The sequence below is a fragment of the Rattus norvegicus genome, chromosome X, assembly GCF_021556685.1.
Source record: "Rattus norvegicus strain SHRSP/BbbUtx chromosome X, alternate assembly SHRSP_T2T, whole genome shotgun sequence".
NCBI lineage: Eukaryota > Metazoa > Chordata > Mammalia > Rodentia > Muridae > Rattus > Rattus norvegicus.
Genome location: NC_141554.1, coordinates 162,108,361 through 162,178,518, shown reverse-complemented (window position 1 = coordinate 162,178,518; position 70,158 = coordinate 162,108,361). Strand labels below are relative to the sequence as shown.

Sequence of the window (70,158 nt, the reverse complement as noted above, 5' to 3'; positions counted from 1 at the left end):
AATGTATGCCGTAAATTTAGAAGATATTGTAATATATAATAACATATATATATATACATATATATATGTATATATATATATATATATATAAAATATCAGGGGGTTGGGGATTTAGCTCAGTGGTTAGAGCGCTGGCCTAGCAAGCGCAAGGCCCTGGGTTCGGTCCCCAGCTCCGAAAAAAAAAAAAGAAAAGAAAAAAAAATATAAATAAAATACCAGAGTATAGTGAGAAATAGAATAAAGCACCGTAACATATAGCACTATCTTAGCATATTGAATAACAATGTATGATAAATGCATACAGTGTGTAATTTATATACTATATAATGATGTACATATACATGGACACCGTAGCGTACAATGGTATGGATGATAAAACACAACAATGTGTAACGAGAAGAAACCGTGATATAGGATCAGGTACAGATTAACAATACCACAGTATGTGGTAATGTATATGTATAAAATACCGTAAAGTATGATGCATGTAGATACCATAGCAGATAATAAAAGAATGATGTGTAGTAACGTATGCGAGAAACCGTAATAGATACCATATATATTTTAGAAAATGCCGTGACATATAGCGTATATGTACATAAAATGCCATAAAGTATAACAGTATATACAATGAAGAATGATACAATATAGCAATGTATATACATACATACATATAGGATTTTTTCTCAATGTATCATAACCAGAAACTGCAACGTATAGTTACATATATATAAAAAAACATCATAATGTATAATAAATATATACGTAATAAGGTACTGTAATATATATATGTGTGTAAAGACGACAGTATATAATAGTATTTATAACAAAGTAAAATAATACGTAGTAATGTATAATGAGAAGCCGTAATACATACCATAAATACAGAAAATACTATAACATGTAATAATGTATTTATATAAAATACTGCAAAACATAATGACATACAATAAAGCACTGTAATATGTAATAATGTAAATAGTAATATGTATGAGAAGCCGTAATATATACCATAATTATAATAAATACTATAACATGTAAAAATGTATGTATTTAAAATACTGCAAAATATATTAACATATATAATAGAGCCCTGTAACATATAGCAATGTACACATGATTTTTTCTCCCTACCATGCCATAACAAGAAGCTGTGATGTCTAATTACGCGCAGAGTAAAACAAAATAGTATACAATAATGTATATGTAATAAAATACAGTAATACATACAATAATGTGTATAATAAGAAGGCATAATCTATACCTCCATATATGTATAAAGAAACCATAATACATATTGAATATATATGTAATAAGGCTCTATACTATACATCAAGTATGTAAGAACCATAGTGTATAATAGCATTTACGGTAAAGGAAAATAATGTGTAACAATGTATATAGTAATATATATAATGAGAATCCGTAGTATATACCTCCATATATATAAAAAAACCAGAACATGATGAACATATATGTGATAAGGTTCTGTAATATACATTACATATGTAAGAGCCACAGTATATAATAGTATTTATGAGAAAGCACAATAAGACGTAATAATGCATATAGTAATATATATAATGAGAAGCCGTAATATATGCCCTAACTATAGAAAATACTATAACATGTACTAATGTATGTGTTTAAAATACCGCAAAACATAAGGACACATACAATAGAGCCCTGTAATATGTAGCAATGTATATATATATATATATGATTTTTTCTCCATAACATGCCATAACAAGAAGCCGTGATGTCTAATGACATGCAGAATAAAACAAAATAGTGTATAACAATGTATATGTAATAAGATACAGTGTGTAATACATGTAGTAATGTGTATAAGAAGGCATAATCTATACCTCCGTATATATATAAAGAAACCATAATACATATTGAATATATATGTAATAAGGTTCTGTAATATACATTACATATGTAAGAACCATAGTGTATAATAGTATTTATGGTAAAGGAAAATAATGTGTAACAATGTATATAGTAATATATATAATGAGAATCCGTAGTATATACCTCCATATATATAAAAAAAACATAACATAATGAACATATATGTGATAAGGTTCTGTAATATACATTACATATGTAAGAACCATAGTGTATAATAGCATTTATGGTAAAGGAAAATAATGTGTAATAATGTATATAGTAATATATATTATGAGAAACCATAACATAGTGAACATATATGTGATAAAGTTCCGTAATATACATTACATATGTAAGAGCCACAGTCTATAATAGTATTTATGAGAAAGCACAGCGATATGGAGTAATGTATACAGTAATATATATAATGGGAAGCCGTAATATATACCATAAGTATATAAAATACTGTAAAATAGGACACATACAATAGAGCCCTGTAACATATAGCAACATATATATATATATGAGTTTATATATACATATATAAATCGCTGAGGATCGTGGGTAAATCATGTTATTTGCAAAGCATCCTGGGTAACCCCGCCCCTCTCTCTCTCTCTCTCTCTCCCCGCCCTCCCCCGCAGGTCCATCACGCGCGCCTACTACCGGAACTCGGTGGGCGGGCTCCTCCTCTTCGACGTCACCAACCGCCGCTCCTTCCTGAACGTGAGGGCGTGGCTGGCGGAGGCGGAGGCTGCATCCGGGCCGGAGCGGGCGTCGCTGGTGCTCGTGGGTCACAAGTGCGACGTGGGGTCGGGGTCGGGGTCAGAGGGGGAGGAGGGGGAGGAGGGGGAGGGGGCGGGGCGTCGCCCCCGCCGCCGAGTGACGCGGGCGGAGGCCGAGGCGGAGGCCGCCGCCCACGGGCTGCGCTACGTCGAGACGTCGGCGCGCGATGACGTCAACGTGGAGGCCGCCTTCGCCGCCCTCGCGCGGGACATCTACGACCGCGTGCGCCGCGGCGAAATCCGGGAGCGCGAGGGCTGGGAGGGCGTGCGCGGAGGGCCCGTCCCCGGGATTGTGACGTCCTCCGAGGAGGCCCCGCGGCCCACACGGGGGTGCCCGTGCTAGCCACGCCCATTCGGGACCTATAGGATCCATACATTTGACTGGGACGCGTGGGATCCACGCAGTGACCGGAGGGAGCCCTCTGCGCCCCGCCACTCGGACTCATACGTCATCGACATACGGAATCCATATATCGACCTGGACATATGGGGCCCATGCAGTGACTGGAACGTATGGGATCCATGCAACCGGCCACTTGGGACGTAAAACGGGGCCAACGCATGGGATCCATATATGGACCGGTGACGTATAGAATCCATGTGTTGACTGGAGGGAGCCCACCACGCCCTGCCACTCGGACCTAAAATTCCAGCAACGTATAGGATCCATACATTTGACTGGGGCGTGCGGGATCCCTGCATGGACCGGAGGGGCTCTCTGCACGCACGGTCACTCGGACCTAAAAGTCATCCATGTAAACCATCCATACATGACCAGGACGTATGGAGTCCATATGTGACCAAAGAGCCCAGCCCAAGGATGAGACGTGCGCGTGTCTATCTCACCCTCCGGCCACTCGGAGTCACAGTCATCAACGTATAGGATCCATACACTGGACTGGGAGGGGACGTATGGATTTCATACGCGACCGGAAAGAATTCAACCTTCCCGTGAGAAAAACACGCCCGAGTCACGGAGCCCGGGTGACGCCAGACTCTGCAATGGCCGCCGTGGGCGTGGCCGGATGTATGGATCGCAGCCCCTATGGATTGTGTTGTCATTGTTGCCATGGTTATGGAGCCGCGCTGAGGATACCGGGTAAAGTGGGCGGAGCTGTGCATCAGGCCCTAGGCCTTTGACGCTAGGACATTTGCATATTAATGAATTATTCATGTCAATCGTTTGAATGTTCTGCATAGTAATTAAGTGTCCACGTTATAGTTCTGCATATTATGTTAATCGTTGCTAATTATTTGAGAAATCTGCATATGAATTAGTTGTATCATTCCTCCATATTTAAATATTCTGCATATTAATCTCTGTTATTAATTTATATCATTTATGGCTGATTACTTGAACATTCTACGTATTAATTTTTATTATTAGTTGATATTTATGGCTGATTATTTGAATGTTCTGCATATTAATTAATCTCTATCAATTTATATTAAGGCTGATTATTTGAATATTCTGTGTATTTTATTATTATTTATATTATTCATAGCTGATTACTTGAATATTCTGCGTATTAGATTATCGACGATGCGCGATGGTTATTACTCATTATCTGCATAATTTCTTATCCCATTGCTTATTATTTATTCACCTTAATGTATATCCTCTAATTTATGTCGCGTGTTCGATCCCCGTGGGATTACTGTTACTCGATGTTTTATTTATTACTTTTATTACTCATTTTATTATTATTTATAATTTTTATTAATACTTTACCGTTTATTATTTATTACTATTTATTACTATTTATCGTTTAACTTATTTACTATTTATAATTTTTAATACTTTACCATTCATTATTTATTATTATTTAACTTGTTCACTTACGTATGTCATTGCTGCTCATCGTTATTTCTATTTTTGCTATCACTTTATTATTATTTATTACCCTTATTTGTTATCATTAAATGTTTACTGTTCACAAGAATCAGCGGTTCGTTTGCTTTATTAATATTAATATTCATTAATTTCTCTGCTGTTCACGTCCCATATTATTTATTTAATGCTTAGTATCTCGTTTATTTATCTAAATTTATTTTACTGTTTTTTATCATCCCACTTTTTACTTAATACTTATTTTATTTAATATTCATTATATTGTTTTATTACCTATTTTGTTACATTGCAATATTTATATTATCTTTATTTATTTAATGCTCATATTATTTTGTTTATTGTATTTATGTCTTATTATTTTTAATATTTTCTATTTTCTCATTTGTTACTTTACTTAATATTTATGTTATCCTTTTAACATTTATTATTTTATTATTACATTATACTCGTTATTATTTAATATAACATATATAGTACATATCATTACTATTACTATTTTAATTATAGTTATTACGTATTATTTAACATAACATATACAGTACATATAGTACATATTATTATCATTATTACATATTATTTAGCATAACATATATAGTACATATAGCATATATTATTATTATATATTTTTATTTCATTTTCTTCCTACAAACCGGCCACGCTTTACATCCAATTCCAATCCCTCCGGCGCATCACAGCCCAGGCCGAAAAAAATAGAAAAATAAAATCCATACATCCTGGTCCCGTGCGGATGGTTCCTGTCCTCAGCTCCAATGAACCAAAAAAATAAAAATGAAATAAAAAACAACATAAAATATACGTCTGCCATCTTTTTCTCAACGGAGACGCCTTCTATACATTGCTGCACCCGGCTCTGTGACGCGGGTTTCGAGGCGCCCGGCGAAGTTGGTGCAATGGGGGTGGTGACTGGGATGTATGGAATCCATACGTGACCACGACGTGTGGGACCCGTGAGTCAGACCTATAGAATGCATGCATGGGTGGGATGTATATGAATCCACACATTGGCCGGGACATATAGGATCCACGCGTGACTCGGATGTATAGAATTCACACGAATGGGATGTATGGAATCCACAGTGACCAGGACCTGGATGTATGGAATCCATACAGTGTCCAGGACGTGTGGGACCCGTATGAGCGGGATGTTTAGAATGCACGTGTGGCTGTGACGTATGGGATTCATTAGGAGTGGGATGCATAGAATCCATAGTGACCAGGGCCCGGATGTATAGAATACATTCAATGTCCATACGAGTGGGACGCATAGAATCCACATGTGACCAGGACGTATGGCATCCATACACTGACAGGAGGGAGCTCTCTAGGGTCCAACGCTCGGGCTCAAATGCCACAGACGCACCGAGAACATATGGAATCCACACTTGGGTGGGACATATGGAATCCATAAAATGAGCGGGACGTGTGGGACGTCCCATATGAGTGGGACGTATAGAATCCACACTTGGTTGGGACGTATGGAGTCCAATTGGCCAGGACGTATAGAATCCACGTGTGGCTTGGACATATGAAATCCATACAGTGGCCAGGACGTATGAGATCCACGCATGGCCGGAATGTATAGAATCCACACGTGGGTGGGACGTATAGAATCCACCCACGTCCGTGTGGGACGTCCTGTATGAGCGGGACGTATATAATGCACGTGTGACTTGGACGTATGGAATCCACACAGTGGCCAGGACGTATGCGATCCACTCGTCGCCGGGACGCACGGAACAACGAGGACCAAGCAGGTGAGCAGGGAAGTGAATCGCGCCCCGGAAGCCATGTTGCTCAATGTATGGCGTCGGGCGGAGACGAAGAGGAAATGAAATCGGGACCCGGGGCCGAGCGTCAGGGCTTCAAGGACGCGGGGCGAGGGCGCTAACCACTGCACGGCGGGCGGTCATCGTTACGTACGTTAATGTAGCATGTTTACGTTTATTTAAATTTATTTCTACTTATTCATAATGCAGCTTTAAGTTTATGTTAATTTATGGTAATGTGGACTTATGTTTACGTCCATTTACGTTAATAATGCTGTTTAAATTAATATTTATTTACATTAACACGGATTATTTACATTTATTCCTATTCATTAATGCAGTTTTACATTTATGTTAATTTATGCTAATGCGGACTTGTGTCTATGTTCATTTACCTTAACAATGCTGATTTACATTAATATATTTATGTTAATAATACAGATTATTTACATTTATTTCCATTCATTAATAACGTGGGTTTACATTTATGTTAATTTGTGCTAATGCAGACTTGTTTACATTAATAACAGATTTGCATTCGAATTTATTTTCATTAATGATACAAACTTAGTTATTTACGTTAATGATGAGGATTATTTACATTTATTTCTAGCTAATAATGCAGTTTTCCATTTATGTTAATTAATGCTAATGTGGACTTATGTCCATGTTCATTTATGCAAATAACGCTGATTTATATTAATATTTACATTAATAATGCACTTATTTACTTTAACAATGCAGATTATTTACATTTATTTCTATTTCTTAATGAAGCAGTTTTAAGTTTATGTTAATTTATGCTAATGTGACTTATGTGTACACTAATTTACGTTAATAACACAAACTTATATTCGTATTTGTTTACATTAATAATGCAGATTATATTTGTTTCTATTCCTTAATGATTAAGATGAATATTTGTGTTAATTTTTGCGAGTGCGGATCTACATTTATGTTCAGTTATGTTAATAATGCAGACTTAATTTTAATTTACATTAATAATGCACTTACTTATTTACAATAATGCAGATTATTTACATATATTTCTATTTGCTAATAGTCAACATTAATATTTATGTTAACTTATGATAATGTGAACTTATTTGTACGCTCACTTTTGTTAACACACATTCACATTCACATTTATTTACATTAACAATGCAGATTTATACTTATTTTTATCTACGTTAATGATGCGGGTTATTTACATTTATTTCTAACAATGCAGTTTTACATTTATGTTAGTTAATGCTAATGCAGGCTTACGTCTATGTTCATTTATGTTAATGACGCTGATTTACATTAACATTTATTTACAATAATGATGCATTTATATTTATGCTCATTTACATAAATAGTGGAGATTTATATTTATTTTTATTTATTTTAATGATGCAGATTATATTCATTTCTATTCTTTAATGATTAAGATTAATATTTATGTTAACTTTTGCAGTGCAGATCTACATTTATGTTCATTTACATTAATGCAAATTATTTACATTTACTTCTCTTTATTAATAACGCAGCTTTACGCTTATGTTAATTTATGCTCATGTGGACTTAAGTGTACGCTCATTTATGTTAAGAACACAGATTTACATTCATAATTATTTACATGAATATTGCAGATTTGTATTTATGGACATTTACATAAATAATGGAGATTTATATTTAATTTATGTTAACGATGCAGAACACATTGATTTCTAGTCCTTAATGATTAAGATTAATATTTATATTAATTTTTGCAATTGCGGATCTACTTTTATGTTTACTTATGTTAATAATGCAGATTTACATTCATAATTTTTTACATTAATAACGCAGACTTAGTTATTTGTTAATAATGCAGATTATTTATATTTATCTCTACTTGTTAATGCAGATTTACGTTTATTTCTATTTGTCAAGATTAATATTTGTGTTCATTTATGCTAATGCGGACTTATGTCTACGTTCATTTATGTTAATAGTGCTGATTTACATTAACATTTATTAACATTAATAATGTAGACTTAGTTATTTACGTTAATGCAGATTACATTTATTTCTATTTATTAATAATGAAGTTTTACAGTTATGTTAATTTATCCTAATGCGGACTTATGTGTTTGCTCATTTACATTAACACAGACTTGCATTCATATTTATTAACATTAATAATGCAGGCTTATTTACATTAATAATTCAGATTATTTACATTTCTTTCTATTCATTAATAATATGGGCTTATATTTCTGTAAATTTGTTAATGTGGACCTACTTGTACGCTCATTTACGTTAATAACAGACTTACATTCGTATTTATTTACATTAATGATGCAGATTATATTTATTTCTATTCCTTAATGATAAAGATTAATATTTTTGTTAATTTTTACAATTGCGGATCTACATTTATGTTTACTTACGTTAATAATGCAGATTTGCATTAATAGTTTTTTACATTAATAATGCTGATTATTTATATTTATCTCTCCTTAATGCAGATTTACATTTATTTCTATTTGCTAATAGTCAAGATTAATATTTATGTTAATTTATGCTAATGCACACTTAAATCTATGTTCATTTATGTTAACAATGCTGATTTACATTCATAATTATTTACACTAATATTTATGTTCATTTACGTGAATAATGGAGAGATTTATGTTAATGATGCAGATTATATTTATTTCTATTTCTTAATGATTAAGATTAAAATTTATGATAATTTATGCTAATGCAGAATTATGTCTATGTTCACTTACGTTAATAATGCTGATTTACATTAACATTTACTTCCATTAATGATACAGACTTAGTTGTTTACGTGAATAATGTATTTATATTTATGTTACATTAATAATGATTATTTGTATTTAGTTTTAGTTATGTTAATGATGCAGATTATATTCGTTTCTATTTCTTAATGATTAAGATTAAAATTTATGATAATTTTTGCGAGTGTGGATCTACATTTATGTTCATTTACGTTAATAATGGAGATTTATCTTTATGTTAATAATGTAGATTTAATTTTAATTTACATTACTAATGCACTTATTTACACTAATGCAGATTATTTACATTTATTTCTATTCACTAATCAGTTGTTAATTTATGCTAATGCGGACTTCTGTGTATGCTCATTTATGTTAATAACACAGATTTGCACTCATATTTACAATAATGATTCAGACTTATTTACGTTAATAATGCAGATTTACATTTATTTCTATTCATTAATAACATGGGTTAACATGTATGTTAATGTATGCTAATGCGGACTTATGTCTGTTCATTTACATTAATGCTGATTTACATTAATAATGCAGATTTATATTTATGCTCATTTATGTTAATGATTTATATTTATTTATGTTAATGACACAGACTATGTTTATTTCTATTTCTTAAGGATTAATATTTATGTTAATTTTTGTAATTGCGGATCTACATTTGTTTACTTACATTAATAATGCAGTTTGCATTCATAGTTTTTTACATTAATAACGCAGATTATTTATATTTATTCTACTTGTTAATGCAGATTTACGTTTATTTCTATTTGTCAAGATTAATATTTATGTTAATTTATGATAATGCGGACTTATGTTTACGTCCATTCACGTTAATAATGCTGATTTGCATGAACATTTACATTAAGAATGCAGATCATTTACATTTATTTCTATTCATTAATAACGTGGGTTTACATTTACCTTAACTTATGCTAGTGTGGACCTATGTGTACGCTCATTTATGTTAATAACACAGATTTACATTCATAATTATTTACACTAATAAGGGAGACTTAGTTATTTACGTTAATGATCCAGATTATTTACATTTATTTCTATTTGCTGATAACTGAGATTAACGTTTATGCTAATGTATGCTGATGCTGAATTACGCTTACGTCTGTTTACGTTAATGATGCAGATTTATATTCATTTTTCTTTACATCAATGACGCAGGCTTACGTCTACCTTTCTTTTACGTCAAACCCCACCCCCACCCCCCATCCTCCCGCCTCCCCAAGCCCTCACTTCCCCACCCCCATCCCCTTACCCCCACCCTCCCCCACCCCCACAACCCCCACCATAACCCTCCCACCCCCCTCCTCCCCTTCCCCCCTCCACCCCCCCCCCTCCGCGAGGCGCTCACAGACCCAGAACTGCACGGGCTCGAGGTGCCCAATGGTTAGCGCCCTCCTGCGAATCACGAAGCTCGCCACCCTCCCCAGCCCCCGAAACCCGAACGACGCGGGATCTATACGTTCCCGTTCACGTCGAGGACGCGGGGGAGGGGGTTTACGTCCCCAGAGCACGGTAAACAAGATGGCGTCTCTTCGGGTTTTTAATTCTGCTGTGGGGGGTGGGGTGGGGAGGGGAGGGAGGGAAAAACAAATCGGGTGTGATATACATTAAACCGGTGAGCTATACATTAATGTTCAGGCGTGAGACGGACATCGGGCGGGCGAGCGCAGTGGTCGGCGCCCTCACGCTTTGCTCTTGGCGGCGCCGCCATCGTCCCGGTTCCTGCGCTTCACGTCCCAGTTGTAAACGCGCGCCATGTCTGCGGGGTCGGGGGTCAAGGAAAACGTAAAGAGGATCCGGGACGTATAGGACACACACGGGGGTGGGGTGGGGACTCGTGCACAGGGGCTGGGGTCGCTTTAGGTTCATCCGAGGAAGAACGCGTTCTGGGTTTCCTATACGTTGACTTACGAGCGGATCCGTCCTTTCCTATACGTCTTTCTTTGCGTTTAAGAACGAATTTGTTCTTTTTTTAAAAGTTATTTAGGACTAAATCCGTTCTTTCCTATACATTAACTTAGGGATAAATCCGTTCCGTACATTTTTCTTCACATTTGAGAGTAAATTTATTCTTTACATTAATCTCAGAATAAACTCATTCTTCCCTTTACATTAAGAACGAATCCATTCTTTCCTTTCTATACATTAACTTAGGCATAAATCCGTTCTTTCCTATACATTAACTTAGGAATAAGTCTGTTCCTTACATTTTTCTTTGCATTTGAGAGTAAATTCATTCTTTACATTAATTTAAGAATAAATTCATTCCTTTCTGTACATCAAGTTAGGAATAAACCCATTCTTTTCCATAATTTGAGATTGAATCCATTCTCTTCTATACATTAATTTCAGAATAAACTCATCCTTTCCTTTACATTAAGAATGAACCCATTCTTTTACTTCTATACATTAACTTAGGGATAAATCCGTTCTTTCCTATACATTAACTTAGGGATAAATGCGTTCTTTACATTTTTCTTCACACTTGAGAGTAAATTTATTCTTTACATTAATTTAAGAAAATTCATTCTTCTCTATACATTAAGAACGAATCCATTCTTTCCTTTCTATACATTAACTTAGGGATAAACCCATTCTTTTCGATAATTTGAGAACGAATCCATTCTTTTCTGTATGTTAATTTCAGAATAAATTCATTCTCTCCTTTACATTAAGAACGAATGTATTCTTTCTTTTCTATACATTAACTTAGGAACGGATTCTTCCGGTCCCACGCGTCACCCCGATCCCCCGTCCATACATCCAGGATACTGACTTCCGTGGTGAACTGGTCCTACAGGAATAAATTTATTCTTTACATTAATTAAAGAATAAATTCATTCCCTTCCTTACGTTAGTGTGAGAATAAGTCCGTTCTTTACATTTTCCTTTACATTAAGAATGGATTGTTTCTTTCCTGTACATTAACTTGAGAACAAACCCATTCTTTTCTATACATTAAGTCAGGAATGAGTCCATCCTTTTCTATACAGTAAGAGTAGATGTATTCTTTTCTTTACATTAATAAACTCAGTCTTTCTCCTTTATATGTTAACCTGAGGATAAACTCATCCTTTCCTCTATTTTCTATACGTTTCCTTTACATTAAGAGTGAATCAGTTCTTTTCTACACATTAACGAGAACAAACCCATCGTTTTCTATACATTAAGAACAAATCTATTCTTTTCTTTACATTAATAAACTTAGTCTTTCTCCTCTATATGTTATCCTGAGGATAAACTCATCCTTTCCTCTATTTTCTATACGTTAAACCAGGAACGAACTCTTACCGTCCCTCCTGTCCCCCCGCCCCCGTCCATACGTCCAGGATACTGACTTCCGTGGTGGTGAACTGGTCCCGCAGGAAGTCCAGGTCGTCCTCCAGGGCTTCCAGGTTCCGTGCCGCCGTCGCCAGGTTTTTCTCCAGCAGCGCCCGGGCCTCGTCCACGTCGTACTCCAGCATCACGTTGGCCTGGGGTGGGGGGGAGGTCTATACGTTATGGCGCTGCATGAAGATCTATAGGTTACGTCACCGCGTAGTCTATAGGTTATGGTCGCTGCCCAATGTATAGGTTACAGTCACTAGGATACAACCACTGAGCAATCTATATGTTACATTGCTACATAGTGCATAGATTATATAGTATAATAATGCCCTATATTATATAGTATATTATATATAATAGAAGTATAGATTACATAGGTCACCACATAATTTATACTTTATGTCACTGCATAACCTATAGGTTATGGTCGCTGCACAATGTATAGGTCACAGTCACTAGGTTACACCCACTGAGCAATCTATGTTACATCGCTACATAACCTGTAGGTTACATAATATAATATCCCGTATTATATAGTATATTATGTATAATATAATCAAAGATTACATAGGTCACCACATAATTTACACATTACGTCACTGAAAAATCTATAGGTTACGGTTGCTAGGTTACATCCACTGAGCAATCTATACATTACGGTTGCCACACACTTTATAGGTTATGTCAATGGGCATCCTATAGATTACACAATGTAATAGTATCCTTTTATATATATCATCTATAGATTACATAGGTTACCACACAATCTGTACGTTAAATCGCTGTAAACTAGACTATAGGTTAGGGTCACTAGGTTACACCCACTGAGCAACCTATAGGTTATGTCGCTACACAATCTATAGGTTACACCACTACCTATTTAATTGTATGTTGGCAGCCCTCACGACAGTCAATTAATAACGTATATGTCAGGGGACCCCGGAATCTACACAGGTCACTGTCACGACAACTCCTCCATGATCTATAGGTGAAATTCACAGCCACCATTCCATAATCTATACATTAGTCAGAGCGATCACTACCTAATCTATAGGTCACGGTCACAGCCATTACAACCTATACCTCGGGCACCCCACAATGTATAAAAGTCAGAGTTGAAAACCTATAGGTCAGGGCACATACAGGTCACGGATGTCACATAGTCCATACGTCACAGTCAAATAATCTATACGTCACAGTCTCGGCCATGACCTCATAACTTATAGGTCGGGGCCACCCCGGCACCATCCATAGGTCCCGGCCCCGCCCCGCCCACCGCACTCACCCCCAGCCACAGGCAGACCCTGTCCGTCGGGGGCACCAAGGCCTTGCAGTACAGGTTGTCGGCCAGCAGGAAGCGCGTCTCCATGGCGTGGGGCGACCCCTGCGGGGAGGGCGGGGTGCAAAGGTCACAGAGGTCACATGGGAGTCACGGGGATGCAAAGGTTATGTAGGTCACATGGGTAACATGGGGGTGTCACGAGAATGCAAAGTTCACATGGGGCACATGGGGGTCACAGGGATGCAAAAGTCACACAGGGGTCACAGAAGTCACATGGGGGGCACGGGGGGGGGTATAAAGGTCATGTAGGTCACGGAAATGTAAAAGTCACATAGATCACATGGGTCACACGGGAGGCCACAGGAATGAAAAGGTCACATAGGGGTCACAGAGGGTCACATAAGGGTAACATAGGTCACATGAGGGATACCGGGATGCAAAGGTCACATGGGGCAGATGGGGGTCACGGGGATGCAAAGGTCACATGGGGTAACAGGGATGCAAAGGTCAGATGGGTGTCATGGGGATGCAAAGGTCACACGGGGCTCATGGGGGTCACAGGAATGAAAAGGTCACATAGGGGTCACAGAGGGTCACATAAGGGTAACATAGGTCACATGAGGGATACCGGGATGCAAAGGTCACATGGGGCAGATGGGGGTCACGGGGATGCAAAGGTCACATAGGGGACACAGAAGTCACATGGGGATCAAGAGGATGCAAAGGACACATGGGGGACACGGAGGTATAAAGATCATGTAGGTCACATGGGGGTCACGGGAATGTAAAGGTCACATGGATGTTAGAGCAACATAGGTCGCATGGGTTCACGGGGATGCAAAGGTCACGTAGGTCACACGTGGGACCTCACGAAATTCACATTTGCATACGCAAGACATCTGTCTGCATACACAAGAGGCTCACTGCCATGGACGGGGCCTTCATTTGCATATGCAAAATACAGTAGCCTGAACAGAGTGTTCATTTGCATGCAGAGCCCTCATTTGCATATGGAATTGCTCACCGGCCCGAACAGAGCTCTCATTTGCATGCAGAGCTATCATTGGCACACACGGAAAGCTAATTTGCATACTGGGACCCTCATTTGCATGTGCCCGCCCCTCTCACCTTCTTCCGCTGCATGTATTTGAGGATCTCCAGCGTCTGCTTGATCTCAGGGATCTGCGACTTCAGCCTACGGGGTCGGGGGTTCAAGGGTCAGGGGTCAGCATGGCATCACGGACCCCCCAAAAAAAAAAGGGAAAAAAAAATCTACGTCCTATTTCCGGTAGCGATATTCCCCGCCCACTCTTGGCCAACTCCCCTCTCACTCCCGTCCACTTCCGGCTTGGGCTCCGCCCACTTCCGTTCACCAGCGCTTGCGCTCTGCTTAGCTGAGCTCCACGAATTTGTATTTCCGGTAGCGCACGTCCCCGCCCACTTTCCCACGTACCCCAGGGCCCACTTCCTGTCGGAGCCCCTCTAACTCCTCGCCATCCCAGGGCACACTTCGGGCCGCGGCTCCGCCCAGTTCCGGTCACCTGCGCTTGCGCTGTGCGAGGCTGAGCTCCATGAACTTGTATTTCTGGTAGCGCTCGTCCAGCTTCCGCAGCGCGGCGTCTGCGCTCTCATTTCCGGGCTGCGCCATGAAGGCGTCCACATCCTCCTGCGGGGAGATATCGCGAGATGTTACCAAGAGACATGGGAAAAGTCACGAGATTTTAAAGCGAGAGGCGGAAAACATGGCGGGAGGGGGGAAATATCTCACGATTCTAATATCCGAAGGAGAAACATCTCAGGATTTTAATGGCCACGTGGGAGATATCGCGGGATTTTAACACGGGAGGCAAAAAATATGGCGGGAGGGGGGAAATATCTCACGATTTTAGTGTCCAGATGAGAAACATCTCAGGAATTTAACGGTTTCCTTTGTTGAGATGGAGAAATATCGCGAGATTTTAACGTCCACCCGAGAAATGTCACAGAGTACGGGAAACATTGCGGGATTTTAACGTAGGCGGCGGCAAATATGGTGGGAGGGGAGAAATATCTCACGATTTTAATGGCCTAACGTGAAACGTCTTGGTAATTTAACGGCCACACGGGAGATATCGCGGGATTTGAACGCGGGAGGCGGTTAATATTCCGGGATGTTAACGACCAGACGGGAAATATCGTGCGAATTTAACGGCTTCCTTTGATGAGATGGAGAAATATCACGATTCTAATGTCCGAACGAGAAACGTCTCGGGAATTTAACGGCCACACGGGAGATATAGCGGGAATTCAATGCGTGAGGCAGGGAATATTTCAAGATTTTAAAGGCGTCCTGTGAAAAGTAGAAATCGTCACGAGATTTTAACGCGAGAGACGGTTAATATCGCGAGATAGAAACCTCCAGACCGGAAATACCGCGAGAATTTAACGTCCTCTTGGGAGGACGGGGGGGGGGTGAATATCGCGAGGTTTTAATATGCAAACGAGAAATAACACAGAGTACAGGAAACATCGCGGGACTTTTAACATGGGCGGCGGCAAATATGGCGGAAAGGGGGAAATATCTCACGATTGTAATGTCCGGATGAGAAATATCTCAGGAATTTAACGGCCACACAGGAGATTATGCGGGATTTTAAGGCGAGGGGCGGGAAATATCGCGTGATTTAAACGAAACGTGGACCTATGGTGGGAAATTAACACGAGAAACGGGAAATATCGCGGTTTTAAAACGTGGAATGCAGGAAATATGGCAGGAGGGGGGACAATATCTAACTCTAATATAAGGATAAGAAATATCTCAAGATTTGAAGGACACACAGGAGAGATCGTGAGATTTAATCACGAGAGGCAGTTAAAGTCGCGGGAATTTAAAGCGAGAGGCGTGAAATATGGCGGGAGGAGGGAAATATTTCACGACTTTAATGTCCAGATGGGAAATATCGTGAGATTTTAACGCATGAAGCAGTTAACATCCCAGGATTTTTAACGTCCAGTCGGGAAATATCGCGCGAATTTAACGGCCTCCTGTGACGAAATGAAGAAATATCGCGAGATTTTAATGTCCATTTTAGAAATAGCACAGAGTATGGGAAACATCGCGGGATTTTAACGATAGGGGCGGCAAATATGGCCGGAGGGGGACAATATCTCACGACTCTTTTGTCCGGACGAGAAACGTCTCGGGAATTTAACGGGAGAGACGGGAAATATCACGACCGGGATATCTCAGGATTTTAACCGCCTCCAGCCAAGAGTGCGAAATGACGCGAGATTTTAATGCGAGAGGCGGTTGATATCCTGGGGTTTTAACGTCCAAATGTGAAACATAGCGCGAAATTAATGGGCTCCGTGTACAGGAGGAAATACCGTGGCATTTAACGGTGGAAATGGGAAACATGGCGGGAGGGGGGAAAATATCTCATGACTTTTTTGTTCGGACGAGAAAGTTCTCGGGAATTTAACGGGAGAGACGGGAAATATCGCGGGATTTTAACGCAGGAGGCAGTTAATATCCCAGGACTTTAACGTCCAGACGGGAAATATCGCCAGAATTCAAAGTCCAGATAGGAAATATCGCGCGATATTTAAGGGTCTCCTTTGATGAGATGGAGAAATATCGCGAGATTTCACGGTCCAACCGAGAAATAACACAGAGTATGGGAAACATGGCGGGCATAACATGGAATGCGGCAAATATGGCGGGAGGGGGACAATATCTCACGATTCTCATGTAAGGATGAGAAACATCTTGGAAATTTAACGGCCACACGGGAAATATCGCGGGAATTTAATGCGGGCGACGGGAACTCTCTCAGGATTTTTAACGGCCTCCTGGGACGAGGGAGGGAAGTGTCGTGAGATTTAAAATCCCGTCTCGCGCTTCCTTTCATTTTTAGTTTAATAAAATGTTAAATATTTTACGTCAAAACTTTTTAATTTTGCAAACAAACAGGTTTTAAGTAGTTTTGGCAAAAGTGAATAAAAATTACTGAAATTTAATATTTAAGATACATTTTAAGCAAAAAGTCTTAAGAAAAATTAATATATTAGTTTAAAATTTTTTAATTTTTCCAATAGGTGGATTTTGTACGGTTCTAATAAAATCTTAATATTTTAAAAATGGGAAAAAAAGAAAACAAGACAAAATATGCATGAAAAATTTCTAATTTTTGAAATAGATTTTAAACAGATTTGATAAAATATCAATAGATAAAAAAAGTTAATTTTTTTTACATATTAATATCTGTTTTTTTTTTTAACCAGGTAGCAAAATGGTCTCCTAAATCTCTGATAAAGAATATTTCTATCTATATTAAAGAGGGAGTCTTCCGGGGTTGGGGATTTAGCTCAGTGGTTAGAGCGCTTGCGTAGCAAGCCCAAGGCCCTGGGTTCGGTTCCCAGCTCCGAAAAAAAGAAAAGATAAAAAAAATAAAAATAAACAGGATTACATGCCTGGCTGCACTTTTAGTCTTTTGAATATAATTATAAATAAAATAAAACAAAAAAATACTTTTTATAGAGCGTTCTGCGCTTCCCTTGATTTCGTTTTAAAAAATGTTAATATTTAAAATTAACACATTTCTAATTCTTAAACGTAGCGTTTAAATGATTAGTTTTATTAAAAAATTAAATTTTTAAAAATCGGAAAACAAAAAAATTAAAATAAAAATTTATGAATTTAGAAATAGATTTTAAATACTTTTGATAAAATATTTATATTCAGAAAAGTTAATAAATATCTTAAAATCATTTCAGTGTTTAAAAACAAATTATCCTCGCACTTTTAATTTTAATGAAAGGTTATTAATAAATGAAAATAAAATTCCCGGGTTTGCGCCACGAAGGCGTCCACGTCCTCACGTGGCGGGAAATACCACGGAATTTTAACGTCCACACGGGAAATATCGCGGGATTTTAACGCGGGAGGCAGGAAATAGCTTGAGATTTTAACGGCCTCCTGCAAAAAGAGGAGGAAATATCGCGGGATTTTAACCCGGGAGACGGGAAATATCGCGTGATTTGAACGTCCATTCAGAATATATCGTGAGAATTTTACGCGCCTGTCCACGGATGACGAGGGCGGGAAATATCGCGAGATTTAAAATCCCCTTTGGGTTCCCGTTGATTTTTAGGTTTAATTAAATGTTAGGAAATATTTTAACTTAAAATATCTTAAATTTTAAATTAAAGGAGTAGCTTTTAAATAGTTTTAATAAAGTGTTAGTAGATATTGTAAGTTAAAAGATTTTAATTCCGGAAATGAATAAATGATAAGTAGTTTTAATAAGATATTAATAAATTATATCTTGAGATTTTAACGGCTTCCTGCGAGACAGTTAATATCGCTGGACTTTAAACACGCGAGGCAGGAAATAGCTCCAGATTTTAACGGCCTCCTGCATCGAGAGGAGGAAATACCGCGGGATTTCAACCCGGGAGACAAGAAAAATCAATGGATTTTAAAACCCAAATGGGAAATATCGCAGGAGGCAGGAAATAACGTGGGATTTTAATGTCCAAACGGGAAATAGGGCGGCAGACGGGAGATATCGCGGGATTTTAACGCTGGAAACGGGAACGATAGTGAGAGACAGTTAATGTCGCGGGATTTTAACGTCCATACGGGAAATACACCGGGATTTTATGTCCAAACGGGAAATAGGGCGGCAGACGGGAGATATCGCGGGATTTTAACGCGGGAAACGGGAACGATAGTGAGAGACAGTTAATGTCGCGGGATTTTAACGTCCATACGGGAAATACACCGGGATTTTAATGGCCTACTGCAATGAGCGCGGGAAATATCGCGAGTTACAACCCGAGAGACGGTTAATACTGCGGGATTTAAACGCAGCAGACGAGAAATAGGGCGGGACTCGGTTAATACCGCGGGATTTAACGTCCATGCAGGAAATATGGCAGGATTTTAAAGCGAAAAGCGCGAGATATCGCGGGATTTTAACGACCACAACCTCCTGCGAGAAGAGGGGGAAATATCCCCAGAGACGGGAAATATCTCACAATTTTAACTGCCTCATGGGACGAGAGGGGGAAATATCGCGAGATATAACCCGAGAGACGGTTAATAACGCGGGATTTATCATCCATACGGGAAATACCGCGAGATTTTAATGACCTCTTGCGCTGAGCGGGGAGGGAAATATCGAAAGTTACGACCCGAGAGACGATTAATGTACCGAGATTTTAGGGCGGTAGCCGGGAGATAGCGTGAGAGACGGTTAATGTCGCGGGATTTTAACGTCCATAAGGGAAATTCCGAGAGATTCCAACGGCCTCCTGCGATGAGCGTGGGAAATATCGCCAGTTACAACCGGAGAGACGGTTAATATCGCGAGATTTTAGAGCGGGAGACGGGAGATACAGTGAGAGACGGTTAATATCGCGGGATTTTCAGGCAGCAGACGAGAAATAGCGCGGGACTCAGGCAATGACGCGGGAATTTAATGTCCGGACCGGAAATAAAGCTGCAGATGGGAGATATTGTGAGCCAGTTAATATCGCGGGAGTAGGGAACTATCGTGAGACTCGGTTTTAACGTCCTGAGAAACAGTTTATGACGCGAGATTTTAGCCCGGGAGCCGGGAGATACCGTAAGAGACGGTTAATATCGCGGGATTTTAAAGTCCGGACGGGAAATACAGCGGTAGACGGAGATATTGCGGGATTTTAACGCGAGAGACCGTTAAATCTCGGGTCATTTTAACGGCGATGACCTCCTGCAACGACAAGAGGGAAATATCGCGAGATTTAAAATCGCGAGTTGCGCTTCTTTCGATTTTTAATTTTATTGTTAGTAAATTTTCTCAATTAAAGTAATTTAGATAATTTTTATGGAACGTTAATAGATATTTTAAGTTATACAATTTCTTATATTTCAAATACACATTTTAAACTAAAATTTTTTAATTTTTCAAATAAATGGGTATTAGTTTTCAAAAACGTTAATATTTTAAACGAAAATATTTTAATTTTCAACAGTTTTAATTTTAAAATTTTAATATTTAAACCGTTTTAAGAAAATTTTTTTAAAGAAAATCTTAATTTTCTTAAATTTTAAAGAATTCCCAATCTTTGAAAGAAGAAAACCTTAAGTAAATACTTTTAATAAAATCTTAATAAGTTTTTAAAACGTTAAATGGAAAACACACAAGAAAAAAACACAAAAAAATAAGAAAAAGGAATATAAAAAATAAAAATAAGAAAATAAAATACAAAATAAATATAAAAAATTTCTAACTTTTGGAATAAATTCTCAAATAAATGGTTGTAAGAAAATGTTAATAAATCGGATAAAAATGTCTAACTCTCCAAGTAGATCTCAAATAAATATCAATTTTTAGGAAGTGCAACGGAAAAAAACACGGGAATCAAACCAGAAGACCAAAAAGATAAAATAAGGTAAACGATAAAACGAAAAACAAATCGTTCAAAAAAATCTAAAAAATAGGATGAAAGACCAAAGTATACGCGATATTTTCATTATTATTAACATCATTATTTATATTATTTATATTATTAATCTTATTTACATCATTATTACTTGTATTATTCACATTATCGTTTATATTATTAATACTATTTACATTATAATTAATATTATTTACATTATTAACATCATTATTATTTATAATATTTACATTATTATTTTTACGTCATTATTACTTATATTATTTACATTATTCATATTATCATTTACATTATTAACATTATTTACATTATTATTTACATTATTAACATTATTATTTATAATATTTACAGTATTATTTACATTACTATTATTTACATCATTATTACTTATATTATTTACATTATTAATACCATTTATATTATTACCATTATTTATATTTACATTATTAATATTATTCACATCATTATTACTTATATTACTTACACTATTCTATTATCGTTTACATTATCAATATTATTACTTACATTATTAATATATTATTTTTATATTTACATTATTATTTATATTATTGTTATTTACATCATTAATACTTATATTATTTACATTATTATGTTATCATTTATCAATATTATTATTTAAATTATTATTAATAGTATTATTTATTATTTATATTGTTATTAATATTATTTACATCATTATTACTTATACTATTACTTACATTATCATTTATATTATTTATATTATTTGCATTATTTTTATAATATTTACATTATTTATATTATTTGCATTATGGTTTTTATATTTACATTATTATTCACATTATTATTTATATTATTTGCATTATTATTATTATTCATTAATCCTCTCCCCTTTCGCTTTGCACCGAACGGGGCCCCGCCATTTCCGCCGCTGATCCCAGCGCCAAACTCTGCGTACGGCTCCAATGGACGCACGCGAGCGTCGGCGCTGGGATTCTACGTCATTTGCGTCAACTCCCGACACGGACTTTACATTGGGTATAAATATTGAATCATAGGATGATGCTAGTAAGAATGGTAACATGTGATCTTTTTGAATATTAATATACGTTATATGTAAATTAACTGTAATTAATTATAACACATCAGTAATATATTTAGCTCAACACATTAATCATATAATATATGATATACGATAATAAATATATCATGTAATATATGATATATTTAATTCTATATATTAAAGGCACGGAAATTAAGCGTATGTTATATATTAATTAAGTGCAATTAATTATAATTAATTATATTATAGTTAATACATTTTATACATTAATGATATGTTATTGTATTTCGCTCAACATATTAAACATAGTATATATTAAATTCTATATAGTAAAGGCACGGAAAATACTCATACTAAATATTAATTCCGGTTGATTTTAATTATATTATAATTAACACATATTATATATTAATGATGTTTATTACTGTATTTAGCTCAACTATTAATCTATAATATATGACATATTTAATTCTATATATTAAAGGCACGGAAAAGAAGCATATATTATGTTAATTAACTGTAATTAATTATATTATGATTAATACATTTTATATATTCATGATATGTTATTGTATTTCACTCAACATATTAAACATAGTATATATTAAATTCTATATATTAAAGGCACGGCAAATAAACTTATTAATGCATTTTATATATTAATGATGTTATATTTTATTTAGCACAACATATTAAACATATATTTTTAATTCTATATATTAAAGGCACGGAAAATACTAAAAATATATTAAATATTAATTGCGGTTAATTTTAATTATATTATAATTACTACATATTATATATAATGATGTGTTACTATATTATTGTATTTCGCTCAATATATTAATCATATAATATATGATATATTTAATTCTATACAAGGCACGGAAAATAAACATTATAGATTAATTAAGTGTAATTAATTATGTTATAATGCATTTTATATATTAATGTTACATTATTGTATTTAGCTCAACAAACAGAAAATACTCAACATGTAGTATATATTAAGTGTAGTTAATTATACTATACTGAATACATATATATTAATGGTGTTACTATATTATTGTATTTAGCTCAACATATTAATCATATATGATATATTCAATTCTATATTATAAAGGCACGGAAAAGAAACAAATTATGTATAATAATTAACTATAATTATAATTATAATTAATGCATGCTATATATTTAATGATGTGTTATTGTATTTAGCTCAACATATTAAATATATATTTAATTCTATATATTAAAGGCACGAAAAATAAAAATATCATATATATTAACTGTAATTATAATTAATGCAGATTATATATTAATGGACAATACTATTATATTTAGCTCAACGTAGCAAATACATAATATACGATACATTTAATTCTATACGTTAAAGACGCTTAAGGGAAATACCTAAGGAAAAAACATGGCGACGCCTTGGGAAAATTCGCCGCGAGGGGTCAGAGGAAAACTTTTTTTGACGATTATTTTGTAAAATAAAAATCCTCAAAAACAGATAGGAAATATGTAAGGGAATAAAATATATATTTTTGGGAAAATCATCCCGGTAAAAGAAAATCTCAAAAAAATAAATCCTGTATATAGGGGTTGGGGATTTAGCTCACTGGTCGAGCGCTTGCGTAGGAAGCCCAGGGCCTGGGTTCGGTTCCCAGCTACGAAAAAAAGAAAAAAAACTTGTATATATTTTCCTCAGATGTTCTCCACGTATTTTATATTTTTGGGATTATTTTCCAAAAAAAATGTGTTTGTTTTATATATAAAATCAATACGGTTTTTTTTTAACAAAATAATCCTAAAAATCTAATGACGCGTAAAATATTTTAGGGGTAAAAATCGTCCTTGAAAAAAATAATTCTCAAAATATTGAAAAAAATTTGTATTTAATTAAAAATATTGACTTTTTTTTGGGAGCGTGGGAAACCATTTTGAAAGTATTAAAGGTAGAAAATATTTAAGGGAGAAATGTATATTTTTTTGGGAAAATCATCCCGATAAGACACAAACTATTTCAGAAAAATAAATCCTGTATATTTTCCCCCAAAATATTTTACGCGTCTTTAATATTTTGCGGATTATGTATTTTCCCAAAAAATATTTTTGTTTGTTTTATATATAAAATTAATACGATTTTTTTTTAACTACAATAATCCTAAAAATCTAAAGACGCGTAAAAGATCTTGGGCTAAAAATGGTCCTGGAAAAAAACAATGATAATTCTCAAAATATTTAAGGTATTTTATATTTAAATGCAAATAATGACGAATTTTTCGGGAGCCGGGGGAAACCAGTTTTAAAGTATTGAAGATAGAAAATATTTAAGGGAAAAAATGTATATTTTTTGGGAAAATCATCTCGATAACATGAGAGACATAGAAACTATTTCAGAAAAATGAATCCTGTATATTGTTCCCTCAGATATTTTCCGCGTGTTTGATATTTTGGGGATTATTTTCCCCCCAAAATTCTTTTTTTCCAGAAATGTTTTTCTTTTTCTCTTACATTTTGAAAATGATTTTTTCCCATACATAAAATGACGTCACGAGGACACTCACCTATAAAGGGGGAGAATAATTTTTTAAGGAAATGGTTTGAGAAAATCGTCCTTAAAACATAAAAGACGCAGACATAGATGTCGAAAAAGATCGATTTAATTTTTTTTTTTGGGTAAAATAATTCTAAAATTTAAAGATGCGTAAAATACTTAGGGGGAAAAAAAACATTTACATCTTTGGGTGGGGCAAATAGTCCTGAAAAAAAAAATTCTCCAAATATCGAAAGGGAAAAAAATGTTTATTTTTGGGAAAATCGTCTTGATGAGAGACACCGAAAATATTTTTAAAAAAAATTGAACATGATTTTGGAAAATTATTATCCTCAAAATGTCGAAGAGGCCGAAAACATTTAAGGAAAAGTATGGACAATTTTTTTTCTTTTCTTTTTTTCGGAGCTGGGGACCGAACGCAGGGCCTTGGGCTTGTTAGGCAAGCGCTCTAACCACTGAGCAAAATCCCCAACCCGGACGATTTTATTTTAATTTTTTTTTCTCTTTTGGGAACATCATTCTGAAAATATGGAATAATCCTGTTAACGCTAAAAGTATACAGCAAATGTTAATAGCGAAATGATTGACTTTTGGGAAAAATGATCCTGCACCTGTATCGATCCTGAATATAATTCACATAAAATTTGAAATATTGAGATTTAAATATATTTAAATATATTAATATAATTGATTTTTAAAACTAATCGGCAGAAAACACGCAGAATACACTTTAAAATAAATCTTAGGAAAATATTCTACGAAATCTTAAAGGCGCGGAAAGCATTTGAGGGAAATCATTGCCGTTTTCGATAAAAATCGTCCTAAAAATATTTTTCCAAAAATAATACAATTTTTGCAGGTAAATAATCGTGAAATTACAACTAAAAAACACAGGAAATGTTTCACACACGCACAAAAAAAGAACATATTTACGGAAAAAAAAATCCTGAAAATAGAGTTTTCCAGAAAAAAAATTACACAAGTTTTTTCCCAAAAAATACAATTTTTTTCAGGAAAATGATCCTGAAATTAAAGAGTGGAAAAAATATTACACACACACACACACACACACACAAAATATTTACGGGGAAAATGACTTTGATAATATGGAAAACTATATAAAATATTTTTTCCGGAAAAAATAGCAAAAAAAAAAAAAAGCCTCCAAAACGGGAAGAAAAAAAATAATAAAATTCCCGGGGAACAAAAACTGACCGTTTTTTTGGAAAACAAAACTGAAAAATAAAAGAAGAGAGGAGGAGAACGGCCGCGCGCTCCCTTCCGGGACCCTTGAGCTCCGTTCTGCCCTAGGACCCTGGCCCGGGTACGGAATTCAGGCCATAAGTGTCCTTCCGGAATCACACGTTCCCTTCCCGGGCCCTGCAGCCCGGTTCCGCCCAGCACCCCAAGCCCAGAAACCGACTGGAGGCCGAGCGTACACTTCCGGGGCCAGGCGTTCACTTCCGGGGCCGTTTACTTAGGTTCCTCCAATCACTCAGACCCCGGAATCGCCGAAAGTTCCCTTCCGGGACCTTTGAACTCGGGCCCTTCCCGGTACCCAGGCCTAGGAGCCGACCGGAGGACAGTCGTTCCCTTCCGAGACCGGACGTTCCCTTCCGGGACCTTGAACTTGGGTCCTCCCCGTTACCAAGGCCTAGGAGCCGACCGGAGGATAGTCGTTCACTTCCGGGGCCGGACGTTCCCTGCCGGAACCTTGAACTAGAGTCCTTCCCGGTACCCAGGCCTAGGAGCCGACCGGAGGACAGTCGTTCACTTCCGGGGCCGGGAGTTCCCTTCCGGGACCTTGAACTCGGGTCCTCCCCGTTATCAAGGCCTACGAGCTGACCGGAGAACAGTCGTTCCCTTCCGGCACCTTGAACTCGGGCCCTTCCCGGTACCAAGGCCTAGGTGCCGACCGGCGGACAGTCGTTCACTTCCGGGGTGGACTTCCCCTTCCGGGACCTTGAACTCGGGTCCTTCCCGGTACCAAGGCCTAGGAGCGGACCAGAGGACAGTCTTTCACTTCCGGGGCCGGGAGTTCCCTTCCGGGACCTTGAACTCGGGTCCTCCCCGTTATCAAGGCCTACGAGCTGACCGGAGGACAGTCGTTCCCTTCCGGGACCTTGAACTCGGGTCCTTCCCGGTACCAAGGCCTAGGAGCCGACCGGAGGACAGTCGTTCACGTCCGGGGACGGGCCTCCCCTTCCGGGTGCATAGAGACCGGTTCCTCCCAACGACCCAGGCCCGGCAATCGCCGGACCTTCCTTTCCGAGGCCGTTTAGCCCGATTCCTCCCCGGGAACTAGGCCCGGAACCGAATGCACGCCGGATGTTTACTTTCGGGACCACACGTTCCCTTCCGGGGCCGCTCAAAATGGTTCCGCCCAGCTTCCCAGGCCCAGGAACCGACTTAATAACAATCGTTCACTTCCGGGGTGGGACGTTCCCATCCGGGACCGTTTCTCCCCACACCGAGGCCCGTGAATCGCCGGATGCTCGCTTCCGGGACCACACGTTCCCTTCCGGTTCAGGCAATTACCATCCGGGGTCGTTTAGCCAGGTTTGTCCCAACGACCCAGGCCGAGGAACCGACTATAACCCGGAAGTTTGCATTCGGGACAAAAAATTCCCTTCCGGGGCCGGACGTTCCCTTCCGGTTCCCCTGAATTCGGTGCCTCCCAACGACCTAGGCCCGGGAATCGCCGTACATTGCCTTCCGGGTCAGGAAGTTCCCTCCCAGGACCGTGTCGTGCCGTTTATCCCAACAGTCCTTAGTCAGGAACCGACTACAGGACGAACGTTTCTTTCCGGGACCCGGCCCTCACTTTCGGGTCCAGAAGTTGCCTTCCGGAACCGTCTAGTTATGTTTCTCCCCACGGCCCAGGCCCGTGAATCGCCGTATATTCCCTTCCGGGACCACACGTCCCCTTCCGGGTCAGGCAGTACCCATTCGGGACCACTTAGCCCACTTTCTCCCAAAGACCCAGGCCCGGGAACCGATTGCAACCCGGAAGTTTGCATTCGGGACCACACGTTCCCTTCCGGGTCCCTAGACCTCCGTTCCGCCCGTCGACCGAGGCCTGGGAACGGCCTGACGTTACTTTTGTGGGCAAACCGTTCCCTTCCGGTTAGTCAGTTCCCTTCCGTGACCGTTTAGTGCGGTTTTTCGCAACGGTCCAGGCCCAGGAACCGACTACAGGCCGGACGTTTCTTTCCGGGACCCGGCGTTCTCTTCCGGGTCCGGAAGTTCCCCTCCGGGACCATTTAGCTAGGTTTCTCCCCACGACCCAGGCCCGTGAATCGCCGGATATTCCCTTTCGGGACCACACGTTCCCTTCCGGGTCAGGCCGTACCCATCCGGGGCCCTTTAGCCCGGTTTCTCCCAACGACCCAGGCCCGGGAACCGACCGGAGGCCGAGCGGTACCATCCGGTGCCGGCCGTTCCCTTCCTGGCACCTTTTAATTAGGTTTCTCCCCACGGCTCCCTCCACGGAGCTTGCTTTCCCTTCCGGGTGAGGCAGTTCCCTTCCGGGGCCGTTTGTCCCGGTTCCGCTGAGCCCTCTAGGGCCGGAAGCGAGCGGAAAGCGCCGTCCTGCCCGGACCCCGGGTAAACGGACGTCTCCGTCAGCGGAGGACGCCGGGTAACAGCTGCTTACCACGAACACCGCTTCTGGAATCCCCAGGTGCAGCCGCCGACCGTTGCCCGCCTCCAAGCCGCGCCCTCCCTGAGCCGCCGCCATCTTGGGAAGGAGGCGGAGCGAGCTGTGACCTGCGCAGCTTCCGGCCCCCGGCTCCGAAGTCCCGCCTCACTTCCGGTGGGGCCGCCAGCGGGGCGATTGGCGGCCCGGCCGGAGTGAGGGGCGCGAAGGAAGTGATGTCAGGGAGGTTCTCGGCAGCGTCTCCGTTGTCGGAGGTTCCGGCGCGGCCGCGCGGCTATTGATCGCAGGCCCGTGAGTGACCGCTGCGGAGGGGTTGACCTCAGGCGGTTTTCGGTCGGGATCGCAACCCGGCCTTGCTTCCGTTGGACTTGCTTTGCCGTTGGCCGCCCTCGTGTGAGTAACGGGTGCGGCGGGGAGGACGTCAGGGAGACGCCGGTTGGCAAACATTAAACGTCCTTTATCCTTGTCCGTGTTTCCCTGGTCATATTTGCGTACGGAGCCCGCTCATTTGCATAGAGAACAGTTGCGTCACTTCGATCCTTGGGAGCCCCAATGTTTGCTGGGTCATTTGCATACGCAATTCCGATATTTGCTTATATTTATGGTTTACTATTAAATCAACCCTGAAATTTGCATATATGTTTCTTACATTTGCATATACCCGTGCACTTGTGCATATAGGTGCTGTGAAATTTGCATATAATTGTATCGTTTGCACATAACCAAACTGTCATTTGCTTATTGGAATCGGACATTTGCATGTAGTCCCCGGCTATTTGCATGTTAGCGAATTTGCATATATAGCTGTGTCATTTGAATATAAAAAAACCAAGTCATTTGCATAAATGTAAGGGCCGTTTCGCGCAAATAATTTAGTGATGTGGATAATTTCACGACCCCCGATTCACCGTCACGTGCTTAACTACGTCATATATTTTCTATATCTTCATTTATTTTCCCCACCCCACCTCCAGAAATTGAAATGCATTAGGAAATCCCTCAGGGGTCGCGGGGTCACTGGATCACGGGTCAAGGTGTCACCGGCCGGGGGTATCCTTCAGGGACACGCACATGACGCGTTTCTCCTCTGAGGTCCCGGCCCACTCGTTGTCATCTTCTTCCGGGGCCTCGCCGGGTGGCCTTTCGGGTAGGCCGGCCCACAGGGCTGAACAGCATCCGTCGTACAGTGACATCACAGACCCCAGTATGCCGCCGTCACCGGAAGCTGCCCCTTCTGCTCGATGCGTCTCCGAGGGACCGGAAATAACGTCGGAGTCGGAGTCCACATCCTCCGGACTCTTCGTTTCCACTGCTGGGCGGTGTCGGGACACGGTTTTCAGCGCCCACACTTCGGGGAACCGGAAGCGCGGGTCCCCCGTTGTTCTCCGACCTTTGACCTCGCGCTCCGGAGCATCCTCCTCTGTCTCGCGCTTCCGGTTCAGCCGCGGCGAACGTCGGGCCGGCGATCTTGTCCGCTTCCGCTTTCTCGTTTTACTCCGGAGCGGGATCGGGACGCAGGCGGTGCTGGGTCGGGCGGGATCTCGCATCTCGCGGCGGCCATCTTGCTGCGAAGGACCGCACGTCACATCCCGTCCGGGGCCCGGGGAAGCGTCCCCGGGCCGCCCGGAAGGCGCCGGCGTGGGCATCGGATCCACTGGCCACTGGGCTACACTACCCGGACACTGTCTGGTCAGCGCAGACCACCGCGCTTCCCTACCCGGCCCCTGCACAGTGCCCCACTTCGGCCCTGCGCGGCCTCGAGTTCTCTCCCCGCCCCCCTCGGGAGACGTTCCACGTTCTCTGTGCGTCTGTGGACGTCAGCGTTCTCGTGCCCCGGGGTGTGTGACGTCACTGAACCGCGCGGGGTTATTGGGGGAAACGCGCCTGCGCGGTTTTGCCGGCCGCCATGGCTGCGCTGCTCCTCGCTGTGCTCCGCCTCCTACCGTTCACGCCCTCTTCGCTGTCGCTGACACCGGAAATGAGAGGAGGACCGGAAGTCCGGGGTGCAGACGACCCGGCCACTCCCCCGTCAAGTTTGCCGCTTGAACTGGAAGTGAGGGGAGGAGCTGAAGTGATGGGCGGTGCGGAGTCGGCCACGCCCCTAATGTCTCCACACGCCCCAGAAGCGAGGGGCGGAGCTGAAGAGAGGGGCGGTGCAGAGTCGGCCACGCCCCCCACGTCTCCACACGCCCTAGAAACGAGGGGAGGAGCTGAAGAGATGGGCGGTGCGGAGTCGGCCACGCCCCCAATGTCTCCACTCGCCCCAGAAGCGAGGGGCGGAGCTGAAGAGATGGGCGGTGCGGAGTCGGCCCCGCCCCCATCAGTGCCACTCACCCCGCAGGTGAGGGGAGGAGGTGAAGTGAGGGGCGGAGCGGAGTCGGCCACGCCCCCACCGGTTTGACTCTCCTCGGAATGGAGCAAGGGAGAGGAAGTAAGAGGGGGAGCTTACCCGGACACGCCTTCACTCTCCCAGGAAGTGAGAGAACCCGAATTGAGAGTGAGAACGGACCAGGCCACGCCCCTGGTCGCCCCGGAAGTAGAACCGGAATTGACAGGGCGAACGGAATCGGCCACGCCCCCACTCGCCCCGGAAGTGAGAGAATCAGAATTGAGAGGTAGAACGGACCCTGCCACGCCCCCGGGAACACCGGAAGTGAAGTTTGAACCGGAAGTGATACAGTCCGCCACGTCCGTGTTCACAGTTGGGAAGATGGTGTCTGATGCCGAGAGACCGGAAATACAGGGTTCAGGTCAGGGAAAACAAAGCCCCGCCCACTTCCCCCGGGATACGCCCACTGCGCAGTTCCGTGTGCACTCAGACTGGGCCACACCCGCTTCCACAAGCCCACGCCCTCCCCAACATGCCCACGCCCACTCTGACAGGGCCATGCACTCTCCTGCAAGACCCCTCCCACAGCAGCATGGCCACGCCCACCCTGACGGAGCACGCCTCTCCTCAAAACCACGCCCCCTCGGCGAGGCACGCCCTGTTCTCCAAGGCCACGCCCATTCTGACGTGGTCACGCCCACTCCGACATGGTCACTCCCACTCTACGTAGGCCCCGCCCTCTCCCCGTAGGATCCAGGAGGACTAGGAAACTCCGGTTTAAAGGTCACCCGTCTGACCTCTTCCCCCTCCTGGCCTCGGTGCCTCCGTCCTCCATCTTGGCCCTCTTTGTCACCGCCGCCCTCCTGTCCGTCCTCTGCTGCCTCACGTGAGCCCCCGCCTCCTCCCGTCATCCTCCGCTGCGGGTGATGGGGCGCGGTTATTCAGTGGTCAGGGCCTGGATTGGGAAATCCCATGGGCTGGGAAAGTGAGGTGTGGCTTAGTGGTCAGGGCCGGGAGGGGTAAATCCCGGGGTGATAGCGAGGGGAAGGGTGGGGTGGTTCAGTGGTCAGGGCCCGGACTGGGAAACCCCGGGTGCTGGGGAGGGGAGGGTGGCTCAGTGGTCAGGGCATGAAGTGGGAAACCCTAGGGTGATAGGGACGGTAGGGTGGCTCAGTGGTCAAGGCATGGATTGGGAAACCCTGGGGTGATAGGGTGGGGAGGGTAGCTCCAGTGGTCAGGGCATGGAGTGGGAAACCCCAGGGGCTGGGGCGGGGAGGGGTGGCCCTGTGGTCAGGACATGGAGTGGGAAACCCTGGGGTGATAGGGAGGGGAATGGTGGTCCAGTGGTCAGGGCAAGGAGTGGGAAACCCCAGGGTGATAGGGAGGGGAAGGCTGTCTCAGTGGTCAGGGCCCGGAGTGGGGAAACCCCAGGGTGATAGGGGGAGAGGGTTGCCCAGTGGTCAGGGCCCGGAGTGGGAAACCCCAGGGTGACAGGGAGGGGAGGGGTTGCTCAGTGGTCAGGGCCCGGAGTGGGAAACCCCATTGTTATAGGGAGGGGGGGTGGCTCAGTGGTCAGGGCAGGGAGTGTGAAGCCCCGAGGTGATAGGGAGAGGAGGGGCGGGGTGGTTCAGTGGTCAAGACATGGAGTGGGAAAACCCAGGGTGACAGGGAGGGGAGGGTTTGCTCAGTGGTCAAGGCATGGAGTGGGAAACCCCAGGGTGAAAGGGAGGGGAGGGTGGCCCAGTGGTCAGGGCACAGAGTGGGAAATCCTGGGGTGATAGGGAAGGGAGGGGTTGCTCAGTGGTCAAGGCATGGAGTGGGAAACCCCAGGGTGATAGGGAGGGTAGGGGTTGCTCAGTGGTCAGGACATGGTGTGGGAAACCCTGGGGTGATAGGGAGGGGAAGGGTGGCCCAGTGGTCAGGGCACCGAGTGGGAAACCCCAGGGTGATAGCGAGGGGAGGGGTTGCTCAGTGGTCAGGACATGGAGTGGGAAACCGCGGGGTGATAGGGAGGGGAGGGGTTGCTCAGTGGTCAGGGCACAGAGTGGGAAACCCTGGGGTGATAGGGAGGGGAGGGGTGGCCCAGTGGTCAGGGCACCGAGTGGGAAACCCCAGGGTGATAGCGAGGGGAGGGGTTGCTCAGTGGTCAGGACATGGAGTGGGAAACCGCGGGGTGATAGGGAGGGGAGGGGTTGCTCAGTGGTCAGGGCACAGAGTGGGAAACCCTGGGGTGATAGGGAGGGGAGGGGTGGCCCAGTGGTCAGGGCACGGAGTGGGAAACCCCAGGGACTGGGGAGGGCAGGGGAGGGGTGGTCCAGTGGTTAGAGCGCTTCTCTTCTCAGGTTCTTGGTGGGGGAACCGACAGGCTGAGGAACCGGAAGTCGGGTGGACGGATGGAGACGGACTCCAAGGGGGAACCGGACTTCCGGAGCCATCGGATTTTTAATATTTTTTAACATTAAAAGCTGGAGAGGTGGGTCAGTGGTCAGAGCGCGTCTCTTGTCACCGTCGTCGCTGCTCACGTCACGGCCTTTCCGGGGGAAGGGGCTGCGTCCTATGTATACATGTGTGTGTGTGCGTGTGTGTGTGTGTATATACGTCCTGACCACTGACCCACACCACCACCCCAGCCCCAGGGTGTGTGTACGTATATATATATACATCTTAAGGGGAATGAAACCACCAATAAGCACTGTATATACATTTATATATGTATATATATGCGTATTGTATATATACATTATATATATAAATAACACATCGCACACATGTGTATACAAATATATATACATTATACGCGCATACAACGTATACACACGTACATACACATGCGCTGCTTAGGTACCCACTGCGTGCGCATGTATACATCCCCCGAGGTGAACGAAACAGTGAGTGAACACGACATATAGGCAACCACGCGTCCCGCATATGCGCAGTGTATGTGTATGTCGCGTGTGCGAACGTATACATCGCATATGTACGTGAACAAGCGTATGCATACAGATACGAGGACATTACAGACGCACAACGTAAGCACATGCATGGCTGTTGGTCCGTATTCTATATGTTCTGTGTGCATTCTATATGTGCACATATACATTCTATATACATTACATAGCCGCCCCTCCACCCTAGGCAAAGCCTTGGCTCCCTTTGCTGGGCCGCGCGCACCAACAATTCACTCCTTTTTCCAAAATTACATATATTTACATAAATTTCCATAAAATTACAGATTTGCATGCATATTTACATAAGTTTCCATGTGTTTCCATAAAATTGCATAGATTTCCATACATTTCCAAAAACCTGCCGGCGTTTGCATAGAATTAAATGAGCTCACACACGCTTAGGTAAATTTGCATAAATTTCTATACATTTCCAGAAGCCTGCATGCACTCACGTGCAATTAAATAAATGCGCATACATTCACACGTGTTTACATATATCTCCATACATTTGCATACATCACTCATTTCCCTCCCCGACCTCCGGGGCCGGGGTTAGGGCCCCGGCCGCCGCCTGACGTCAGCACCCACCTGGATGTAAAGAATCCAACCCCGCCCAGACCCCACCCCCGGAGCCTCCACCGAGCGCCGACCACTGACCCTCCTCTCCCGACCTCGGGGCTGGGGTAGGGGTCACAGCTGCGTCACAGCCCCGCGCCCCCTCCGACTGCCGAGCGCCGACCACTGAGCGTCCGGGGGAGCCACAGCCGCGTCACAAACCCGAGCCCCTTACGACAGCCCAGCGCCAACCACTGACCCTCCGGGGGAGCCACAGCCGCGTCACAAACCCGAGCCCCCTACGACAGCCCAGCGCCAACCACTGACCCTCCGGGGGAGCCACAGCCGCGTCACAAACCCGCGCCCCCTGCGACAGCCCAGCGCCAACCACTGAGCGTCCGGGGGAGCGACAGCCGCGTCACAAACCCGCGCCCCCTGCGACAGCCCAGCGCCGACCACTGAGCGTCCGGGAGAGCAACAGCCGCGTCACAAACCCGCGCCCCACTCCAACCGCCGAGCACTGACCACTGAGCCTCCGGGGGAGCCACAGCCGCGTCACAAACCCGCGCCCCCTGCGGCAGCCCAGCGCCGACCACTGAGCGTCCGGGGGAGCCACAGCCGCGTCACAAACCCGCGCCCCACTCCAACCGCCGAGCGCTGACCACTGAGCCTCCGGGGGAGCCACAGCCGCGTCACAAACCCGCGCCCCCTGCGACAGCCCAGCGCCGACCACTGAGCGTCCGGGGGAGCCACAGCCGCGTCACAAACCCGCGCCCCACTCCAACCGCCGAGCGCTGACCACTGAGCCTCCGGGGGAACCACAGCCGCGTCACAAACCCGCGCCGCCTCCGACCACTGACCCACCCCGCCCGGGCCTCCATAAATTTTTATTTTTTATTTCTTTTCCCTCCCAGTTCCGGGATCACCGCGGCGGCGTTCGAACCCCGCCTCCTCCTCCAATCGCCGAGCGCCTGATGGGCGGGCCCGGGGCGGGGTCCGGGGTCCGGGGCGGGGCGTAGCGCGGGTTCCTCCGCGGCGCCCGGGTCACCACTACTCCTCCCGACCTTCCCGGCTTCCCGGTGTCCCCACTCCTCACCCCACCGAGGTCCAGGCCGCGGGGTTCGCCCCCCGAGCTCCGACCACTGCGCTCCCCGGCCCCGGCCCCGGAGATGACGCTCGAGTCCGGCAGCGGCGTTGGCGACGGAGGCGACAGCGGCAGCGGCCTGCGCACTGCGCTCTCCGACCTCTTCCTGGAGCAGCTGCTGCGGAACCGCGGAGGCCGCGGTGATGAGGTCAGCGGGGCGACCCCTGACCCCACCCCCACCGGGGATCTCGGGGTCCCCCAGGGCCACCCACCCTAGGGGCGGAGGAGGCCTCAGCTCCGGGCCCGGATCCCGCGGTTGCCCCCGGGGTGGTGGCGCAGAGGTCGGGTGGCGCATCGGGCAGCGCAAACAGCCCGCAGTTGCCCCAGGGTGGGGCGCGCAGTTGCCCCGGGGGCATCGAGGACGGGTACCGCATTGGGCAGCGCAGAGTCGGGGAAGGGGGGATAAGAGTTCGGGGTTCGGGTAGCGCAGTGGTCGGGAACCCGGGTGGGGGGGGCTGCGCACCGGGATTCACGGTCCCGGTGTTGGGCGCCGACCCCCGCCCCCCCAGGCCTGGTCCCGGTCACTGAGCCACGCTGCCCACTGAGCTCTCCGGCCCCTCCTCCCCCGGGGTCGCTTCAGAAGCAGAGGCCGGGCCCCCCACCTCCTTCGGAGGAGAGGGCGGCGGCCCCGGGTCAAAGGGCGGGGTTCAAAGGGCGGAGGCGATAAATATAAGAAGTAAACACCGTGGCAGAGACTGCTCAGTGGTTAGAGACCCGTTCCCCCCCCCCCCCCAGTCCTCACTTGAGATGGAAATGAGGCAGGGGGCAGGTGTAGCCCAGTGGTCAGGGCGACAGCGGTCAGCCCCCGCATTGGGGGTGGGAGAGGTGGGGGGGGGGGTAAAGGTTAGGGCGGCGCAGTGGTCAGCGCCGCCGCCGGCCGCTCCCAGAGATCTTGATAAGTGGAGGAGGAGAGGCCGGAGGGCTCAAGGGTCAGGGTCTCTCCCTTAACCCGGGGAGGCCACGCACTTAAAGGGCCCCCCCCCCCGCGGGTGGCCCCCTGCTCCGCTGCGCTCCGACCACTGAGCCACCCAGTGCCCCGCAGTCATCGCTCTGACCACTGAGCCACCTCCCCGCACTGAGGGCTGCTCTCACCACTGAGCCACCGCCCCAGCCCCAGGTACCCCGACCACTGAGCAACCGTCTCGTTCTCACCACTGAGCCACCACCCCGCAGTCCCAGCTGCCCCACCACTGGGCCACCCATCGCCCCGCAGTCGGTGCTGCTCTCACCACTGAGCCACCTCCCCACCAGCCTTAGTAAGAATGGCTGACCACCTACTGCCCCGCAGTCTCCCGCTACGACCACTGAGCCACCTCCCCAGCCCCAGGTACCCCGACCACTGAGCCACAGCACCACAGTCATGGCTCTGACCACTGAGCCACGGCTCCCCAGTCACGGTTCTGACCACTGAGCCACCGCTCCCCATTCACGGCTCTGACCACTGAGCCACCGCCCCCCAGTTATGGCTCTGACCACTGAGCCACGGCTCCCCAGTCACGGCTCTGACCACTGAGCCACTGCCCCCCAGTCACGGTTCTGACCACTGAGCCACGGCTCCCCAGTCACCGCTCTGACCACTAAGCCACCACCTTGCAGTCCTGGCTCTGACCACCGAGCCACTGCCTCTGGGGTGGGGGAGAAGAAGTTGGACCGGGACTGGAGGGGTGGCTCAATGGTCAGAGCGCCGGCCGCCATTACTTTGCGATTTATTAAAGATGGCTCAGTGGTGAGAGCACATGGAGCTGGGGAGGGTGGCTCAGTGGTGAGAGTACCTGGGGCTGGGGATAATGGCTCAGTGGTCAGAGCAGTACCTGGGGCTGGGGAGGATGGCTTAGTGGTCAGAGCAGTACCTGGGGCTGGGGAGGGTTGCTCAGTGGTCGGAGCAGTACCTGGGGCTGGGGAGGGTTGCTCAGTGGTCGGAGCAGTACCTGGGGCTGGGCAGGGTGGCTCAGTGGTCAGAGCACCCGGGGCTGGGGAGGGTGGCTCAGTGGTCTGAGCACCACCGAGTCTGATGGACCCCACGCCACCCCTCCCCGCTTACGTCACCTGTCACCTGCTTATGTCACCCTCGTCTCCCGCGCAGGCGCAGTCGGACCGGGCCGAGGATGGGGCCGTGCGCACCAATGGCTCCGTGGACCTCGGGGAGGAGGAGGAGGCAGCGCGCGGGGTCCGGGTCGTGCGGTTCGAGAAGAGCGCGGAGCCCATGGTGAGGGCGGGGAGCGACCACTGGGCCGCCCGGCCCTGCGTGGGGCAGGGCTTAGTGTTGTTGTTAATGTATATTATTATTGTTTACGTTGTTTGTGTTAATGTTTACATTATTATAAATATTTATATTATTGTTTATATTACTGTTTACATTAATTATTTACATTATTAATATTGACCTTATTGCTTTTATTATCGGTATTAACGTTTATTATTACCGTTTACATTATTATTATACTTAATTATTATAACTGTTATTTAATATCATTACTAACATATATTATTACTGTTCACTTTATTGTTTATATCGTTGTTTACATTATTATTTACGTTATTAATACTGTCCTTATTGCTTTCATTACTATTTTATTAACATTTATTGTTACTGTTTACATTATTGTTAACGTATATTATTATTGCTTACGTTGTTGTTTATATTAATGTTTACATCACTTATTATCATAAACATTTATTTACGTTATGTTAACATTATTGTCTATGTTAATGTTTACATTACTTTTTACATTATTCATACTGACCTTATTGCTTTTATTAACATTTATTATTAGTGTTTACGTTACTGTTTATATTAATGTCTGTTATTTATTATTACTTATTTACATTATTGTTTATATTATTATTGACCTTATTGCTTTTATTATTAATGTACATTATTGTTTATATAATTGTTTAAGTTAATCTTTACATTTTTTTACATTGCTAATATGGACTATTGATTTTATTACTATTTTATTAATGTTTATTATTATTGTTTACATTACCATGAACACATTATTATTATAAAGATTTGTTTGCGTTGTTTACATTACTTTTTACATTCTTAATATTGATCTCATTGCTTTCATCGTTATTAACGTTTATTATTATTGTTTACATTGTTTACATTACCAGTCGCATTTGCGTTGTTTATATTATTACAAGTATTTATTTACATTATCAAGTAATTATTAATGAATACTTAATTAATAACCACTGTTATGATATCCATAAATTTATTCATATTTTAATATCCTTATAAATATTTACATTATTATTTACATCAATATTTACATCCGTCCCCGCCCCAGGGCATCACCCTGAAGCTGAACGACAAGGCCGCGTCCTGCACCGTGGCCCGGATCCTGCATGGTGGCGCCGCCCACAGGCAAGGTAACGTATGTAACAATGTGATAAGGTGACGTATGTGATGCGCGTGATGGTGTGATTGTATAGAACATCTATATGATGTAGTAATAAAATAATGTATATAATATATACATTAATCACATGACAACTTAATATGATAACGTGACATGAGTAACATGACATACTATAATATACGAGACGTATATAATACATACATTAACTTAATCACAGGACAACTTAATATAATGCAACATAAGTAATATGACATAATATATAATGTGTAAGGTGTATGCTATAGAATATATTCCATGATGTAATGATATGCATAACACATATAACAGTGTAAAACCATAACAATATAACTAACAATATATGATGTAGTCATACAATAAGTGGTATAATAATGTATGTAATATATACATTAATCACACGACAACTTAATATAACGTGACATGAGTAATGACATAACATAATGATATAGGAGACGTATATAATGTATACCATGACAACGTAACGTCCTCTCCCGCCGGCCAGGCTCCCTGCACGTCGGGGACGAGATCCTGGAGATCAACGGCACGGACGTCACGGGCCGCTCGGTGGACCAGCTGCAGAGGGCCATGGTGGGTGTGGGGGCGGGAGCCGCGCTGACCGCTGAGCCACCCCCTCTCCCATCATCTCCCCGGGACAGGGCGGACGCGGGGTCTGCAGGAGGTGCTCTGACCACTGAGCCACCGTCCCAGCCCCAGGCGCTCTCACCACTGAGACACCGCCCCGTACTCAGTGCTGCCCCGACCACTGAGCCACCCCCTCTACCATTGTCTCCCCCGGGACAGTGCAGACGCGGGCCCTGCTGGAGGGCGGTCGGCGCTCTGACCACTGAGCCACCTTAGTCAAACCGACACGAGAATGGGGCTGTGGGGTGGGGTGGGGTGGGCTGGGTAGCTCAGTGGTCAGGGGTCCGGAGTCCGGTTCCCAGAAACCACACGGTCAACTCGAGGTGGGGGCCGGGGGCCGGGGAAGGGGTGGCTCAGCGGTCAGCTCCCCCCCCTCCCTCTCTCCGCCCCACAGAAGGAGACGCGGGGGACGATCTCGCTGAAGGTGATTCCCCGCCAGCAGAGCCGCCTTCCCGCGCTGCAGGTATGGATGGGGGCGTGGCTTCTGTGCGTGCGCATGTGATTGACAGCGGGACAGGAGTTTGATTGACAGTGAGCTTGACAGCAGGATGTGAGTCTGATTGACAGCGAGTTTGATTGACAGCAGGACTTGAGTGTGATTGACAGCTGGACAGGAATTTGGTTGACAGTTGGACAGGAGTCTGATTGACAGCAGGATGTGAGTTTGATTGACATTAGGATATGATTGACAGCGGGCAGTAATTTGGTTGGACAGGAGGAGTCTGATTGACAGCAGGATGTGATTGACAGGCAGTAATTTGGTTGACGGTTGGACAGGAGTCTCATTGACAGCAGGACGTGAGTTTGACACCAGGACAGGAATTTGATTGACACTGGGATGTGACTGGTGAATCTGATTGACAGGACTTTGACAGTGGGATGTGTCCCCCACCCCACACACACACACCCCTCCCGTCCGCCATGTTTCCCAGATGTTCGTGCGGGCGCAGTTCGACTACGACCCCCAGAAGGACGACCTCATCCCCTGCAAGGAGGCGGGGCTCGCGTTCTCCACGGGCGACGTCATCCAGGTCATCAACAAGGACGACGGCAACTGGTGGCAGGGACGAGTGCAGGGCAACGCCCGGGGGTCGGCGGGGCTCCTCCCCTCGCCGGAGCTGCAGGAGTGGTGAGCGGCCCTGCCCCGCACTCACACTCGCACACTCAGAGTCGCAGACACTCATGCTCACTCGCACACTTAGACACTCAGATACACTCACAGACACGGAGACTCACACGCACACTCACACTCACTGTTAGACTCACACACTCACACGCTCACTCCTCACTCACACTCAGATTCACACACACTCATGCTCACCCTCATAGTCAGACTCGCACTCACACTTGTACTCACACTCACTCTTCGACTCACACTCACTCACTTCACACTGAGCCCCAGCTGAGCCCTCGCCCTCTGTCCCCCCCCCCCATCCATAGGAGGGCGGCGAGCGCGGCCCAGGTGGCCCCGGCTGAGGCCCCCAGCTGCAGCCCCTTCGGGAAGAAGAAGAAGTGCAAGGACAAATACCTGGCCAAGCACAGCGCGAGTGAGTGTGACTTCCGGGCAGGGGAGCCTAGCGGTCTGCGCACAACCCACAACCCCAACCCCAACCCCTCAAGTAACGAAGTTAAGTTTTCATGGCCGGTGCGCGGTCAGGAAGCCTAGTGGTCTACGCGTAACACCCCGCCTCACAACGCCTGACCGCAGGGCACCACCCACTGCACCACCCCGCCTAATGCGCTTTCCATTCCACTGCCCGACGCCCTCTCCAGTCTTTGACCGCCTGGACGTCGTCTCCTACGAGGAGGTCGTGCGGCTCCCCGCGTTCAAGAGGAAGACGCTGGTGCTCATCGGTACCTGTGCCCCGCACCCTTCGACCCCTGGCCCCGCCCCCCTTAGCCCCCTTCGCTTCCCGGACCCGGCCTCTGTTTGCCGCCCTGGGTAATGGGTCTGGGCCTTCCTCGGGAAGGGGCTCCAACCACTGACCTACCCGACCGGTGTTCTGTCCTCTGAGTGCGAGCGTGAGTGTGTGTGGGGTCCCCACCCTGAGCGACACTGACGGATGCCCCGCCCCACGCCCCTCCCTCACATCCCCCCAAACCCCTGTCCTAATGCAGGGGCCAGCGGGGTCGGGCGGAGTCACATCAAGAACGCGCTGCTCGCCCAGAACCCGGAGAGGTTCGCCTACCCCGCGCCGCGTGAGTGCCGGGGAGCCGGGTGGGCGGCGCACTGCGCGTCACAGACGCAGGAAACGGGGCTGGGGGGGGGGGGTTCAGTGGGTGGCGCTTCCTGGTGTCACAGGCACAAAATGGGGCTGGGAAGTTCAGTGGGTAGCCTTGTCCACGTCATAGATACAGAACTGGGCCGGGGAGATGGGTGGGTGGCGCCTCCCCCGTTAAAAACAAAGAACGGGGGCTGGGAAGTTCACTGGTTAGCGCTGTCCATGTCATAGACACAAAATGAGGCTGGGCAGCTGGGTGGGAGGCACACCCATCCCCAACCCCGCCCCGCCCGGTCACGCAGACACCACGCGGCCCCCGCGGAAGGGCGAGGCGGACGGCGCCGAGTACCACTTCGTGTCGGCGGAGGAGATGGCGCGGGGCATCGCGGCCAACGAGTTCCTGGAGTTCGGCAGCTTCCGGGGCGACATGTTCGGGACCAGGCTCGACGCCGTGCGCCGCATCCACGAGTGCGGCCAGGTCGCCGTCCTGGACATCGAGCCCCAGGTGGGCGGGGGGCGGCTGATGAGGGGGGCTGTCGGGGGTCAGGGGTCGGGGTTAGGGGTAGAGGGTAGTGGAAAGGGTCAAGAGTTCAGGGTTCTGGGTCACGGTTAGTGGTCAGGGGTCGGAGGTCAGGGTTAGGGTCTGGGATCAGGGTCTGGGGATCAGAGGTCAGGGTCAAGGGTCACGGGTCAGGTTCCAGACGTAGGATAAGGGAAGTGGGTGATCAAAAACAGATTCAGGGTCAGGGGTCAGTGTTACGGTTAGGGTCGGGGGTGAGAGATCAGGGTTGGGGTCCGGGGGTAGGGGTTAGGGGTAGGGGATAGGGTCAAGGGTCGGGGGTCAGGGGTGTGGGTCAGGTCAGGTTCCAGCCATGGGATGAGGGAAGTGGGTGATCAAATGCAGGGTCAAGGTCAGGGGTCAGTGTTATGGTTAGGGTCGGGGGTCAGAGATTAGGGTTGGGGTCATGGGTCGGGGTTAGGGGTAGAGAGTAGGGGAAAGGGTCAAGGGTTCAGGGGTCTGGGTCACGGTTAGTGGTCAGGGGTCATTGGTCAATGTTAGGGTCAGGGGGTCAGGGATCACGGTGGTCACCTGCGGCTCCCTCCCCACACCCAGACCCTGAAGGCCGTGCGCACCGCTGAGCTCTCGCCCTTCATCGTCTTCATCGCGCCTACGGACCAGGGCGCCGAGGTGAGGGAAGGGGGAGGTTCACATCCGGGTCACGCACGGGGTCAATTCAATTAAGCTCTGACCACTGAGCCACCCACCGACGCCTCTCCCCCTTACCCCACCCCACCACCCGTCCAACTGAGCCACCCGCCCACCCACGCAAGAGCTCTGGCAGCCGTCTTTAGTCATTCGGTGAAGCTCTAACCACTGAGCCATCTTTAAAAATTTTATAATAATTCACCAGCGACCGGTGCTCTGACCGCTGAGCCGCCCTTACTCCCCACCCCCCTTTCCCCCCCGCAGACCGAGGCCCTGCGCCAGCTCCGCGCCGACTCCGACGCCATCCGGGGCCGCTACGCCCACCTCTTCGACCTCTGCCTGGTGCACAACGGTGTGGACGAGACGCTAGGGCGCCTGTGCGAGGCCTTCGACCGCGCGTGCGCCGACCCGCAGTGGGTGCCCGTGTCCTGGGTCTACTGAGCCACGCCCCCTCGCTTCGCGGAGGCCGCCGGCGCCATTTTGGATTCGGCACCGACGCCGACCACTGAGCCACCTCCCCATCTTCAATCGATTACAAATCGGCACGATTGTTTGATTGAGCGCTAACCACTCAGCTGCCTCCCCAGTCCCCCTCCTCGCTTCAGGCCGCGGACGCCGTCCTTGATCCGTCGTCGTCGCCGGTTGCGCCAACCACTGAGCGGCCTTCGCAGCCGCGATGCCACCTTTAATCGATCATAAATCGGCGCGATTTTTCGATTGAGCTCTGACCATTGAGCTGCCGCACCCCCTCCCCAGCCCCACCCCTCGCTTCAGGGCCCGGATGCCATCTTTTTAAGTCAGCAATCAGGGGGGGCGGCCGGCGCTCTAACCACTGAGCCGCCTTGCTCCCCGGCCACGATGGGGGCCAGCCATCCTTTATCAGTCACAGATCCGCGTGACTGTTCGACCGGGCTCTGACCACTGAGCCGTCCCATCGATCGATCGCTAGAGATTCCCAAAGTGCAAGAAAAAAAAAATCACCCGAGTGCGCGCGGCGCGTGCGCCAAGAGCCGTGTGCAGAGCAGAAAGAAAATGAATAAAAAAAAAATTAAAAAAAATAAAAGAGCACCGGGTTCCCGTGATGCAATGCAGCGCGTGTGCAAACGGATGTGCAAGGCGATAATTGTCTCGTTTCAATGGTGTGGGCGACCCTATGACCCGCCCCCCACTGCCCTCTGGACCCCGACCCCCTGCAGAGCCCGGCGTGACCTTCTGGGACCTTCCACGCAGGACACAGACTCACACTCAGACTCTCACACTCACACTTATATTCAGACTCAGATTCACACTCACACACTGACTGATACACTCACACTCAGACTTATATTCACTCAGATTCACACTCACACACTGATACACTCAGAGTCACACTCACATGCTCAGTCAGACTCACGCTCAGACTCAGATTCACACACACACTGATACACTCACACTCAGACTCACTCAGACTCATACTCTAACGTTCAGACTCACACTGACACTCAGACTCACTGACACACTGATACACTCACACTCAAACAGGCTCAGACTCACTCATACAAATACTCAGATTCGCTCAGACTCACACACTCATACACTCAGACTCATACACTCAGACTCATACACTTACATTGAGACTCACTCGGACACAGACAGTCAGACTGACACTGAGACTCACACACACTCACACGCAGATTCACTCATGCACACTCAGACTCACACTCACTCAGACACAGAGACACTGACACTCAGACTCAGACACACACTTGCTCAGACTCACACTCAAGACACTGATAACACTCAAACTCACAATCATACTCACACTCAGACTCATACACTCACACATACAGACACTCACACTCAGACTCACACTGACACTCAGCCTCACTCACTCAGGCAGACACAGACACCCAAACATGGCAGCCACACGGAGTCCGACAAACCGGGTTTGGTTTTTTTTTTTCCTTTTTTTAAAAAAACTTTTCTTAAAAAAAACCGAGGGCAGGGCAGGGCCGTCTGTGCCGTCGCTCAACATGGCCTCCGGTGAATCGCCGCGGGCGGTCGTCGGGGGCTGGTGAGTGGAGGGGTGGGCGGCAGAGACCCCGTTCCTACGCCTTGCGTCCTTAAAACAGGACCAGACGGCCGCCGCGTGGATGTCGGGGGGGGGGGGTAGTCGCTAACTACTGAGCTCCTCTGCCGCCCTCGCCTCCTCCTCCTCCTTGTCCTCCTACTCCGCATTATTATTATTATTATTATTATTATTATTATTATTATTATTATTATTATTATTCCTGGGGCTGGGGATCGTGGCTCAGTGGTCAGACCACTACCTGGGGCTGAGGTTCCAGGCTCAGTGGTCAGAGCAGCACCTGGGACTGGAAGGGTGGTTCAGTAGTCCGAGCAGTACCTGGGGCTGGGGAGGGTGGCTTACTGGTCAGAGCAGTGCATGGGACTGGGAAGGGTTGCTCAGTATTTAGAGCCGTAACTGGGGCTGGGTAGGGTTGCTCAGTGGTCAGGGGAGAACCGACTGCGGGGCAGTGGGTGGCTCAGTGGAGAGAGCACCTTAGGCGGGGGAGGGTTCCTCAGTGGTCAGAGCACAAGGTGCTGGGGAGGGTGGCTCAGTGCTCAGAGCCGTACCCCGGGCTGGGTAGTGTAACTCAGTGGTCAGAGCAGTGCCCGGGGATGGGAAGGGTGGCTCAGTGGTTAGAGCAGTACCTGGGACTGAGGATAGTGGCTCTGTGGTCAAAGCAGTACCCGTGGCTGGGGAGGGTGGCTCAGTGGTCACAGCACCCGGGGCTGGGTAGGGTAGCTCAGGGGTCAGGGGAGAACCGACTGTGGGGCGGTGGGTGGCTCAGTGGTGAGAGCACCCGGGGCTGTGGAGGGTGGCTCAGTGGTCAGGGCAGTAAGGGGCTGGGGAGGGTAGCTCAGTGGTCACAGCAGTACCCGGAGCTGGGGAGGGTGGCTCAGTGTTCAGAGCAGTACCTGGGGCTGAGGTTCCTGGCTCAGTGGTCAGAGCAGTACCTGGGACTGGGGATTGCGGCTCAGTGGTCAGAGCAGTACTTTGGGCTGGGGAAGATGGCTCAGTGGTCAGAGCACTACCTGGGACTGGGGAGGGTGGCTCAGTGGTGAGAACAGCACTGACAGCAGGGCGGTGGGTGGCTCAGCGGTGAGAGCACCCGGGACTGGGGCTGGGTATCGTCGCTCAGTGGTTGGGGCAGCACCTTCTGCTGTGTGGTGGGTGGCTCAGTAGTCTGAGCACCCAGGGCTGGGGAGGGAGGCACAGGGGTCAGGGCAGTTCCTAGGGCTGGGGAGGGTGACTCAGTGATCAGAGCACAGGGGGTTGGGTAGGGTCGCTCAATGGTCAGCGAAGCACTGACTGAGGAATGATGGGTGGCTCAGTGGTGAGAGCACCCGGGGCTGTGGAGGATGGCTCAGTGGTCAGAGCACCCGGGGCTGTGGAGGGTGGCTCTGTGTTCAGAGCAGTGCTGGGTGCTAGGGAGGGTGGTGCAGTGGTCAGAGCAGTAGCTGGGGCTGGGGAGGGTGGCTCAGTTGTCAGAGCAGAACCTGGGGATGGGGACGGCGGCTCAGAGGTCAGAGCAGTACCCAGGGCTGGGGATGGTTGCTCAGTGGTCAGAGCAGTGCCCGGGGATAGGGAAGGTGGTTCAGTGGTCAGAGAACTACCTGGGGCTGGGGATCGTGGTTCAGTGGTGAGAGCAGTACCTGGGGCTAAGATGGGTGGCTAAGTGGTCAGAGCACCCGGGCCTGGGGAGGTGTCTCAGTGGTCAGAGCAGTACTTGGGGCTGGGGAGGGTTGCTCAGTGGTCAGAGCACCCGGGCCTGGGGAGGTGGCTCAGTGGTCAGAGCAGTACTTGGGGTTGGGGAGGGTTGATCAGTGGTCAGAGTACCCGGGACTGGGTAGGGTGGCTCAGTGGTCAGAGCACCCAGGGCTGGGAAGGGTGTCAAAATGGTCAGAGCAGTACCTAGACATGGGGATAGAGGTTCAGTGGTTAGAGCAGTACCTGGGGCTGGAGAGGGTGGCTCAGTGGTCAGAGCACACGGGGCTGGGGATGATTCCTCATTGGTCAGAGCAGAACCGGGGGCTGAGGAGGGTGGCTCAGTGGTCAGAGCATTACTTGGGGCTGGGGAGGATGGCTTAGTGGTGGGAGCAGCACTGAATGCGGGGCATCTGGTGGCTTAGTAGTCTCAGCACCCGGGGCTGAGGAGGGTGGTTCAGTGGTCGGGTCAGCACTGACTGTGGGGCAGTGGGTGGCTCAGTGGTGAGAGCACCTGGGTCTGGGGAGGGTGGCTCAGTGGTCAGAGCACCGGGGTTGGGTAGGGTGGTTCAGTTGTCAGGGCAGTACTGACTGCGGGGCTCTGGATGGCTCAGTGGTCAGAGTGGTACATGGGGCTGGGTATGATGGCTCAATGGTCAGAGCAGGACCTGGGTCTGGGGATGGTGGCTCAGTGGTCAGAGCAGCACCTGGGTGTGGGGAGGGTGCGTCAGTGGTCAGAGAAGAACCCGGGGCTCGGGAGGGTGGCCCAGTGGTCAGAGCAGAACCCGGGGCTCGGGAGGGTGGCTCAGTTTTCTGGGCAGCACCGACTACGGGGTGATGTGTGGCTCAGTGGTGAGAGCACCCGGGGCTGGGAAGAGTGGCTCAGTGGTCAGAGCGGTACCCGGGGCTGGGAAGGGTGGCTCAGTGGTCAGAGCAGTACCTGGGGCTGGCGAGGGTTGCTCAGTGGTCAGAGCAGTACCTGGGGCTGGGGAGGATTGCTCAGTGGTCAGAGCAGTACCTAGGGCTGGAGAGGGTGGCTCAGGGGTCAGAGCAGTACCTGGGACTGGGTTGGGTGGGTCAGTGGTCAGAGCATTTCCTGGGGCTGGAGATTCTTACTCAGTGTTCAGGGCATAACCCGGGGCTGGGAAGGGTATCAAAATGGTCAGAGGAGTACCTAGGCATAGGGATCGTGGTTCAGTGGTTAGAGCAGTACCTAGGCATAGGGATCGTGGTTCAGTGGTTAAAGCAGTACCTGGGGCTGGGGATTGTGGCTCAGTGGTCAGGGCAGCACCAACTGCGGGACAGTGGGTTGCTCAGTGGTGAGAACGAGTCAGTGGCTCAGTGGTGAGAGCACCCGGGGCTGTGGAGGGTGCCTCAGTGGTCGGGACACTAACTGGGGCTAGGGAGGGTGGCTCAGTGGTCAGAGCACTCAGGCCTGGGGAGGGTGGCATACTGGTTAGAGCAGTACCTAGGCCTGGGGATCGTGGTTCAGTGGTCAGAGCAGTACCTGGGCCTGGAGGGTGGTTCAGTGGTCAGAGCAGTACCTGGGGCTGGAGAGGGTGGGTCAGTGGTCAGAGAGGTACTTGGGGCTCGGGAGGATGGCTTAGTGGTGGGAGCAGCACTGACTGCGGGGCATTTGGTGGCTTAGTACTCTCAGCTCCCAGGGCTGGGAGGGTGGTTCAGTGGTCAAGGTAGTGCCCGGGACTGGAGAGGGAAGCTCAATGGTCAGAGCAGTACCTGGGGCTGGGAAGGGTAGCTCAGTGGTCAGAGCACCCGGGGCTGGGAAGGGTATCCCAATGGTCAGAGCGGTACCTAGGCACGTGGATCGTGGTTCAGTGGTCGGAGCAGTACCTTGGGCTGGGGCTCGTGACTCAGTGGTCAGAGCTGTACCCGGGGCTGTGGAGTGTGGGACAGTGGACAGGGCAGCACCAACTGCAGGGGCGGTTGCTCAGTGGTCATAGCACCCGGGGCTGTGTAGGGTCGCTCAGTGGTCAAAGCAGTACCTGGGACAGGGGAGGGCGTCTCAGTGGTCAGAGCAGTTCCTGTGGCTGGAGAGGGTTCCTCAGTGGTCAGAGCACCTGGGCTGGGAAGGGTGTCAAAATGGTCAGAGCAGTACCTAGGCATGGGGATCGTGGTTCAGTGGTGAGAGCAGTACCTGGGGCTTGGGAGGGCGTCTCAGTGGTCAAAGCAGTACCTGGGGCTGGGGAGGGTGGCTCAGTGGTTGGTGCAACACTGACTGCGGGGCGGTGGGTCGCTCAGTGGTCAGAGCAGTACCTGGGGCTGTGTTCGTGGCTCAGTGGTCAGAGCAGTACCCGGGGCTGGGAAGGGTGGCTCAGTGCTGAGAGCAGTACCTGGTGCTGGGGAGGGTGACTCAGTGGTCAGAGCAGTACCCAGGGCTGTGGAGGGTGGCTCGGTGGTCAGAGCAGTACCTGGGACTGGGATGGGGAGCTCAGTGGTCAGAGCACCCTAGCCTGGGTAGGGTGGTTCAGTGTCGGGGCAGCACTGACTGTGGCGTGATGGGTGGCTCAGTGTTCAGAGCACCCGGGGTTGGGGAGGGTGGTTCAGTGGTCAGAGCACCCGGGGTTGGGGAGGGTGGTTCAGTGGTCAGAGCACCCGGGGCTGGGTAGGGTAGGTCAGTGGTCAGGGCACAACCAATTGCAGTGCGGTGGGTGTCTCAGTTGTGTGAACGAATCAGGGGTCAGTGGTCAGAGCACCTGTGGCTGCGGAGGGTGGCTCAGTGGTTAGTGCAACACTGACTGCGGGGTGGAGGGTCGCTCAGTTGTCAGAGCAGTACCTGGGGCTGGGGAGGGTGGCTCAGTAGTCTGAGCACCCAGGGCTGGGGAGGGAGGCACAGTGGTCAGGGCAGTTCCTAGGGCTGGGGAGGGTGGGTCAGTGGTCAGAGCAGTACCTGGGGCTGGGATGAGTGGCTCAGTGGTCAGAGCACCAGGGGGTGGGGAGGGTGGGTCAGTGGTCAGAGCAGTACCTGGGGCTGGGGATTGTGGTTCAGTGGTCAAGGTAGTGCCCGGGTCTGGGGAAGGAAGCTCAATGGTCAGAGCAGTACCTGGTGCTGGGAAGGGTAGCTCAGTGGTCAGAGAAGTTCCTGGGCCTGGGGATCGTGGCTCAGTGGTGAGAGCACCTGGGGCTGGTGAGGTGGCTCAGTGGTCAGAGCAGTACCTGGGGCTGGGAAGGGTGGTTCAGTGTTCAGAGCAGTTCCTGTGGCTGGAGAGGGTTCCTCAGTGGTCAGAGCACCTGGGCTGGGAAGGGTGTCAAAATGGTCAGAGCAGTACCTAGGCATGGGGATCGTGGTTCAGTGGTGAGAGCAGTACCTGGGGCTTGGGAGGGCGTCTCAGTGGTCAAAGCAGTACCTGGGGCTGGGGAGGGTGGTTCAGTGGTCAGAGCAGTACCTGGGGCTGGGTGGTGTAACTAAGTGGTCAGAGCAGTACCTGGGACTACGGAGGGTGTCTCAGTGGTGAGAACAGCACTGACTGCAGGGCGCTGGGTGGCTCAGTGGTGAGAGCACCCGGGACTGGGGCTGGGTAAGGTCGCTCAGTGGTTGGGGCAGCAGCGACTGCGGTGTGGTGGGTGTCTCAGTAGTCTGAGCACCCAGGCCTGGGGAGGGAGGCACAGTGGTCAGGGCAGTTCCTAGGGCTGGGGACCGTGACTCAGTAGTCAGAGCACAGGGGGCTGGGTAGGGTCGCTCAATGGTCAGGGAAGCACCAACTGTGGAGTAATGGGTGGCTCAGTGGTGAGAGCAGCAGCGACTGCAGTGCGCTGTGGGGCTCAGTGGTGAGAGCACCCCCGGCTGAGGCTGGGGAGGGTGGCTCAGGGGTCAGGGCAGCACTGACTGCGGGGCGGTGGTTGGTTCAGTGATCAGAGCAGTACCTGGGGCTGTGGAGGGTGGCTCAGTGGTCAGAGCGGTACCTGGGACTGGGTAGGATGGCTCAGTGGTCAGAGCAGTACCTGGGACTGGGGATGGTCGCTCAGTGGTCAGAACACTCAGGCCTGGGGAGGGTCGCATTCTGTTTAGAGCAGTACCTAGGCCTGGGGATCGTGGTTCGGTGGTCAGAGCAGTACCTGGGCCTGGAGAGGGTGGCTCAGTGGTCTGAGCAGTACTTAGGGCTGGGGAGGGTGGCTCAGTGGTCTGAGCAGTACTTGGGGCTGGGGAGGGTGACTTAGTGGTCTAAGCAGTACCTGGGGCTGGGGAGGGTGGCTCATTGGTCTGACCACTCCGGCCTGCGGTGGGTGGCATACTGGTTAGAGCAGTACCTAGGCCTGGGGATCGTGGTTCAGTGGTCAGAGCAGTACCTGGGGCAGGAGAGGGTGGATCAGTAGTCAGAGCAGTACTTGGGGCTGGGGAGGATGGCTTAGTGGTGGGAGCAGCACTGACTGCGGGGCATTGGGTGGCTATGTAGTCTCAGCACCCGGGGCTGGGAGGGTGGTTCAGTGGTCAAGGTAGTGCCCGGGTCTGGGGAAGGAAGCTCAATGGTCAGAGCAGTACCTGGTGAGGGAAGGGTAGCTCAGTGGTCAGAGCAGTACCTGGGGCTAAGGTGGGTGGCACAGTGATCAGAGCACCCGGGCCTGGGGAGGGAGGCACAGTGGTCAGGGCAGTTCCTAGGGCTGGGGAGGGTGACTCAGTGGTCAGAGCACAGGGGGCTGGGTAGGGTCGCTCAATGGTCAGGGAAGCACCGACTGTGGAGTGATGGGTGGCTCAGTGGTGAGAGCAGCAGCGACTGCAGTGCGGTAGGTGGCTCAGTGGTGAGAGCACCCCTGGGTGAGGCTGGGGAGGGTGGCTCAGGGGTCGGGGCAGCACTGACTGTGGGGCGGTGGTTGGTTCAGTGATCAGAGCAGTACCTGGGGCTGTGGAGGGTGGCTCAGTGGTCAGAGCAGTACCTGGGGCTGGGCGAGGGTTGTTCAGTGGTCAGGGCAGTACCTGGGGCTGGGGGAGGGTCGCTCAGTGGTCGGGTCAGCACCGACTGAGGGGCAGTGGGTTGCTCAGTGGTGAGAGCACCTGGGACTGGGGAGGGTGGTTCAGTGGTCAGAGCAGTACTTTGGGCTGGGTAAGATGGTTCAGTGGTCAGAACAGTACCTGGGAGTGGGAAGGGTTGCTCAGTGGTGAGAACAGCACTGACTGCAGGGCGGTGGGTGGCTCAGTGGTGAGAGCACCCGGGACTGGGGCTGGGTATCATCGCTCAGTGGTTGGGGCAGCACGGACGGCGGCCCGCTGGGTGGCTCAGTGGTCAGAGCAGTACCTGGTGCTGGGGTTTCTGGATCAGTGGTCAGCGCAGTACCTGGGTCTGGGGGAGGGTGGTTCAGTGGTCAGGGCAACAACGATATGGGGTGATGTTTGGCTCAGTGGTCAGAGCAGTACCTGGGGATGGAGAGGGTGGCTCAGTGATCTGAGCACTCAGGCCTGGGGAGGGTGTCATACTGTTTAGAGCAGTACCTTGGCCTGGGGATCGTGGTTCAGTGGTCAGAGCAGTACCTGGGGCTGGGGATCGTGGTTCAGTGGTCAGAGCAGTACCTGGGGCTGGGGATCGTGGTTCAGTGGTCAGAGCATTACTTGGGGCTGGGGAGGGTGGATCAGTGGTCAGAGCATTACTTGGGGCTGGGGAGGATGGCTTAGTGGTGGGAGCAGCACTGACTGCGGGGCATTGGGTGGCTTAGTAGTCTCAGCACCCGGGGCTGGGAGGGTGGTTCAGTGGTCAGGGCAGTTCCTGGGACTGGGAGGGAAGGTCAATGGTCAGAGCAGTACCTGGGGCTGGTGGAGGGTTGCTCAGTGGTCAGGGCAGCACATAGTGAGGAGTGATGGGTGGCTCAGCGGTGAGAGCAGCACCGACTGCAGGGTGGTGGGTGGCTCAGTGGTGAGAGCACTCCGGTCTGGGGCTGGGGAGGGTGGCTCAGTGTTCAGGGCAGCGCTAACTGCAGGGCAGTGTGTGGCTCAGTGGTGAGAGCAGTACCTGGGGCTGGGATGAGTGGCTCAGTGGTCAGAGCACCAGGGGTTGGGGAGGGTTGCTCAGTGGTCAGAGAAGTACCTGGGGCTGGGTATCGTGGTTCACTGGTCAGAGCAGTACCTGGGACTGGAGATTCTCGCTCAGTGGTTAGAGCAGTACCTGGGGCTGGGGATTGTGGCTCAGTGGTCAGGGCAATACCTGGGGCCGGGGATTTTGGCTCAGTGGTCAGAGCAGTACCTGGGGCTGGGGATTGTGGCTCAGTGGTCAGGGCAATACCTGGGGCTGGGGATTGTGGCTCAGTGGTCAGAGAAGTACCCAGGGCTATGGAGGGTGGTTCAGTGGTCAGAGCAGTACCTGGGACTGGTATGTGCCTCAGTGGTCAGGGCAGCACCGACTGCGGGGCAGTGGCTCAGTGGTGAGAGCACATGGGGCTGGTGAGGGTTCCTCAGTGTTCACAGCACAAGGTGCTGGGAAGGGTTGCTCAGTGGTCAGAGCAGCACCCGGGGCTGTGTAGGGTTGCTCAGTGGTCAGAGCAGTACCTTGGGCTGGGGAGGGTGGCTCAGTGGTCAGAGCAGTAACTGGGGCTGGGGAAGATGGCTCAGTGGTCAGAGCACTACCTGGGACTGGGGAGGGTGGCTCAGTGGTGAGAACAGCACTGACTGCAGGGCGGTGGGTGGCTCAGTGGTGAGAGTGCCCCTGGCTGAGGCTGGGGAGGGTGGCTCAGTGGTCGAGGCAGCACGGACGGCGGCCCGCTGGGTGGCTCAGTGCTCAGAGCAGTACCTGGTGCTGGGGTTTCTGGCTCAGTGGTCAGCGCAGTACCTGGGTCTGGGGGAGGGTGGTTCAGTGGTCAGGGCAACACCGATATGGGGTGATGTTTGGCTCAGTGGTCAGAGCAGTACCTGGGACTGGAGAGGGTGGCTCAGTGATCTGAGCACTCAGGCCTGGGGAGGGTGTCATACTGTTTAGAGCAGTACCTTGGCCTGGGGATCGTGGTTCAGTGGTCAGAGCAGTACCTGGGGCTGGGGATCGTGGTTCAGTGGTCAGAGCAGTACCTGGGGCTGGGGAGGGTGGATCAGTGGTCAGAGCATTACTTGGGGCTGGGGAGGATGGCTTAGTGGTGGGAGCAGCACTGACTACGGGGCATTGGGTGGCTTAGTAGTCTCAGCACCCGGGTCTGGGAGGGTGGTTCAGTGGTCAGGGCAGTGCCTGGGACTGGTGGAGGGTTGCTCAGTGGTCAGGGCAGCACATAGTGAGGAGTGATGGGTGGCTCAGCGGTGAGAGCAGCACCGACTGCAGGGTGGTGGGTGGCTCAGTGGTGAGAGCACTCCGGTCTGGGGCTGGGGAGGGTGGCTCAGTGTTCAGGGCAGCGCTAACTGCAGGGCAGTGTGTGGCTCAGTGGTGAGAGCAGTACCTGGGGCTGGGATGAGTGGCTCAGTGGTCAGAGCACCAGGGGTTGGGGAGGGTTGCTCAGTGGTCAGAGAAGTACCTGGGGCTGGGGGAGGGTTGCTCAGTGGTCAGAGCAGTACCTGGGACTGGAGATTCTCGCTCAGTGGTCAGAGCAGTACCTGGGGCTGGGCATTGTGGCTCAGTGGTCAGGGCAATAGCTGGGGCTGGGGATTGTGGCTCAGTGGTCAGAGCAGTACCTGGGGCTGGGGATTGTGGCTCAGTGGTCAGGGCAATACCTGGGGCTGGGGATTGTGGCTCAGTGGTCAGAGCAGTACCTGGGGCTATGGAGGGTGGTTCAGTGGTCAGAGCAGTACCTGGGACTGGTATGTGCCTCAGTGGTCAGGGCAGCACCGACTGCGGGGCAGTTGCTCAGTGGTGAGAGCACATGGGGCTGGCGAGGGTTCCTCAGTGGTCACAGCACAAGGTGCTGGGAAGGGTTGCTCAGTGGTCAGGGCAGCACTTAGTGAGGAGTGATGGGTGGCTCAGCGGTGAGAGCAGCACCGACTGCAGGGTGGTGGGTGGCTCAGTGGTGAGAGCACCCCCGCCTGAGGCTGGGGAGGGTGGCTCAGGGGTCGGGGCAGCACTGACTGCAGGGCGGTGGTTGGTTCAGTGATCAGAGCAGTACCTGGGGCTGGGGAGGGTAGGTCAGTGGTCAGAGCAGTACCTGGGGCTGGGGAGGGTGTCTCAGTGGTCTGAGCACTCAGGCCTGGGGAGGGTGGCATACTGGTTAGAGCAGTACCTAGGCCTGGGGACCGTGGTTCAGTGGTCAGAGCAGTACCTGGGGCTGGAGAGGGTGGATCAGTGGTCAGAGCAGTACTTGGGGCTGGGGAGGATGGCTCAGTGGTGGGAGCAGCACTGACTGCGGGGCATTGTGTGGCTTAGTAGTCTCAGCACCCGGGGCTGGGAGGGTGGTTCAGTGGTCAGGGTAGTGCCCGGGGCTGGAGAGGGAAGCTCAATGGTCAGAGCAGTACATGGGACTGGGAAGGGTGGTTCAGTGGTCAGAGCACCCGGGGCTGGGTAGGGTAGCTAAATGGTCAGGGCAGTGCCCGGGGTAGCTGAGTGGTCAGGGGAGAACCGACTGTGGGGCGGTGGGTGGCTCAGAGGTGAGAACGAGTCAGTGGCTCAGTGGTGAGGGCACCTAGGGCCGGTGAGGTGGCTCAGGGTCAGAGCAGTACCTGGGGTTGGGATGAGTGGCTCAGTGGTCAGAGCACCAGGGGTTGGGGAGGATTGTTCAGTGGTCAGAGCAATACCAGGGGCTGGGGGAGGGTTGTTCAGTGGTCGGGTCAGCACTGACTGTGGGGCAGTGGGTGGCTCAGTGGTGAGAGCACCTGGGTCTGGGGAGGGTGGCTCAGTGGTCAGAGCACCGGGGTTGGGTAGGGTGGTTCAGTTGTCAGGGCAGTACTGACTGCGGGGCTCTGGATGGCTCAGTGGTCAGAGTGGTACATGGGGCTGGGTATGATGGCTCAATGGTCAGAGCAGCACCTGGGTCTGGGGATGGTGGCTCAGTGGTCAGAGAAGCACCTGGGTGTGGGGAGGGTGGGTCAGTGGTCAGAGCAGAACCCGGGGCTGGGAAGGGTTGCTCAGTGGTCAGAGCAGTACCTAGGGCTGGGGATCGTGGCTCAGGGGTCAGAGCAGTACCTGGGACTGGGATGGGTGGGTCAGTGGTCAGAGCATTTCCTGGGGCTGGAGATTCTTACTCAGTGTTCAGGGCATAACCCGGGGCTGGGAAGGGTATCAAAATGGTCAGAGGAGTACCTAGGCATAGGGATCGTGGTTCAGTGGTTAGAGCAGTACCTGGGGCTGGGGATTGTGGCTCAGTGGTCAGGGCAGCACCAACTGCGGGACAGTGGGTGGCTCAGTGGTGAGAACGAGTCAGTGGCTCAGTGGTGAGAGCACCCGGGGCTGTGGAGGGTGCCTCAGTGGTCGGGACACTAACTGGGGCTAGGGAGGGTGGCTCAGTGGTCTGAGCACTCAGGCCTGGGGAGGGTGGCATACTGGTTAGAGCAGTACCTAGGCCTGGGGATCGTGGTTCAGTGGTCAGAGCAGTACCTGGAGCTCTGGAGGGTGGTTCAGTGGTCAGAGCAGTACCTGGGACTGGAGAGGGTAGACCAGTGGTCAGAGAGGTACTTGGGGTTCGGGAGGATGGCTTAGTGGTGGGAGCAGCACTGATTGCGGGGCATTTGGTGGCTTAGTACTCTCAGCTCCCAGGGCTGGGAGGGTGGTTCAGTGGTCAGGGCAGTGCCCGGGGCTGGAGAGGGAAGCTCAATGGTCAGAGCAGTACCTGGGGCTGGGAAGGGTAGCTCAGTGGTCAGAGCACCCGGGGCTGGGAAGTGTATCCCAATGGTCAGAGCAGTACCTAGGCACGTGGATCGTGGTTCAGTGGTTAGAGCAGTACCTGGGGCTGGAGAGGGTGGCTCAATGGTCAGAGCTGTACCCCGGGGCTGTGGAGTGTGGGACAGTGGACAGGGCAGCACCAACTGCAGGGGCGGTTGCTCAGTGGTCATAGCACCCGGGGCTGGGTAGGGTCGCTCAGTGGTCAAAGCAGTACCTGGGACAGGGGAGGGCGTCTCAGTGGTCAGAGCAGTTCCTGTGGCAGGGGAGGGTTGCTCAGTGGTCAGAGCACCTGGGCTGGGAAGGGTGTCAAAATGGTCAGAGCAGTACCTAGGCATGGGGATCGTGGTTCAGTGGTGAGAGCAGTACCTGGGGCTTGGGAGGGCGTCTCAGTGGTCAAAGCAGTACCTGGGGCTGGGGAGGGTGGCTCAGTGGTTGGTGCAACACTGACTGCGGGGCGGTGGGTCGCTCAGTGGTCAGAGCAGTACCTGGGGCTGTGTTCGTGGCTCAGTGGTCAGAGCAGTACCCGGGGCTGGGAAGGGTGGCTCAGTGCTGAGAGCAGTACCTGGTGCTGGGGAGGGTGACTCAGTAGTCAGAGCAGTATCCAGGGCTGGGGAGGGTGGCTCAGTGGTCAGAGCAGTACCTTGAGCTGCGGAGGGTGGCTCAGTGGTCAGAGCAGTACCTGGAGCTGGGGAGGGTGGCTTAGTCGTCAGAGCACCCAGGGCTGGGTAGGGTAGGTCAGTGGTCAGGGCACAACCGACTGCGGGGCGGTGGGTGTCTCAGTGGTGTGAACGAATCAGGGGTCAGTGGTCAGAGCACCTTTGACTGCGGAGGGTGGCTCAGTGGTTGGTGCAACACTGACTGCGGGGCGGTGGGTTCCTCATTGGTCAGAGCAGTTCCTGGGGCTGGGTTCGTGGCTCAGTAGTAAGAGCAGGACCCGGGGCTGTGGAGGGTGGCTCAGTGGTCAGAGCAATACCCGGGGCTTTGTAGGGTGGCTCAGTGGTCAGAGCAGTACCCGGGGCTGTGTAGGGTTCCTCAGTGGTCAGAGCAGTACCTGGTGCTGGGGAGGGTGGCTAAGTGGTCAGAGCAGTACCCAGGGCTGGGGAGGGTGGCTCAGTGGTCAGAGCAATACCCGGGGCTCGGGTGGGTGGCTCAGTGGTCAGAGCAGTAGCCGGGGCTGTGTAGGGTGGCTCAGTGGTCAGAGCATTACCCAAGGCTGTGTAGTGTGGCTCAGTGGTCAGAGCAGTACCAGGTGCTGGGGAGGGTGCCTCAGTGGTCAGAGAAGTACCCAGGGCTGGGGAGGGTGACTCAGTGGTCAGAGCAGTACCCGGGGCTGGATAGTGTAACTCAGTGGTCAGGGCAGTACCTGGGGCTGGGAGGGTGGTTCAGTGGTCAGAGCAATGCCCAGGGCTAGGGAGGGTGCTTCAGTGGTGAGAGCAGTACCTGGGGCTGGGGAGGGTGGCTTAGTGGTCAGAGCAGTACATGGGACTGGGAAGGGCTGCTCAGTATTCAGACCTGTACCTGGGGCTGGGTAGGGTGGTTCAGTGGTCAGGGTAGCACGACTGCGGGGCCGTGGGTGGCTCAGTGGAGAGAGCAGCACTAACTCCCAGGCGGTGGTTCAGTGGTGAGAGCACCTTGGGCTGGGGAGGGTACCTCAGTGGTCAGAGCACAAGGTGCTGTGGAGGGTGGCTCGGTGGTCAGAGCAGTACCTGGGACTGGGATGGGGAGCTCTGTGGTCAGAGCACCCTAGCCTGGGTAGGGTGGTTCAGTGTCGGGGCAGCACCGACTTTGGCGTGATGGGTGGCTCAGTGTTCAGAGCACCCGGGGTTGGGGAGGGTGGTTCAGTGGTCAGAGCACCCGGGGCTGGGTAGGGTAGGTCAGTGGTCAGGGCACAACCGATTGCGGGGCGGTGGGTGTCTCAGTTGTGTGAACGAATCAGGGGTCAGTGGTCAGAGCACCTGTGTCTGCGGAGGGTGGCTCAGTGGTTAGTACAACACTGACTGCGGGGTGGAGGGTTGCTCAGTGGTCAGAGCAGTTCCTGGGGCTGGGGAGGGTGGCTCAGTAGTCTGAGCACCCAGGGCTGGGGAGGGAGGCACAGTGGTCAGGGCAGTTCCTAGGGCTGGGGAGGGTGGGTCAGTGGTCAGAGCAGTACCTGGGGCTGGGATGAGTGGCCCATGGTCAGCTCACCAGGGGTTGGGGAGGGTTGCTCAGTGGTCAGAGCAGTACCTGGGGCTGGGGATTGTGGCTCAGTGGTCAGAGCAGTACTTTGGGCTGGGTAAGATGGCTCAGTGGTCAGAACAGTACCTGGGGCTGGGGAGGGTGGCTCAGTGATCTGAGCACTCAGGCCTGGGGAGGGTGTCATACTGGTTAGAGCAGTACCTAGGCCTGGGGATCGTGGTTCAGTGGTCAGAGCAGTACCTGGGGCTGGAGAGGGTGGCTCAGTGGTCGGGTCAGCACCGACTGCAGGGCGATGGGTGGCTCAGTGGTGAGAGCAGCACCGACTGCTGGGCAGTGGCTCAGTGGTGAGAGCAGCACCGACTGCGGGGCAGTGGCTCAGTGGTGAGAGCAGCACCGACTGTTGGGCAGTGGCTCAGTGGTGAGAGAGCACATGGGTCTGGAGAGGGTGTCTCAGTGGTCACAGCACAAGGTGCTGGGAAGGGTAGCTCAGTGGTCAGAGCAGCACCCGGGGCTGTGTAGGGTTGCTCAGTGGTCAGAGCAGTACCTTGGGCTGGGAAGATGGCTCTGTGGTCAGAACACTACATGGGACTGCGGAGGGTGGCTCACTGGTGAGAACAGCACTGACTGCAGGGCGGTGGGTGGCTCAGCGGTGAGAGCACCCGGGACTGGGGCTGGGTATGGTCGCTCAGTGGTTGGGGCAGCACCTTCTGCTGTGTGGTGGGTGTCTCAGTAGTGTGAGCACCCAGGGCTGGGGAGGGAGGCACAGTGGTCAGGGCAGTTCCTAGGGCTGGGGAGGGTGACTCAGTGGTCAGAGCAGTACCTGGGGCTGGAGAGGGTGGATCAGTGGTCAGAGCAGTACTTGGGGCTGGGGAGGATGGCTCAGTGGTGGGAGAAGCACTGACTGCAGGGCATTGTGTGGCTATGTAGTCTCAGCACCCGGGGCTGGGAGGGTGGTTCAGTGGTCAAGGTAGTGCCCGGGTCTGGGGAAGGAAGCTCAATGGTCAGAGCAGTACCTGGTGCTGGGAAGGGTAGCTCAGTGGTCAGAGCAGTACCTGGGGCTGGGGATCATGGCTCAGTGGTCAGAGCAATACCTGGGGCTAAGGTGGGTGGCACAGTGATCAGAGCACCCGGGCCTGGGGAGGGAGGCACAGTGGTCAGGGCAGTTCCTAGGGCTGGGGAGGGTGACTCAGTGGTCAGAGCACAGGGGGCTGGGTAGGGTCGCTCAATGGTCAGGGAAGCACCGACTGAGGAGTGATGGGTGGCTCAGTGGTGAGAGCAGCAGCGACTGCAGTGCGGTAGGTGGCTCAGTGGTGAGAGCACCCCCGGCTGAGGCTGGGGAGGGTGGCTCAGGGGTCAGGGCAGCACTGACTGTGGGGCGGTGGTTGGTTCAGTGATCAGAGCAGTACCTGGGGCTGTGGAGGGTGGCTCAGTGGTCAGAGCAGTACCTGGGGCTGGGCGAGGGTTGTTCAGTGGTCAGGGCAGTACCTGGGGCTGGGGGAGGGTCGCTCAGTGGTCAGAGCACAGGGGGCTGGGTAGGGTCGCTCAGTGATCAGGGAAGCACCGACTGAGGAGTGATGGGTGACTCAGTGGTCAGAGCACCCGGGTCTGGGTAGGTGGCTCAGTGGTCAGAGCAGTACCTGGGACTGGGGAGGTTTGCTTAGTGGTCAGAGCATCCGGGCTGGGAAGGGTGTCAAAATGGTCAGAGCAGTACCTAGGCATGGGGATCGTGGTTCAGTGGTCAGAGCAGTACCTGGGGCTGGGGATGTTTGCTCAGTGGTCAGAGAAGAAACCGGGGCTGGGGATGTTTGCTCAGTGGTCAGAGAAGAAACCGGGGCTGGGGATGTTTGCTCAGTGGTCAGAGAAGAACCCAGAACTGGGGAGGGTCGTTCAGTGTGAGAGCAGTACCTGGGGCTAGGAGGGTGGCTCAATGGTCAGAGCAGTGCCCAGGGCTAGGGAGGGTGGCTCAGTGGTCAGAGCAGTACCTGGGGCTGGGAAGGGTGTCTTAGTGGTCAGAGCAGTGCCCGGGGCTAGGGAGTGTGGCTCAGTGGTCAGAGCAGTACCTGGGGCTGGGGATGGTGGCTCAGTGGTCAGAGCACCCGGGGCTGGGAATGTTTGCTCAGTGGTCAGAGAAGAACCCGGGGCTGGGGAGGGTCGTTCAGTGGTCAGAGCAGTAGCTGGGGCTGGGGATGGTGGCTCAGTGTTCAGAACAGTACCTGGGGCTAGGAGGGTGGCTCAGTGGTCAGAGCAGTGCCCAGGGCTAGGGAGGGTGGCTCAGTGGTCAGAGCAGTACCTGAGGCTGGGAAGGGTGGCTTAGTGGTCAGAGCAGTGCCCGGGGCTGGGGAGTGTGGCTCGGTGTTCATAGCAGTACCTGGGGTTGTGGAGGGTGGCTCAGTGGTCTGAGCACTCAGGCCTGGGGAGGGTGGCATACTTGTTAGAGCAGTACCTAGGCCTGGGGATCGTGGTTCAGTGGTCAGAGCAGCACCTGGGGCTGGAGAGGGTGGATCAGTGGTCAGAGCAGTACTTGGGGCTGTAGAGGATGGCTTAGTGGTCAGAGCAGTATCTGGGGCTGGGGAGGGTGGCTCATTGGTCTGAGCACTCCGGCCTGCGGAGGGTGGCATACTGGTTAGAGCAGTACCTAGGCCTGGGGATCGTGGTTCAGTGGTCAGAGCAGTACTTGGGGCTGGGGAGGGTGGTTCAGTGGTCAGAGCAGTACTTGGGGCTCGGGAGGATGGCTTAGTGGTGGGAGCAGCACTGACTGCGGGGCATTGGGTGGCTTAGTAGTCTCAGCACCCAGGGCTGGGAGGGTGGTTCAGTGGTCAGGGTAGTGCCCAGGGCTGGGGAGGGAAGGTCAATGGTCAGAGCAGTACCTGTGGCTGGGGAGGGTGGCTCAGTGGTCAGAGCACCGGGGGCTGGTTAGGGTTGCTCAGTGATCAGGGGAGAACCGACTGAGGAGTGATGAATGGCTCAGTGGTGAGAAGGAGTCTGTGTCTCAGTGGTGAGAGCACCTGGGGCTGTGGAGGGTGGCTCAGTGGTCAGAACAGAACCTGGGGATGGGGAGGGTGGCTCAGTGGTGGGAACAGTACTGACTGCAGGGCGCTGGGTGGCTCAGTGGTGAGAGCACCCGGGACTGGGGCTGGGTATGGTCGCTCAGTGGTTGAGGCAGCACCATCTGCTGTGTGGTGGGTGGCTCAGTAGTTTGAGCACCCAGGGCTGGGGAGGGAGGCACAGTGGTCAGGGCGGTTCCTAGGGCTGGGGAGGGTGACTCAGTGGTCAGAGCACACGGGGCTGGGAAGGGTCGGTCAATTGTCAGGGAAGCACCAACTGAGGAGTGATGGTGGCTCAGTGGTGAGAGCAGCAGGGACTGCAGGGCGGTGAGTGGCTCAGTGGTCAGAGCACCTGGGCTGGGAAGGGTGTCAAAATGGTCAGAGCAGTACCTAGGCCTGGGGATCGTGGTTCAGTAATCAGAGCAGTACCTGGGGCTGGGGATGGTCGCTCAGTGGTCAGCGCGGTAACTGGGGCTGGGGGAGGGTGGTTCAGTGGTCAGGGCAGCACCGACTGTGGGGTGATGGGTGGCTCAGTGTTCAGGGCACCCGGGGTTTGGGAGGGTTGCTCAGTGGTCAGAGCAGTATCTGTGGCTGGGTATCGTGGCTCAGTGGTCAGCGCAGTACCTGGGGTTGGGGAGGGTTGCTCAGTGGTCAAAGCAGTACCTGTGGCTGAGGAGTGTGACTCAGTGGTCGGGAAAGTAACTGGGGCTGGAGAGGGTAGCTCAGTGGTCAGAACAGTACCCGGGGCTGGGAAGTGTGGCACAGTGGTCGGGGCAGCATCGACTGCGGGGCGATGGGTGGCTCAGTGGTGAGAGCAGCACCGACTGCCGGGCAGTGGCTCAGTGGTGAGAGCACCTTGGGCTGGGGAGGGTGGCTCAGTGGTCAGAACACAAGGTACTGGGGAGGGTAGCTCAGTGGTCACAACAGCACCCGGGGCTGTGTAGGGTCGCTCAGTGGTCAGAGCAGTACTTAGGGCTGGGGAGGGTGGCTCAGTGGTCCGAGCAGTACTTGGGGCTGGGGAGGGTGACTTAGTGGTCTAAGCAGTACCTGGGGCTGGGGAGGGTGGCTCATTGGTCTGAGCACTCCGGCCTGCGGAGGGTGGCATACTGGTTAGAGCAGTACCTAGGCCTGGGGATCGTGCTTCAGTGGTCAGAGCAGTACCTAGGCCTGGGGATCGTGGTTCAGTGGTCAGAGCAGTACCTGGGGCTGGAGAGGGTGGATCAGTGGTCAGAGCATTACTTGGGGCTGGGGAGGATGGCTTAGTGGTGGGAGCAGCACTGACTGCAAGGCATTGGGTGGCTTAGTAGTCTCAGCACCCGGGGCTGGGAGGGTGGTTCAGTGGTCAGGGTAGTGCCCGGGTCTGGGGAGGGAAGGTCAATGGTCAGAGCAGTACCCGGGGCTGGGTAGTGTAACTAAGTGGTCAGAGCAGTACCTGGGGCTGGGAAGGGTGGCTCAGTGGTCGGGGCAGCACCGACTGCGGGGCGATGGGTGGCTCAGTGGTGAGAGCACCTTGGGCTGGGGAGGGTGGCTCAGTGGTCACAGCACAAGGTGCTGTGGAGGGTAGCTCACTGGTCACAGCACAAGGTGCTGTGGAGGGTAGCTCAGTGGTCACAGCAGCACCTGGGGCTGTGTAGGGTGGTTCAGTGGTCAGAGCAGTACCCAGGGGTGGGGAAGATGGCTCAGTGGTCAGAGCAGTACTTTGGGCTGGGTAAGATGGTTCAGTGGTCAGAACAGTACCTGGGAGTGGGAAGGGTTGCTCAGTGGTGAGAACAGCACTGGCTGCAGGGCGCTGGGTGGCTCAGTGGTGAGAGCACCCGGGACTGGGGCTGGGTAAGGTCGCTCAGTGGTTGGGGCAGCAGCGACTGCGGTGTGGTGGGTGGCTCAGTAGTCTCAGCATCCAGGCCTGGGGAGGGAGGCACAGTGGTCAGGGCAGTTCCTAGGGCTGGGAAGGGTGACTCAGTGGTCAGAGCACAGGGGCCTGGGTAGGGTGTCTCAATGGTCAGGGAAGCACCGACTGTGGAGTGATGGGTGGCTCAGTGGTGAGAGCAGCAGCAACTGCAATGGGGTGGGTGGTTCAGTGGTGAGAGCACCACCGGCTGAGGCTGGGGAGGGTGGCTCAGGGGTCGGGGCAGCACTGACTGCAGGGCGGTGGTTGGTTCAGTGATCAGAGCAGTAGCTGGGGCTGTGGAGGGCGGTTCAGTGGTCAGGGCAACACCGATGTGGGGTGATGTGTGGCTCAGTGGTCAGAGCAGTACTTGGGGCTGGGGAGGGTTGCTCAGTGGTCAGAGCACCCGGGCCTGGGGAGGTGGCTCAGTGGTCAGAGCAGTACTTGGGGTTGGGGAGGGTTGATCAGTGGTCAGAGTACCCAGGACTGGGTAGGGTGGCTCACTAGTCAGAGCACCCAGGGCTGGGAAGGGTGTCAAAATGGTCAGAGCAGTACCTAGACATGGGGATCGATGTTCAGTGGTGAGAGCAGTACCTGGGGCTGGAGAGGGTGGCTCAGTGGTCAGAGCACACGGGGCTGGGGATGATTCCTCATTGGTCAGAGCAGAACCGGGGGCTGAGGAGGGTGGCTCAGTGGTCAGAGCATTACTTGGGGCTGGGGAGGATGGCTTAGTGGTGGGAGCAGCACTGACTGCGGGGCATCTGGTGGCTTAGTAGTCTCAGCACCTGGGGCTGGGAGGGTGGTTCAGTGGTCAGGGCAGTGCCCGGGGCTGGGGAGGGAAGCTCAATGGTCAGAGCAGTACCTGGGGCTGGGGATTGTTGCTCAGTGGTCAGAGCACCCGGGGCTGGGAAGGGTATCCCAATGGTCAGAGCGGTACCTAGGCACGTGGATCGTGGTTCAGTGGTCGGAGCAGTACCTTGGGCTGGGGCTCGTGACTCAATGGTCAGAGCTGTACCCGGGGCTGTGGAGTGTGGGACAGTGGACAGGGCAGCACCAACTGCAGTGGCGGTTGCTCAGTGGTCATAGCACCCGGGGCTGTGTAGGGTCGCTCAGTGGTCAAAGCAGTACCTGGGACAGGGGAGGGCGTCTCAGTGGTCAGAGCAGTTCCTGTGGCTGGAGAGGGTTCCTCAGTGGTTAGAGCACCTGGGCTGGGAAGGGTGTCAAAATGGTCAGAGCAGTACCTAGGCATGGGGATCGTGGTTCAGTGGTGAGAGCAGTACCTGGGGCTTGGGAGGGCGTCTCAGTGGTCAAAGCAGTACCTGGGGCTGGGGAGGGTGGCTCAGTGGTTGGTGCAACACTGACTGCGGGGCGGTGGGTGGCTCAGTGGTGAGAGCACCCGGGACTGGGGCTGGGTAAGGTCGCTCAGTGGTTGGGGCAGCAGCGACTGCGGTGTGGTGGGTGGCTCAGTAGTCTGAGCACCCAGGCCTGGGGAGGGAGGCACAGTGGTCAGGGCAGTTCCTAGTGCTGGGAAGGGTGACTCAGTGGTCAGAACACATGGGGCTGGGTAGGGTGGCTAAATGGTCAGGGAATCACCAACTGTGGAGTGATGGGTGGCTCAGTGGTGAGAGCAGCAGCGACTGCAGGGCAGTAGGTGGCTCAGTGGTGAGATCGCCCCTGACTGCGGCTGGGGAGGGTGGCTCAGTGGTCGGCGCAGCACTGACTGCAGGGCGGTGTGTGGTTCAGTGGTGAGAGCAGTACCTGGGGCTGGAGATCTGGCTCAGTGGTCAGTGCACTACCTGGGGATGGGGAAGGCTGGCTCAGTGGTATCGTCAGCACCAACTGTGGGGCAGTGGGTAGCTCAGTGGAGAGAACACCTGGAGCAGGGGAGGGTGGCTCAGTGGTCAGAGCACCCGGGGCTGTGGAGGGTGGCTCTGTGTTCAGAGCAGTGCTGGGTGCTAGGGAGGGTTGTGCAGTGGTCAGAGCAGAACCTGGGGATGGGGAGGGTGGCTCAGTGATCAGAGCAGAACCTGGGGATGGGGAGGGTGGCTCAGAGGTCAGAGCAGTACCCAGGGCTGGGGATGGTTGCTCAGTGGTCAGAGCAGTGCCCGGGGATAGGGAAGGTGGTTCAGTGGTCAGAGAAGTACCTGGGGCTGGGTATCGTGGTTCAGTGGTGAGAGCAGTACCTGGGGCTAAGGTGGGTGGCTCAGTGGTCAGAGCACCCGGGCCTGGGGAGGTGTCTCAGTGGTCAGAGCAGTACTTGGGGCTGGGGAGGGTGGCTCAGTGGTCAGAGCATCCGGGCCTGGGGAGGTGGCTCAGTGGTCAGAGCAGTAGTTGGGGTTGGGGAGGGTTGATCAGTGGTCAGAGTACCCGGGAGTGGGTAGGGTGGCTCAGTGGTCAGAGCACCCAGGGCTGGGAAGGGTGTCAAAATGGTCAGAGCAGTACCTAGACATGGGGATCGATGTTCAGTGGTGAGAGCAGTACCTGGGGCTGGAGAGGGTGGCTCAGTGGTCAGAGCACACGGGGCTGGGGACGATTCCTCATTGGTCAGAGCAGAACCGGGGGCTGAGGAGGGTGGTTCAGTGGTCAGAGCAGTACTTGGGGCTGGGGAGGATGGCTTAGTGGTGGGAGCAGCACTGACTGCGGGGCATCTGGTGGCTTAGTAGTCTCAGCACCCGGGGCTGGGAGGGTGGTTCAGTGGTCAGGGCAGTGCCCGGGGCTGGGGAGGGAAGCTCAATGGTCAGAGCAGTACCTGGGGCTGGGGATTGTTGCTCAGTGGTCAGCGCCGTACCTGGGGCTGGGGAGGTTGCTCAGTGGTCAGAGCAGTACCTGGGGTTGGGGTTCCTGGCTCAGTGGTCAGAGCACCCAGGGCTGTGGAGGGTGGCTCAGTGGTCAGAGCAGTACTTGGGGCTGGGGAGGATGGCTCAGTGGTGGGAGCAGCACTGACTGCGGGGCATCTGGTGGCTTAGTAGTCTCAGCACCCGGGGCTGGGAGGGTGGTTCAGTGGTGAGGGCAGTGCCCGGGGCTGGGGTGGGAAGTTCAATGGTCAGAGCAGTACCTGGGGCTGGGGATTGTTGCTCAGTGGTCAGAGCAGTACCCGGGGCTGGGGAGGTTGCTCAGTGGTCAGAGCAGTACTTGGGGCTGAAGAGGGTGGCTCAGTGGTCAGAGCACCTGGGCCTGGGTAGGGAAGGTCAGTGGTCAGAGCACTCAGGCCTGGGGAGGGTGGCATACTGGTTAGAGCAGTACCTAGGCCTGGCGATCGTGGTTCAGTGGTCAGAGCAGTACTTGGGGCTGGAGAAGATGGCTTAGTGGTGGGAGCAGCACTGACTGCAGGGCATTGGGTGGCTTAGTAGTCTCAGCACCCGGGGCTGGGAGGGTGGTTCAGTGGTCAAGGTAGTGCCCGGGTCTGGGGAAGGAAGCTCAATGGTCAGAGCAGTACCTGGTGCTGGGAAGGGTAGCTCAGTGGTCAGAGCAGTACCTGGGGCTAAGGTGGGTGGCACAGTGATCAGAGCACCCGGGCCTGGGGAGGTGGCTCAGTGGTCAGAGCAGTACTTGGGGCTGGGTAGTGTAACTCAGTGGTCAGAGCAGTACCCGGACTAGGAAGGGTGGCTCAGTGGTCAGAGCAGTACCTGGGGCAGGGGAGGGTGGCTCAGTGGTCAAAGCAGTACCTGGGGCAGGGGAGGGTGGCTCAGTGGTCAAAGCAGTACCTGTGGATGGGGAGGGTGGCTCGCTGGACAGAGCACCCGGGGCTGGGTAGGGTGCTCAGTGGTCAGGGGAGAACCGACTGCGGGGCGGTGGGTGGCTCAGTGGTGAGAACGAGTCAGTGGCTCAGTGGTGAGAGCACCCGGGGATGTGGAGGGTGGACCAGTGGTCGGTGTAGTAACAGGGGCTGGGGTGGGTGGCTCAGTGGTCAGCGCAGTAACTGGGGCTGGGGGAGGGTGGTTCAGTGGTCAGGGCAGCACCGACTGTAGGGTGATGGGTGGCTCAGTGTTGAGGGCACCCGGGGTTTGGGAGGGTTGCTCAGTGGTCAGAGCAGTATCTGTGGCTGGGTATCGTGGCTCAGTGGTCAGCGCAGTACCTGGGGTTGGGGAGGGTTGCTCAGTGGTCAAAGCAGTACCTGTGGCTGAGGAGTGTGGCTCAGTGGTCGGGGAAGTAACTGGGGCTGGGGAGGGTAGCTCAGTGGTCAGAACAGTACCCGGGGCTGGGAAGTGTGGCACAGTGGTCGGGGCAGCATCGACTGCGGGGCGATGGGTGGCTCAGTGGTGAGAGCAGCACCGACTGCCGGGCAGTGGCTCAGTGGTGAGAGCACCTTGGGCCGGGGAGGGTGGCTCAGTGGTCAGAACACAAGGTACTGGGGAGGGTAGCTCAGTGGTCACAGCAGCACCCGGGGCTGTGTAGGGTCGCTCAGTGGTCAGAGCAGTACCTGGGGCTGAAGAGGGTGGCTCAGTGGTCTGAGCAGTACTTAGGGCTGGGGAGGGTGGCTCAGTGGTCCGAGCAGTACTTGGGGCTGGGGAGGGTGACTTAGTGGTCTAAGCAGTACCTGGGGCTGGGGAGGGTGGCTCATTGGTCTGAGCACTCCGGCCTGCGGAGGGTGGCATACTGGTTAGAGCAGTACCTAGGCCTGGGGATCGTGGTTCAGTGGTCAGAGCAGTACCTGGGGCTGGAGAGGGTGGATCAGTGGTCAGAGCATTACTTGGGGCTGGGGAGGATGGCTTAGTGGTGGGAGCAGCACTGACTGCAAGGCATTGGGTGGCTTAGTAGTCTCAGCACCCGGGGCTGGGAGGGTGGTTCAGTGGTCAGGGTAGTGCCCGGGACTGGGGAGGGAAGCTCAATGGTCAGAGCAGTACCCGGGGCTGGGTAGTGTAACTAAGTGGTCAGAGCAGTACCTGGGGCTGGGAAGGGTGGCTCAGTGGTCGGGGCAGCACCGACTGCGGGGCGATGGGTGGCTCAGTGGTGAGAGCACCTTGGGCTGGGGAGGGTGGCTCAGTGGTCACAGCACAAGGTGCTGTGGAGGGTGGCTCACTGGTCACATCACAAGGTGCTGTGGAGGGTAGCTCAGTGGTCACAGCAGCACCTGGGGCTGTGTAGGGTGGTTCAGGGGTCAGAGCAGTACCCAGGGGTGGGGAAGATGGCACAGTGGTCAGAGCAGTACTTTGGGCTGGGGAGGGTGGCTCAGTGGTGAGAACAGCACTGGCTGCAGGGCGCTGGGTGGCTCAGTGGTGAGAGCACCTGGGACTGGGGCTGGGTAAGGTCCCTCAGTGGTTGGGGCAGCAGCGACTGCGGTGTGGTGGGTGGCTCAGTAGTCTGAGCATCCAGGCCTGGGGAGGGAGGCACAGTGGTCAGGGCAGTTCCTAGGGCTGGGGAGGGTGACTCAGTGGTCAGAGCACAGGGGCCTGGGTAGGGTGTCTCAATGGTCAGGCAAGCACCGACTGTGGAGTGATGGGTGGCTCAGTGGTGAGAGCAGCAGCAACTGCAATGTGGTGGGTGGTTCAGTGGTGAGAGCACCACCGGCTGAGGCTGGGGAGGGTGGCTCAGGGGTCGGGGCAGCACTGACTGCAGGGCGGTGGCTGGTTCAGTGATCAGAGCAGTAGCTGGGGCTGTGTAGGGCGGTTCAGTGGTCAGGGCAACACCGATGTGGGGTGATGTGTGGCTCAGTGGTCAGAGCACCAGTGGTTGGGGATGGTAGCTCAGTGGTTAGAGCAGTACTTGGGGCTGGGGGAGGATGGCTCAGTGGTCGGGTCAGCACCGACTGAGGGGCAGTGGGTTGCTCAGTGGTGAGAGCACCTGGGGCTGGGCAGGGTTGCTCAGTGGTCAGAGCACCCGGGGCTGGGTAGGGTGGCTCAGTTGTCAGGGCAGTACTGACTGCGGGGCTCTGGATGGCTCAGTGGTCAGAGTGGTACCTGGGGCTGGGGAAGGTGGCTAAGTGGTCAGAGCACCCATGGCTGGGGAGGGTGGCTCAGTGTTCAGAGCAGTACCTGGGGCTGGGGATGGTGGGTCAGTGTTCAGAGCAGTACCTGGGGCTGGGGATGGTGGGTCAGTGGTCAGAGCTGTACCTGGGGCTGGGGAGGGTGGCTCAGTGGTCTGAGAACTCAGGCCTGGGGAGGGTGGCATACTGGTTAGAGCAGTACCTAGGCCTGGGGACCGTGGTTCAGTGGTCAGAGCAGTACCTGGGGCTGGAGAGGGTGGATCAGTGGTCAGAGCAGTACCTGGGACTGGAGAGTGTGGCTCAGTGGTCAGAGCATTACTTGGGGCTGGGGAGGATGGCTTAGTGGTGGGAGCAGCACTGACTGCGGGGCATTGTGTGGCTTAGTAGTCTCAGCACCCGGGGCTGGGAGGGTGGTTCAGTGGTCAGGGCAGTGCCCGGGTCTGGGGAGGGAAGCTCAGTGGTCCGAGCACTACCTGGGGCTGAGGAGGGTGGCTTTGTGGTCACAGCAGTACCTTTGGCTGGAGAGGGCGGATCAGTGGTCAGAGCAGTACTTGGGGCTGGGGAGGATGGCTCAGTGGTGGGAGCAGCACTGACTGCGGGTCATTGTGTGGCTTAGTAGTCTCAGCACCCGGGGCTGGGAGGGTGGCTCAGTGGTCAGAGCAGTACCCAGGGCTGGGGATCGTGGTTCAGTGGTCAGAGCAGTACCTGGGACTGGAGATTCTCGCTCACTGGTCATAGCACTACCTGGGGCTGGAAAGGGTGGCTCAGTGGTCAGGGCAGTACTGACTG

The 70,158-nt window shown here is 51.4% G+C and overlaps 5 protein-coding genes across 28 annotated transcripts in view; 3 read left to right on the top strand and 2 right to left on the bottom strand.

The window, feature by feature from the left end:
• Positions 1-5,349, top strand: part of LOC147998414 (ras-related protein Rab-39B-like) — an 8,161-nt gene extending 2,812 nt beyond the window's left edge. Inside the window, exon 2 of the mRNA XM_087601098.1 lies at positions 2,541-5,349. Coding sequence (XP_087457224.1) covers positions 2,541-3,024 — 484 coding nt within the window. The 3' untranslated portion in view covers positions 3,025-5,349. The remainder of the gene's footprint in view (positions 1-2,540) is intronic.
• Positions 5,350-10,652: 5,303 nt separating this feature from the next.
• Vbp1 (VHL binding protein 1) lies at positions 10,653-28,520 on the bottom strand. 23 transcript variants are annotated; one of them, XM_087600758.1, is made up of 8 exons: positions 26,212-27,075; positions 20,350-20,476; positions 19,937-20,224; positions 15,281-15,405; positions 14,868-14,934; positions 13,743-13,841; positions 12,465-12,603; positions 10,653-10,889 (listed from the first exon to the last, which is right to left on the bottom strand). In XM_087600758.1, exons 4-8 carry the CDS (start codon positions 15,385-15,387, stop codon positions 10,813-10,815), a joined length of 489 nt encoding a protein of 162 aa, XP_087456884.1. In that variant the 5' UTR covers positions 15,388-15,405; positions 19,937-20,224; positions 20,350-20,476; positions 26,212-27,075; the 3' UTR covers positions 10,653-10,812.
• A 130-nt stretch (positions 28,521-28,650) lies between these two features.
• LOC147998412 (uncharacterized) lies at positions 28,651-33,232 on the top strand. Of its 2 annotated transcripts, XM_087601096.1 has the most exons (5): positions 28,651-28,823; positions 29,405-30,771; positions 30,904-31,180; positions 31,510-31,645; positions 33,102-33,232. In XM_087601096.1, the coding sequence occupies exons 2-5, from the start codon at positions 30,337-30,339 to the stop codon at positions 33,127-33,129; spliced, it is 876 nt and encodes a 291-aa protein (XP_087457222.1). In that variant the 5' UTR covers positions 28,651-28,823; positions 29,405-30,336; the 3' UTR covers positions 33,130-33,232. The 2 variants fall into 2 exon arrangements, with proteins under 2 accessions (XP_087457222.1, XP_087457221.1); XM_087601095.1 differs by lacking the exons at positions 28,651-28,823; positions 33,102-33,232 and having other exon boundaries at positions 30,337-30,771; positions 30,904-31,593.
• LOC147998413 (uncharacterized) lies at positions 29,363-30,076 on the bottom strand. Its single transcript, XM_087601097.1, has one exon. The coding sequence runs from the start codon at positions 30,074-30,076 to the stop codon at positions 29,468-29,470; it is 609 nt and encodes a 202-aa protein (XP_087457223.1). The 3' UTR covers positions 29,363-29,467.
• A 2,040-nt stretch (positions 33,233-35,272) lies between the features above and the next one.
• Positions 35,273-43,884, top strand: Mpp1 (MAGUK p55 scaffold protein 1). Its single transcript, NM_001037659.1, is given in 12 exon segments — positions 35,273-35,554; positions 37,490-37,612; positions 38,700-38,781; positions 39,292-39,377; positions 39,826-39,894; positions 40,364-40,560; positions 40,872-40,978; positions 41,205-41,285; positions 41,550-41,630; positions 41,956-42,158; positions 42,768-42,842; positions 43,125-43,884. Coding segments are annotated over 12 exon segments (1,404 nt in total). The 5' UTR covers positions 35,273-35,431; the 3' UTR covers positions 43,302-43,884.
• The last annotated feature ends 26,274 nt before the right edge of the window (positions 43,885-70,158 follow it).

Excerpts from the sequence above, each read along its gene's own strand:
- Vbp1 (XM_087600750.1), bottom strand. The coding sequence starts at position 28,199 with ATGGTACCGCTCGGCCTCCGGTCGGTTCCCGGGCCTGGGTCGTTGGGA. Across the intron at positions 14,935-15,280 it reads CTCGCACAGCGCAAGCGCAG|GCTGAAGTCGCAGATCCCTG; the intron begins GTGACCGGAACT and ends CCGACCCCGTAG. Across the intron at positions 10,890-12,464 it reads GTTCACCACCACGGAAGTCA|ACATGGCGCGCGTTTACAAC; the intron begins GTATCCTGGACG and ends CCGACCCCGCAG.
- LOC147998413 (XM_087601097.1), bottom strand. The coding sequence starts at position 30,076 with ATGCCCACGCCGGCGCCTTCCGGGCGGCCCGGGGACGCTTCCCCGGGC.
- LOC147998412 (XM_087601095.1), top strand. The coding sequence starts at position 30,337 with ATGGCTGCGCTGCTCCTCGCTGTGCTCCGCCTCCTACCGTTCACGCCC. Across the intron at positions 30,772-30,903 it reads CAGTGCCACTCACCCCGCAG|GAAGTGAGAGAACCCGAATT; the intron begins GTGAGGGGAGGA and ends TCACTCTCCCAG.